The sequence below is a fragment of the Homo sapiens genome, chromosome 1 (genome assembly GCF_000001405.40).
Source record: "Homo sapiens chromosome 1, GRCh38.p14 Primary Assembly".
Lineage (NCBI taxonomy): Eukaryota > Metazoa > Chordata > Mammalia > Primates > Hominidae > Homo > Homo sapiens.
Window position 1 is genome coordinate 238,092,901 of NC_000001.11, and position 72,089 is coordinate 238,164,989.

The 72,089-nt window shown below is 38.6% G+C and overlaps 1 pseudogene, besides 1 other annotated feature; it reads right to left on the reverse strand.

Moving 5' to 3' along the window:
- YWHAQP9 (YWHAQ pseudogene 9) lies at window positions 13,548-15,003 on the reverse strand (annotated as a pseudogene).
- Window positions 22,847-23,565: an enhancer, noted in NCBI's record as "NANOG hESC enhancer chr1:238279047-238279765 (GRCh37/hg19 assembly coordinates)". NCBI's record gives its function as "activates a minimal SCP1, AML or CMV promoter by ChIP-STARR-seq in primed H9 embryonic stem cells {active_cell/tissue: H9 hESC(primed)}" and the evidence as "EXISTENCE:reporter gene assay evidence [ECO:0000049][PMID:30033119]".

Sequence of the window (72,089 nt, forward strand, 5' to 3'; positions counted from 1 at the left end):
AGCCTCCATGATTCAATTATCTCCACCTGGCCCTGCTTTTGACACATGGGAATTATTACAATTCAACGGGAGATTTGGGTGAGGACACATCTAAACCATATCACTCCAAAAGTTAAGTATATGGAAATTCTAATCTTCAGTGCTTCAGAATTTGACCGTATTGGATATAGGTTATTACAGATGTAATTGGTTAAGATAAGGTCATGCTGGAGTAGGGCAAGTTTTTAATCCAATGACTGATGTCCTTACAATGACTGACGTGATGACAGTTGGAGACTGGGGAGTTGCATCTACAAGGATACATCAAGGAGTGCCAGCAAACACCAGAAGCTAGAAGAGGCAAGGAAAGATTCTATTCTATAGGTTTTAGAGGGAGTGTGGCCATGCTTACATATTGACTTCAAACTTTTATCCTCCAGAACAATTTGTCAATACATTTCTGTTTTTATAACTCACCTAGTTTGTGGTATTTTATTACAACAGCCCTAGGAAACTAATACAATGAGTACTTAGCCAATCTTGAGGACAATGCATTTTGATATTTTTTTTTTTTTGGTCAATGTGCTCCAAGAGCTATTTAAACATAGGCAATAGGATAGACTGAATAGACAATGGAAGTTATAAGACTGAGATAGGAGTATATCAGCATTGGAGGCGGCTTCACTTCCTCACCTTCCAGACAAATGCGGTTCCTCTCTTTCATGTTCTCACGTAACATGTTGCTCCTTCAAGGACACATGAAATCCAAGTAAGGCTCACCTGAGACACATCTACTCTCCAGGTTCCTGGCCATACAGAATTCTGTGTGTGGAAAATTATAGAACCAATATTATAAGAACAGAGGCTGTAACCTCTGAATATACTAAGCAAATAAACATGACCATAAAAACAAAGATAAAAACAAACTCTGTAATACCCTGTAATGTCCTCATGAGAGTCACTGCTCATGAGTTTCATAACAGTCAGTAAGACACACATGACCCCTTTACTCAGGAAGCTTGTTGTGAAAATAATTTGAAAGATAAATTCCTATTTCAATGGAAAAAATAATAATGAACCAAAACCACACAAGTTCCTAAACAACTGTTTCTTTTGCTGCCTTTTGGAGACAAGAAAACAATAGATTCCTATACACTTTTTAAAATAACATGCTTTTATTTGGAAATTTAAAACCTTAAGATTGTTCATTGAATTATGTATGTCTCCATCATAAAAACTCATCATTATGTGTAGGACTTTGACATTTTTGTAAAATGGAGAAATCTCATAATGTCATCTAGTGACTATTGAATATTGTTCTATATTAACAAGAAATTATTCATGAATTAGTATTTCCTAGGAAATTCTTTTTAATATTATAACATTTCTGATAATGATGTTATTTTGATAATAAGAAATTCAATGTCTCTGTCATTGAGAAACATTAGATGATTAGTGAAATTCACTTATTCTTTACAAAAGTCACTTTTATGTACCATTTTCTTCTTTTCTGTGAAGTCTTCTGATTATTTCCTGGGATTTGCAAAATGGGCTCTAATTTTAGTGTTAGAGGTATTGTCATATTGGAATAAAGAAAAAAATAGAAAAACTCATCAGTATTTTAACTTTTATTTTAATTATCCAAATGTGAGTTTGAACTCCTAATATTTCATTTAGTAGCTATAGTAATTTCAGTAACTCCACAATAAAAATAGGTGCATATAATAACACATCATTTCAAAGAGGCCCTTCTATCATGTGCCTAGAGGCCTAGATATACTGTGTCACAAAGACACACCCATGATTTCTGCTTTTTTTTTTTTTTTTTGAGTAATGGTTTCATTCTGCCACCTAGGCTGTAGTGCAATGGCATGATCACAGCTCATTGCATCCTTGAACTCCTGGCCTCAAGTTATCCTCCCACCTCTGCCTCCTAAGTAGCTGAGACAACAGGCACATGCCACCATTTAAAAAATTTTTTAAATTTTTTTGTAGAGATGGGGTCCCCTTGTGTTGCCCAGGCTGGTCTGGAACTCCTGGGCTCAAGTCATCCTCCTGCCTTGGCCTCCCAAAATGCTGGGTTGACAGGCATGAGCTATCTTATGCCCAGATGATTCCTGCTCTTATAGAGTTGGTATTGGTGTCCTCTGTCCTTCCCCTTGGGGGTGGCATGGGGGCCTTGTCATTCCCCTTGAGGGTGGCATGGGGGCCCTTTTGGGCTGGGCGCAGTGGCTCATACCTGTAATCCCAGCACTTTGGGAGGCCGAGGAGGGTGGATCACGAGGTCAGGCGTTTGAGACCAGCCTGACCAACATGGTGAAACCCCGTCTCTACTAAAAATACAAAAATTATCTGGGCGTGGTGGTGCATGCCTGTAATCCCAGCTACTCAGGGGGCTGAGGCAGGAGAATCGCTTGAACCCGGGAGGTAGAGGTTGCAGTGAGTCGAGATTGCACCACTGCACTCCAGCTTGGGCAACAGAGCAAGACTTCGTCTAAAAAAAAAAAGAAGGCACTTTTACTGGGACATTATGGAAAAATCTTTGCTCCTTCCCACTCCTTGCTAAGAACTATTCTTAAAATCAAGTAAGAAAGATTAAAGATAAAAGGAAATGATCTGGAAAAGTAGTGAAGTGAAAATTCGGTCAGAAAAGGAAGGAAGTAGATGTGTGCTATGTGTATAACCCTGCTGTTAATGTGACGAGTTTTGTATGCTGAATGCTCTGTGTTCTATGTTACTATTTACCTTCACTTAAGACAGATTTCTAATATATTTAAAAGGTTCTGGAGACTCAGGCATATATATGTTTATATATGTTGGGTAATTAGAACTGTGACATCTCTTAAATATACAATTGACCATTGAACAACACATGTTGGAACTTCATGGGTCCATACATGGATTTTCTTCTGCCTCTGACATTGCTGAGACAGCAAGACCAACCCCTACTCTTCCTTCTCCTCCTTCGCAGCATACTCAATGTGAAGGTGACCAAAATGAAGAGCTTTATGATGATCCCCTTCCACTTGATGAATAGTAATACATTTCCTCTTCCTTATGATTTTCATAGTAACATTTTCCTTTCTCTAGTTTACTTTATTGTGGTAATACAGAATATAATACATATACAAAGTATGTGTTAATTGACTGTTTATGTTATCTGTAAGACTTCTGGCCAACAATAGGCTCTTAGTAGTTAAGTTTTGGGGGAGTCAAAAGTGATATGCAGATTTTATCTTATGAAAATCCAGGGTGTGAAGGGATTGGCCCCCAACCCCTGGTTCAAGGGTCAACTGAGTATCTAGGTTGGCTTATATAGTTCATATATTTTCTTCTTGTAATATTTAAGTTTTTTTTTCACCAAACTTCTCCTCTACTTATTTCCTCATACAAAATAATTAAAAATACTCCAAGAAAACAAAAGGTGCTTTGTTCTTTATTTCTCCAAAGCATTTAGCATAAAGTAATCTGTGTGGCAGTCTCTCAATATCTTAGCTGAATAAATGATATGCTTGCAACCTAGTAGGCTTTAAATAAATGTTTTTTTGAATTGCATCACAATTCTTCAGGGTTCTAGATTCTATGGAAACCAGCGTGTCTCTGTCCTACTTTCTTGGTTAAGATATTGGCAGTGTAAACTGAAATATGTCTGTGTTGTTAAAATCATCATGAACACTTTATTCCAGTCTTACAGTACACAGGAAGAAAATATCCACTTGTTCATGGTTTCCGTGAAGACTGATCTTAACCAAGTCACTTCCCATTATTTTATCACAATTTATTGGCTTTACATATTTTCATTTATGTTCCTTAACATGAATCAAAATAACTTCAGGAGACTGTTTCTCCCAGGTGTAACTCTTTGCACAGTGAGAAATTTATTAATCTACTCCAAGGTCCCTGGGATGTTTCATTATACTAATTCAAAGTAGTAGACTTGTTCTGTCTTTATGTGAAAAGAAATCATTTAAGAAAATTTGCCCTTTTAATTAGTTAAAATGCATTAACTGTAATGGAGATTTTTCTCTAATTCGTAGTGGAAGTTTCATTCTAACAATAAGGAAAAAATACCAGTTGTTATATGCATTGATTTATTATTTCTTATAACAGAAACCAATGCTCAGTAGATGTTTATATAATATGTCTTTCATAAAAAGTATTATGTCTCTACAAACTATATGACTCAAATAGATTCCAAATAGAACTATGAGGCTCATAGCACAAAGAAAACTTATAAGAATTTTCAGTGCTCATTATTCTTCTCCTAGATAGAAGAGAGTAAGTAGCATTACTGAATATAGTTCAGCAATATTATACTATTGCAACAGAACTAATGACTTAATAGAGGTATTAATTGTCTTAAAATGTATAAAATTATAAATTTTTTGAGTTACATTATTTCTTGGCATTCTTCGAATCTAAGCCTATTGTTTTGGTAGATGGGGAAAATATTACTGAGCTCGAAATACTCAGCTCATGCATTCAACCCAATGCAATCAGTGATGACAGGCATAGCAGGAACACAGGATAAAGGAACAGCTTATGCTGAAGGAATAAATGCTTCAGCAGCTTTTTTCAAGAAGAAGAAGAGGTTTATGAAAGTGCCTACCCAGAACCAGATGACTAGTGTTTCCAGGAGTGAAAATGATGTGGAGATGAGGAAGAAGTGATTTAGAACTACCTTTGTCAATTTGGGCTGCTATATAAAAACCACCATCAACTGGATGGCTTACACCCAACAGAAGTTTATTTCTCATAGTTCTGGAGGTGAGAGAGTCCAAGGTCAAGGTGCCAGCTAACTATGTGTCTGGTGAACCTGTTTCCTGGTTCTTAAATGGTACCATCTTCCTGCGTCTTCACTGGCAGAAGTGGCAGATGAGCTCTCTGGGGCCTTTTCTTTTTCCTTTTCCCTTTTCTTTTCTTTTGAGACAGAGTTTTTCACTTGTTGCCCAGGCTGGAGTGCAATGGCACAATCTTCAGCTCACTTCGCCTCCTGGCTTCAAGCGATTCTCCTGCCTCAGCCTCCCGAGTAGCTGAAATTACAGGCACCTGCCACCACGCCCAGCTAATTTTTGTAGTTTTAGTAGAGATGAGGTTTCACCAGGTTGACCAGGCTTGTCTCAGACTCCTGACCTCAGATGATCCGCCCACCTTGGCCTCCCAGAGTGCTGGCATTACAGGTGTAAGCCACCATGCCCAGCCTCTGGGGCCTCTTTTAAGTGCACTAAATTCACACAGCACGTCTCATTTTAGGGTGTATGTGGTGCTGTAAATGAATATCACTAGATTTTAGATGTATGTTAATGGCAAGTAGTTTTACATTTGAATCTAAGGCATTATTTATAAGGCATATCCTGTGAGATAATAAATAGGAAGTTCCCTATTATATATTTTACAGTCTTTCTGAATTGTGTGCATGTAAGACCAAGAATATATGAATCAATAAGTCATGATTATTTATGCTAGTTATTCAGACTGGAGTAGTGTTGGCTTTGAACCACAGAGCCACTCTAGAAATGGCTGCTGATAAAAAACTGTATAAAAGGCCATCTGGATTTAGCCTTTAGACTTTGGGAACTGACAGTATCCCACTTTGTTGTCAGTGCTTCAATCATTGCCTTTGACCACTGTCTTACCTAGGATGGTGACGATTCTCCAATTTGGTACAGCACCTACTTCTTAAAGCTTTTTCAAATTTGTAACATATATGATATGGTGCATTGCCACAGCAAAAAAATAAAACAAAAAGGACTACTTGTAGAACATTAGTGAGTGTATCAGCAAATAACCATATGCACTTTTTGGGGTGATGTAATCACCTTCCAAAGGTCTTACCTTCTAATGCCAACACATTGGTGATTAGGTTTTTCTTTTTAAAAAAAAATTAGTATTTTTTTGTTTGTTTGTTTTAGAGACAGGGTATCTCTCTGCAGCCCAGGCTGGACTACAGTGGTGCAGTCATAACTCAGTGTAACCATGAACTCCTGAGCTCAAGAGATATTGTTTAGACTTCAACATGTGAATTTTGGGGGGACCATTCTTCAGACCAAAGCAAGAACCAAAAGACAAAATACAGTGCAAGCCATAGTGATAGCAGAGCAGATAGAGCAGTGAAATAACAGAGAAGCCTTTTTGTTAGGTATCTAGGGGAGATTGATAGAAGTTTCTCCTAGAGAAGGGGGTTTCCTGTTTGTTCAACCATGTAAAAGACATAAAAGGGTCTTGGTGTGTTTTGTGCTGCTATAAGAGAATACTTGAAACTGGGTAATTTATAAAGAACATTTATTTCTCATCGTTTTGGAAGCTGGCAAGTCCAAGACCAAGGTACTGGCAGGTTTGGACATTGGTTCCAAAATTGGGACTTGTTGCTACATGCTCCAGAGGGGAGGCATTCTGTGTTCTCACATGGCAGAAGAGGGAAATCCACTCCTGCAAGTCCTTCTTATAATGGCATTACTCTATGAATGGAGGCAGAGCCCTCATGACCTAAACACCTCCTAAAAGGCCCCACCTCCCAACAAGTTTCCAACACATGAATTTTGGAGGTCTCATTCAGATAATAGAAAAGGCAAATCATGTCTGGAAAATTAAATGTACTTTTAAGCATAAAAATTCTCCACTTTTAGCCAAGTAAAAGAGGTTTTTGTTTTTTGTTTGTTTGTTTTCCCCAAAGGAACTAAATCTACCTTTCTCTTAAAATATCAGGCTTGTGTACAATGAGATCATCATTTTTGAAACTATTTCTTACCTGGTGTGTATGTGTATTCTGGGCACTAAAGTCTTGACTGAAATTGTAAGTTACGACCCATCTGATAATTGAATATCGTATTATACACTGGAGGTGGCATAGAATGGTTCAGCTAGGAGTAAATATGCTGTGATATATTAAGTTCATTCCTACATATATATCCCCAAGGAACTGCTTGAACATATCAACAACAACAACAAAAATGTACAAATTGAAGAATTATGTGTGGTAGCCAGGAGGGAAGGTTGGTTTTCAGAAAATGGTGCTGAGTGAAAAATAAATAGGAGAAAGAGAATGAGATTTGCCTTTGTCCATTTTGTGTTGCTATAACAGAATATCATAGACTGGGTAATTTATAAACAGTTAAAGTTTATTTGACTCATGGTTCTGGAAGCTGTGAAGTTCAAGAGCATAGCCCTAGCATCTGGTGAATTCCTTCATGCTGCGTCATTCCATGGCAGAAGGTGGAAGAGCAAGAGAGGGTGAGAGCAAAAGAGCAAGGGGTACCTGAACTTCCTTTTTTAGCAATCTAGTCTAGTAATAACTAACCCATTCCCATGAGGACATCGATCCATTCATGAGGGCTCTATGCTCATGACCTAATTACTTCTTATTGGCCCATTCCTCAACATTGTTACATCAGGGATTAAGTTTCCAACATATAAACTTTGGGGGACACATTTAAACCATAGCAAGATCTACAATAAAATTTGCACAAATCAGATAAACACATGTTCCATATATTTTGCAAATTCAGTTGTATGTATTGAATGTATTAGGCATTTACCTCTGTCTGAGAGGGTTTGGAGATGTGAGTGAGTTAAAAACAAATAAGTGGCAGGGCGTGGTGGCTCATGCCTGTAATCCCAGCACTTTGGGAGGCCAAGGTGGGCAGATCACGAGGTCAGGAGATCAAGACCATCCTGGCTAACACAGTGAAACCCCATCTCTACTAAAAATACAAAAAATTAGCCGGGCGTGGTGGCAGGGGCCTGTAGACCCAGCTACTCAGGAGGCTGAGGCAGGAGAATGGCGTGAACCCAGGAGGTGGAGCTTGCAGTGAGCCGAGATCGCGCCACTGTACTCCAGCCTGGGCGACAGAGCAAGACCCTGTCTCAAAAAAATAAATTAAATAAATAAATAAATAAATAAATGAGTAAAAAATGAGCAATAAGTATGGTAAAAAAATCGATAACTGCAAGAAATTGAGGAATATATGTTTTTTCCAACTTTAATATCTTAAGTCAAAAGAACATAAGGTAGAAAGAAAAAGAGAAGAAAGGAGGGAAGACAGGACGAAAAAGGAAGGAAGTTTTGTAGTATATTGATGGATTCCTTCACTGTAGAACAAGATAAATTGGAAGATGCTAAACATGCTCTACGGAATTTTACAGTTTACTGAACAGTTAATAAGAAGGCCATAAGTATTCATTGTCTTCACTCCCTTGACCTTGCCTGCCTATCTTCCTTCCCATAAAATAAACTACAAACAATCCTTTTTCAATCATTATTGAAAAGGAAACGGAAGCATATTAAAGAGATATGTGCGTCTAAGGCTGAGCCATTTCTCTAGGAGAAGCATGTGCTGTCATTTGCTGATAATGTTCTACATGTGATGCCACATTTTCCAATTTGCTAAAAATTTGTTTAACATTTGCAATTTATAATGTTTAAGGAGCACGTTTACCCGATTAGAGAATATACCTATGGACAGCTCAGAATTCAAACAACTGAAAAAACAGATTTTGGCTTATTTAGAAAAATTTAAAATATAGAGCTGGGCATGGTGGCTCATGCTGGTAATCCTAGCCCTTTGGGAGGCAGGGGGATCAATTGTGCCTAGGAGGTTGAGGCTGCAGTGAGCTACGATTGTGCCACTGCACTCTAGCCTGGATGACCCTGCCTCTAAGAAAACGAAACAAAACAAAACAAAACAAAACAAAACAAAACAAAACAGCAATCCAGAAAGCCCCATGCAAAACTGTATACTTGCAAGCTCTGACCATGCAAAATAAAATACAATTGAGGAAATTATTTGGAGCATATAGATAGAAAATGTACTGAAGGATGTAGTGCCCTGTCCTTTTCTCCCTTCAGGATGAAGGTGCTTGTTCTCCTGCGACTGGCTGGCTAGGAATCCCTCTGTGGAGTCCTACTCTAGGCATTGCGTTGACTAAAGGGGGCTGCCTCCTTGAGGGAGGCCCCCACCCTAAGCAGCTTGCATCCAAAAGCTTGGTTCTGTGAGGTCCACATCTTCACACCTAAGGGAAGAACAACTCTGAGGGGCTTTTCCAGATGGTCTCTGCTGAAGCTGTTGTGAGGCCTTCATGAAGCCCTGCATCCAAGCTCAACTTTCTCTCCTGCTAATTTTCTTCTCCCAGGTTGATCCCGAGTGCTGCCCCATTAAGGCCACTACACCTGATTCTCCATGGACTCTGTTTCCCATGGGGGAACTGGAACTAAATAATAATTTAATAAATTAATTATAATTTATTATAATTAATAAATTATAATAAAATAATAATAAAAGAAATTCCCAATGATGGAAAAGAAACATTTGAGATGACTAGATGTCTTGTCACCAACACTGTTATGCTGACTTCGGTTCTGGAAAAGAATGATAATCACAATCATAACAATGATACTACTGCTAACAGAGTTATGGCTTTGTGTTAGGTACTGTCTTAAACAATAGAATTACAGAGACTGGTAAGACATGGCCCTTGGCCTAGAGAATCTTAGGATGAGTGAAACTTCTAAACAATTATTTAATGGCAAATTTTCTTTTATCTGTGTAGTTGTGTCTTTGGCCTGTTCTCATCACAAGAAAGTTGAGCTAGACCGTGAAATATCTGGAATATATATTAATAAACTGGTAGGTTTTTCAGTCATCTTTTAAAGCCTGGAATCAGTGGAGAAGATAATTTAAAAATTTATACTTATATTACCTAGAGTGGAATTCCAGCTTTTATTTATTTTTGTTTTGCCAGCCATAATATGCTATCAAATTACTTTTCATTTAGTAAGTAAGTCCCCATCAGCTTAGGCTGCTAAGACACAGGCAAAATCTTCCAGGGAACAAAATATGTATCCTGGATGAATAATTCAGAAGTAATTAAGGTTGAAATATTTGTATCAGGTTTTCTTCCTAAAATCTTGCACTTTGAATGCGTTGCATTGCATAAGCACAGAGAATTCCAATGACTTTTTAAAGATTTCTTAAAACGATTTGTTAATGAAAGTACCTCTTTAGGAGATAAAGAGGGAGAAGACCTTAATTATAATCTGGTAGAAGAAAAATATATATATGTAACCTAGATACCCTGGGATACAAATAGAAAACAGTATGCTATAATTGATATTACAGTTCTATATCAAAAACCTTAACTTTAAAAATAAGTTTTATTTCAGTATCTTTAGGGGTACAGGTGGTTTTGGTTATGTAGATTAATTTTGTAGTGGTGAAATCTGGACTCTAAGTGTACCTGTCACCCAAATAGTGTACATTATACCCAACAGGTAATTTTCCATCCCTTCCCCCCAATCCCCCTTCCCCCTGCTGAGTCTCTAATGTCCATTATACCACTCTGTATGCCTTTGCATACCCATAGCCTAGTTCCCACTACAAGTGAGAACATGGAGTATTTGATTTTCCATTTCTGAGTTACGTCGCTTAGGAAAATGGCCTCCAGTTCTGTATAAGTCACTGCAAATGATATTATTTTGTTTTTCTATGGCCCAGTAATATTCCATGGTGTATATGTACCATATTTTGTTTATCCACTCATTGGCTGATGAGCACTTAAGTTGATTCCATATCTTTGCAATTGTGAATTGTGCTGCAATAAGCATATGTGAGCAGATGTCATTTTTATATAATGAATTTCAAAAACATTAAATTTATCAAAGATACGTGATTTCAAAAAATGGAACCCAGTCAGTTTATCAATAGAATAGAAAATAAGTCAGTAAATTTCAGACACCTCTGGATGTGGGACTAGATTGATCTTCCTGCTGAATTTACAGATGTGAAGGGGATGATCAAATTGGCTGAGTTGACTGATTCTCACTGTCAAGGGCAAATTCAAGAGGGATTGGGGGCACAACAAGGAGGAGTCTCTCAAATGTTGAAGATCATCAGGAGTCCTCAGAGAGCCCTGTTGTCCCATGGTAACTGTATTAGTCCATTTTCGCGCTGCCGATAAAGACATACCTGAGGCTGGGTGATTTATACTGAAAAAGAGGTTTAATGGACTCACAGTTCCACGTGGCTGGGAAGGCCTCACAATCAGGGTGGAAGACAAAACGCACTTCTTACATGGCAGCAGGCAAGACAGAATGAGAGCCAAGCAAGAGCAGTTTCCCCTTATAAAACCGTCAGCTCTCGTGAGACTTATTCACTCCCGTGAAAACAGTATAGGAAAAACCACCCCCATGATTCAATGATCTCCCACTGGGTCCCTCTCGCAATACGTGGGAATTTGGAAAGCTACAATTCAAGATGAGATTTGGGTGGGGACACAGGCAATCTGTATCAGTAACCATGCCAACAAAGGACACAAATCCTCAAGAGTAAAGGTTTGGGTCACCCCAGCTGGCAGCAAACCACAGCATTCCTGCTGAATATAAAAGGAACATGGAATGGGTAGAAGAAAATGTGGTAACTTCATCAATATTCATCCAGTTTTAAAACATTTCCAGTTTTTTAAAAAGGCCTAAAATATTTATGAGTATTTTTCCTTCTTATAATACGAATGTAATTGTAAATATATTAACCAATTCTTTTTCTCCCCAGCCTCCATTTTCTTTTTATCTAACGTGATGTATTAATAATGGATAACCTTATATTTCAGTATTTAAGATATAGGATAACAAAGGCAGTGATAACAGCAGTAAACACTAACCAGGGATGGACAAAGTGCATGTTTTCATATCCTCTTTTGGGGGGCATTAGCATGTGTTTGGTCGTATGACGGGTAGTTGCATCATACTGGGTAAAAGGGTGATTTTGCCAATGTCTCTATCTGGAAGATAAACATGGGTAAAGCAGGTGTTTGTGGATGCCATGTTGATAAGGAGCAGGTTGTACAGGATTGTCCTGGGCCACCTTGGCTAAGGCTGGAAACTACTTTTCCTAGAACCCCTTTCCCTAAAGATATCTGGATTAGAGAGCCATAAAGGAAGGGAAGAAGCAGCCACTCACCTCAGAAAGTGAATGTAGGCAGATTCAGCAGGGGACGGCATCTCCCAACACTTTACTCCATGCTCAACTGGCTTTCCAGCTATGACTCTACTGACCAACAACAACCCCTGGGCTAACCACCAGGCAGACACATGTCAATAAGCCCTAAAGACTGTGGCCACACAGAGGTGGCAACTTCTAGGCCTCTCATGAGCTCCCCTTCCCTGTCCCATCTTGGCAGCTAGACATGCTTATGTCTCAGTCTGCTCAGGCTGCTACAATGAAATAGCATAGGCTGGGTGGCTTAAACAACAGACGTTTCTTTCTCATAGTCCTGGAGGCTGGGAAGTCCAAGGTCAAGGTCCCAACTGATTTGGTTCCTGGTGAGGGCCTGCTTCCTGGCTCACAAATGGTTGTTTTCTTGTTGAATCCTCACATGGCAGAAAGAGATAGAGAGAGAGAGGGAAGAAAGAAGAGAGGGAGAGCTCTTCTCTTTTTATCTTCTTATAAGGGGCACTAATTCTATGACGAAGGCTCCATCCTCATGACCTATTTACCTCCCAAAGACCCCACCTCGGAACATCATCACATTGGAGGTTAGGGTGTTAACATACGAATTTTGAAGAGTCACATTCATCAGTCTATAACGCTCTTGAGATCCCCTGGAAGCCTGATTATTATGTTTCTGATGGATTGATTAGTGAGAATTACTCTTATTTCCCGACTCCCCTTCCCAGGTGTTAAGTTCCCCAGCTCCTTTCACCTTTATGTAATGTGTAATTCCTGTAATAAATCTGCTATTCCCAAAATACCCACAGGGGCTCCAATTCCCGGCTGAAGCATGTGTGAAGCAGGTGGGATGGGAAGAAGCATGGCTACTTTTCAGAGAGGCAAGAGGTGAGCTGGTCGGGAGAGTTGTCAATATGTTGAGAAGTAGTTAAAAATATGTTTGTGTTTGCCACAGAGTGGGGCTGGATTAGGGAGGACCTTGAAGGACGCAGTTAGGCATTAGATTTGGTGGCAAGTCAGAAACCGCCACTGGCCCCTTGACAAGTGAAATAAGAGGGAATCTGTAAAATCATAGGCTAGTGGCTTATCTTCCAAATTGGAAAATATGGGAAATATATGGTAGAAAGTTAATATAATCAAGCATATTAACAAAAATCATTGATTTTTTGAAGAGAAATATCAGAAATACTTATTGTGATAAATTGATATAGACATTAGAAATTTCATGAAAAGTTCTCACACTCAAGAGAACATGCAACATGCTCATTTTCTCATATAGAATGCAAGAGCTTAGAAATATGAAACCAAAGCTTGATAAATGAGCAATTTCTTTTCTAGACAGAGAAATGGGAAAGTTGGTCTTGGGAATACATGCCAAAACTAGGCATTTTTCATTTTTATAAATAATAAATAGTAAGCAATGCACCATGATGACACTCCAGTAATGTTTCTCGTGCATCAGAGTATGTCCTATGAGAACCTGTTTCTAAAAAAAGTGTGTGGGTAAAAGCTATACACTATATTCCACTTTGGGAATTCGCAGTACACCTGAGATATTAGCGTATAAAGGGCTCTGAACAGATGTGAAGTAGAGAAACCTGTTAATTTTGTCTAACCCGGTAGGTTTTTTTTTCAAGTTTTAAAATGCCCACTTTATTCCATATAACACTTAACCAGATGTCATTTACCTCTGAGGGAAAGATAGCCCTGAGACTGATCCACCATAAAACATTTACTGGAAGAAATGTCTGATTTTATGCATTTCAAGGCATCATGAGACAAGTGTCTCATCATGCAGAAACATGGGTATCATGACTACATTTTACATAAAATAAAAGGAAACTATCAATAAACTTCAGAAAGTTGTAAATTCAACTACTCCCTAAAATATGGTCATGCAGTTGTTACAAAGACATAGTAAATGTTTCTGGTATGCAGTTTTCTTTTATGTTACTCTGCTGTTGCATAGGGCATAACATTTACCCAAGGTTTTTTTTAAACTACAGACAATGTTTAGCAGCACTCAGCGGTGGGTCACCTCTCTCAATGGCCATCACTGGACAAATTGGACACCCTCCCACCCGCACACATATATGCATAGAAAAATACTCAAGTTTTAGACTTGGACCTGTGTACTTTAATTAACTTGCCCTTTCTAGTCTATTAGAAAATGATATGCACTTTAGTCTGCCAAAAGCAATGCTTGCATTCTGGCAGCAATGTGTTATTGCTTTTACATAGTAAAGCGGATAAGAGAACTTCAAAGGCAGGAGGTAAGTTTTTAATTTAAACAGCAGCAAATAAAGAGTAAATTAGAAAACTGCTGTCACAAATATCCATGATCTCCATAACGTATATAATACAGGAGGCATTTCAATTTGTGATCTCCAGCCTAGAAGTGTCAGAGGCTTTCCCATTCAGTCTAATATTTCTGGATTCTTGCCACAAGTGAATACATTAAAATTATGGAAGAGTTGCTTACTGAAAGGAAATCCCTGAAAAATAATAAGGGAGGAAATGTAGAAACTCATGTCATTTAGAACACTCTTTAATTATAATGAACTAGATTTCCATATATTTGAAGTAATACCAAACACAGTCACTTGTAGAACTAGTCCAGATTCTTTAAATACCAGATGCATTTTTAGTCTTCTTTGTAAGTGTGTGGAAGTTACTTATGTTTATATGAAATGAGGTTATTCATAATTTTCTGCAGTAGTCACTATAAACCAGAAAGACTGAGACAAGCAGAAATCAAGACATGGAGTCTCCCAGAGCTGCAATGAGAAACAGACTGTAACAGCTGATTCCATACACATGAATGGGTTTCTTTTCTATAGGAAATCCCAGTGAAATAAGGAGTGGAGATGTCTAGAGGGTTCCTCGAGGAGAAGGATGCTCCCAACATGCATTTAGCTTCCTCTCCCTCTGCTGTAGCACATTCTTCTCCTGCATGGTCTTCCTTCAAGTTTGGTTGATTCTAAGGCCTGAATGATGAGGGTGTTGTCTTTGTAAGTTTTCATTCTGTCAAAAGTCATTTTGGTCAGTGTGTGGGCAAGTTCTGCATTATTAAAAATCACCTAGTGGCTGGGTGCAGTGGCTCATGCCTGTAATCCCAGCACTTTGGGAGGCCAAGGCGGATGGATCACCTGAGGCCGGGAGTTCGAAACCACCCTGACCATCGTGGAGAAACCCTATCTCTACTAAAAATACTAAATTAGCCAGGCATGGTGGCACATGCCTGTAGTCCCAGCTACTCAGGAGGCTGAGGCAGGAGAATCGCTTGAATCTGGGAGGTGGAGGTTGCTGTGAGCCGAGATTTCGCCATTGCACTCCAGTCTGGGCAACAAGAGCAAAACTCAGTCTCAAAACAAACAAACAAACAAACAAAAATCTCCTAGCAAAATCCAGTAAAGTTAAGAGCTAGCCCCAGGCAACTTGTTTGTGTGGCTCCCATCTCTGCCTTGCTATTTCAAATGCCTCTTGGTAAGCAGGCTCCTTGGGAATTATCTGTGATATGTTTTCAATCATCATCCCATGCAGTGTCAGCAAGGTAATGGAATTAATTTTCCTTCATTTTGGGAAAAAGACCTTGCTTTCTGAATCAGTTATACTGGCTATTAAATACATATCTGACACTTCCAGGACTAGGATGGGAATGCAGATGGATCTCAGGTTAGGCTTCACTTTCTCCAGATAGTCCTTTATCAACTGGTGTTTCTTATCTCTTTTCTGCTTGATGCTCTTGATGCCCTACAGGTGGACCTGCGGCAATGGCACCACCTTCGCCTTGGGGCAAGGGGATGGCCTGCTGCATTGTTTTCTCTGTAGCAGGGTGGCTGCATGCTGTGGTGGCCAGCACTGCCTGGATGAGACAAGTATGTATCATGACATTTTACATAAAATAAAGGAAAACTATCAGTACACTTCAGAAAGTGGTAAATCAAACTATCTCTCTTTTTTTTTTTTTTTTTTTGAGATGGAGTCTCACTCTGTTGCCCAGGCTGGAGTGCAGTGGCATGATCTCAGCTCACTGCAACTTCTGCCTCCTGGGTTCAAGTGATTCTCCTGCCTCAGCCTCCTGAGTAGCTGGGATTACAGGCACCTACGACCATGCCCAGCTAATTTTTGTATTTTTAGTAGAGACTGGGTTTCACCGTGTTGTCCAGGCTGGTCTCGAACTCCTCACCTCAGGTAATCCGCCTGCCTCGGCCTCCCAAAGTGCTGGGATTACAGGCATGAGTCACTACACCAGGCCAACTATCTCTTAAAATATGGGCACGCACAGGTGTGGTGGTGGGCGCCTGTAATCTCAACTACATGGGAGGCTGAGGCAGGAGAATCACTTGAGCCCGGGAGGCGGAGGTTGCAGTGAGCCGAGATCATGCCATTGCACTCCAGCCTGGGCGACAGAGTGAGACTCTGTCTCAAAAAAAAAAAAAAAAAAATGCGGGCATGCAATTGTTACAAAGGCATAGTAAATGGTTTCTAGTATGTAACCTTATCTACGAACTAGAAATCTGCACTTTATCTCTGTGAAGCCCACCAGAGTCCCATCACTCTGATCTGCACTGGTCTTCAGTGGCAGACTCTCCTGTCTCCAACCCAGTGCATTTAAAACATTTTGAAAATTGTTTCATTAGTGCCTTCCAGGTAGTGAAAAACCAACCTGTGAAGGGAAAAGGTTGAAAAAAGGTATTGAATAGATGGGGGTAAGTTTAAAACTTGGTCTGTAAATTTTATTGAGACTCTGTTGAAAGTGCTTAGGGATGAAAATAATCCAATATGTATGAGTTTATATACGCAAAATATATGTTTATTGTATTTTGTGCATAAAATGTACATATTGAATTATTATGTGTGTATATATACATATACAGTACATACACATTTTCTCACACACATACACAGACACACACACACACACATTCAATAGATGGCTCTGAGTCATGACTAGGAAAGACATTTTAAATTGCTCCCAGAAAACGTAATCTCAAAATAATTGTAGAACAGAAAAACGATTTAAAAAAAAGTGCTATCATTAATGAGACCACTGAAAAAAGAAAATGACTTAATTCTAAAACTTAAATTTGAAATATTCTGGAATGTTCTGTGCATTTACTATTAACTTAGCAAATACTATATGCAGTATAGGTGGTGTGGTAGAGCAGAAAACAAAGCAGAACATACCCATTCTCCTGGAACTTGAATTTTAGTGAGAAGAGAGGGGAAACAGGCAGGCAGAGATATGATGTATATGGTGGTGCTATCGTGCCCAAGACAACCTTAATGCTGCCTTCAGCTTGATTCAGCTTTAGACAGGCTTCTTCCTGACTCTTGTTCCCTGATCTCCCTTTTCTTGAAAATGTGTTTAATTTGTAAATTCCTTATCTGCCTTTTTGAGATATTATAAATGCCTTCTGCTGGTTTTGCAACCCAGGAATATCTTTTTCAAAGACCTGGGAACCATCTCTTTGAAATCCAATTGGCAAGGAAGACAGCATCCCTGTCTACCAGCCTCTACAAGAAGGCAAGAGCCTAACCTTGGTGGGGCACCTTGCTCCAAGTTGTAAAACTGCCTCCTGTCACAAGGACATGAGAAAATTTACTTTTCCCTTGGGTAAAGCCAATTCGCAAAAACAGGTGTGGCCTAAGGTCCCTCATCCCAGATTTTAAGGATTCTCCAACCATTCATTTCATCTAGAGCTGGGCTGTGTTTTCTTCCCTATGCTGGCAATAATACTGGAATAAAATCAACTTCTATTTGCTTATCTTACCTGGTACAATTTTATTTTAACAAATGGAGGGTAAGGAGTCAGAGAGTTTGGCAGGTCAGGGTATGTGTTATAAAATGTGATTAGAACAAAAATTTTTGACACATGTCATATTTGGGCAGAGAATTAAGTGATGTGAGGGAGTGAGCTGTGTGGATCTGCAGTGGATGAAATTTTTATGCAGAGGGAATAGTCTATATGGGCTGAGGTAGGAGTGTAAATGAAGTACATGGATGAGGCCACATGGAAGGACAGAGTGGAGCAGGAAGACAGAGGTGAATGTTTGAGAGGTGATAAGGAGTCAGGTCCTGTGGTGCCGTATAAGCCATTGGGAAGACTTGGGCTGACACTCTGAATGGGATGGAGGAGGGACTCAGAGGAGTCTTCGGGGTAGAGGAGTTAACTGTATGGCTTATGCTCAAAAATAGCTGCTGTTTTGAAGGGAAAATATTTAGGAAAACAAGGGTAGGGCCAGGGAGACCACTCTGGAGCTATTACAATAATGTAGGCAGAGGGATGATGTGGCCTTACACTGGGGCTGGTAGCCACGGGGATGGTGAGAAGAGGTGGTGTTTGGACATATTTTAAAGGTTAAGGCCTTGCAGATTTGCTGCAAAACTGGATGTGCAGTATGTGAGTGAGAGACAGCTGAAGGATGACTCTGAGGTGTTTGTCCTAAGCAAATGGAACAGTGGCATAATCAAGATGGGGCCACTGCAGAAAGAGCTGCTCCAGGCAGGGTTAGGTCCATTTGTACACAGAGCCTTCTTTGTTCCTTACAAAAGTTCTGTGAATGTACTATTATTGTCACTTTGAAAGGGAGAAATGGAATTTGTGAGAATATGAGTAATTTTCTCAGGATCACACAGCTAGGAAAAGGTTGTCTCAGTCTGAGTTGCCCTGAAAACTTGGTCCGAGGAAAACTTGTGTGCAGGTGGTTTATGTGGGAAACAGAGAAGCCCAAGGTGTAGGAGTGAGAGCAGGAAAGAGGAAAAACCCATGTGAGGGCTGTTACTGAATTTGCAGGCAATGAAAGCTAAATTCTACCAGGACTCCTTGAAGCCTCAGAATACCTGCCAGAATTGTCTGCCAGAGGATGTGAGGAGGAGCACTCTCCCTGCTTGGCTCCCGTTTCCTGGAAATTGAAGGTTGCCTGTGGGAGGGTTTACTCCCCTCACTTCTGAGCTTCACATTCGTGCAGTTCTAGAGCTTCTTCTCCATGTCTGTGGTGTCAGGAGAATCCCAGGGCAGAAAATGAAGATCTTCAGTACCATGCCAGGCCAAATATATGTATTCATATGTATATATTCATACAAAGTGCAACTCATATGTATATTCATATTTATATTCATATAACATACACATTCATATATATTATTACATATATTTGAATGATCGGGAGCCAGTGAAATAAAGCAATGCTTATTTATGAAAGAACCAGCCTTTGAACCCAGATTAGGATGCCCAAGCCCTTGGGTCTGAGACTCCCCAGCTGCCACAAACCTGTTCCTGGGCTCACTTTCACCATTAGCTCCACCCTTCAAGGCTCTCTTTAGTCCCACCTTGCTTTGTAATTGGGTCAGAATGATGGGGGAAGCTGTGAGTGAGGCTGGCTGATGATTTTAACTCACCTCACACTAGCTTAATTAGCACTGACCCAACCTGAAGCCTGGGACTCAAGGAAATGCACTGAAAACCTGGGGCTCGACGTGGTGGTATGGAGGAATGGTGCTTTGGAAATAACTCATATAATTATTCGAGTTCTGCTATTCTCATTCTTGCTGGATGTGACCTAGTTAGGTCATTCTTCATCTCTGGGTCTCCATTTTCTCACCAGTAAATGAAGGATTTAGAGCTGACCTGCATAACATTCTAACTCCAGTGTTCTGTAGTTCTATGAGACTTATGATGGGTGAATAATCCTAAAAATGCATCTTTGTGGTGATAAAAAAGAAAACTCCCAAGTTTTAAACAAAAATGGCATTTTTCTGAGTACTTCTTTTCTGTGGGATGCTATGTTCCTGGGGAAATCCATGCACAATCATGCAAATTATTTCCTATTGTTTCTGCAAGTTCACCTTGTTGAAATCCAAGGCTGTAATAGCTTCAGCTGCCTGTTTGTGAAAGTAACAAAAGCAACTGGGATGATGCTAGAATGTTAAAATGCTGATGATAATCAGCATTTGGGTACACACTTGCTTTAGTTGGAGGCAACATTTTGGCTTAAGAAGAAGACTCAAGCCTCCAGCCAGAAAACAAAAGCATAGAAAAAAAGTTATCCTTCCTACTCTCGTTTTACCCAGCTATTTAATCTCTGTAATTATTTCTGTGACTTTGAATGTTATTTTGTTTTATCAGGAACTGGAGGTCAGGATGGCAAATAGGATAATATTTTTATAAAGATTATCATGTCATTTTCTCATTACATTCTCGGGGAAAACTGAAATGAGTTTACACAATATACGTTTTAGTACACTGGCATGATAATGGTTATAATACGTTATTTCTAGTAAGCACTATTGGCTAAGATGTTGTCATCACCCAAGCAGGTTAAATCTATGGGCTACTGAGTGTGAAATGCATTACAGTAAAAGCTTTGAGGGATGTTAATTTCTTTGGTTTAATTTCTAAAAAGACAGCTCGGATATTTCCTTGACAGGAGAGATTGCTAAATCCAGTCAACCAAGAAACAATTATGTATGTTTTAAAATGCAGAGGAAAGATGGATCAATTATCTCTTTGTTATTCCTCACAGTTCTGCATTGAGTGCCATTTAGGATTCAGAAGTTAATTCCTTACTGCATGAAGAGGGCATCATCTATCCTTGTAATTGATGTCTTTGCACCATTTCTTTTCCCATCAATACTTTGTGTGGGAACATGCTCAACAGTGCAGCCTGTCAGAGCCAACATAAAATTGTAATTAACTGTCATGTATTGGTGGAAACCTGAAGCGAGAGAATGCATGTATCCCTTAAAGTATTTGGAGCTTTCAAAAAGTAGGCAATGTGATTTCCAGCATAAAGATGGGGCAGCTGATCAGAATGCATTTTTATGTCTGGTGCCAAGTAATAATTTGGAGAAGGGTAGGAGAATGACCCTCTCTGGAACTGGCCTTAAAGTGTTTGAGAAAAAAAAAACATTATTTCCTTCCAATAACTACAATATTGGAAAACAGTCTTTTGGGAAAGGGTAAGATTTTACTAAAAGTGAGATTTCTTTCTCTTTCTGAGATAGTGACGATGGCTGCATGATATTGTGAATGTGCTTAATACCACTAAAACATGTACTTATAAATAAAGTGGTAAATTTTATCTTAAGTATATTTTAGTATGATCAAAAAGATTTATTTTTTTCCTCTATATCTTTTTTCCAAAAAAACCAAAATAATGCAACAATATATGAAAACCAAGTTAGATTAAACCTATTTGAGATTCAAGAGATAAATGTTTGTTTATTTAGGCTTACAAACTATTGGTCACTATGGCATCTGAGTTTTATGTGTCTCACTTTTTAAAAACTGGGAATCAATTTCCCTTCCAATGTTATGCTGTTTAAAAGATTAGGGCTCTTTTCTTTTTTGAGAAGAATCCAAAGTAGCCCATCTTGTTTTTTACAAAGAAGAAAAACCATTGAGAAACACTTTCTGATTTTCCTAGTTCTTACTACAAGGGAGCAGGTAGAGATGGTGGAGCTGGGAGAAATAAACAGAGGTTAAAATCCTTATATAACCATGAACTCTACTGGTAAATTGAGGTTTCTAATGTTTAAGTAACTGGTTAAGCTGGTGAGGATACCAGAGACATGCAAGACAACCCAGGGTGGTATACGAATTTGAACAGTTGCTTGATATTTTAAAATGACAGTAATATGTTAGTGTTTATAGGCATTTGGCATAGTATTTTTTATTGGCTTAGAGGAAAATACACAATTTTATTTGATATTATTAAAAATTTATTTCCCACATTTGTTTTCTTGGTGGGCATCTTTTAGTTCTTGGCAACGAAAAGAAGAAATGCTTATGGTAGCACCAAGTGGAGAGAACAAATTGTTTCTCCTAATCCCCACAGTGAATTGTTACCACCAAGAGTCAGATTGGTTTCACATTGAGCCTTGAGGTCTTTTATTTTCGAGGTTGGAGCAGAAATCTGCTTTGTCTGCTCAGTACACTCTCATCTTCTGAACACCTAATGTATTCTTTGAAACATCTTCTCTCTCCAGTGTTTTGGGGATTACCATGTTTTGACATGTTTTAATTCCCTAACCACAGTGGATTGGCCCAGAAATGGATGCATGCCCTGATTTTGCCTATAGCTCATTGGCTGATGGTGGGCAAGTGAACCAGGAGTCTTTGGATGGGATTAGGGAAGGGGTGTGTGCTGGTGGTAGTGGTGGAGGTGGAAATGCTTTGTTTGAGGCCATGTTTTCCTCCTTTGTGAGGGAGAGAACAAAGTCTAGAAGCCAAGAAAAGTGGAGACAGTAAATGCAGGTAAATGAACATATATGTAGTGTCCTGGTGGCCTGTCAGACCCTACTTTCAGCCACCATGAGACATCTGTCTATCCCATTTAGATGCTGAAGTATCCCTTTGGTTATATGAGATAACCCAATTTCCTTCCATTAAATACATTTTATTTTCTTAAGCTGTGTTTTAGTTGATTTGGTTCTGGCACTTGCAACTAAAAGTCTTGGCTAATACAAAGGTGAACCTCTTCAATGGGTACGTGAATTTTGGAATTGGATTCCTTCCTTTTTTGTGTGTACCAAGAATGGTCATCCATGAAAAATCTAAATATTTTAAAGGAGGGTTTTTTTGGCCAGCTATCCAAATTCATGATGTAATTCCTCATAGTGGAAAAAGGTCATTTTAGTCTCTGTTGAAGGGTAGGATGGGGTGGTGAGTCTTCAATCTCTGTGGTTTGGCTTCTAAGGATGGAAGAAAGAATTATGTTTTGTAAAATGCATTCCCAAAATTGGTAGCAAAGTAGATTAATATTTTGACAGAACCACTCAGGGCCTGTTAAATACTGGCAATATGTGTTTTTTTTTATTGGTCAAGATTTAAATGTAAAGGTAAGGGCATCTTTGATAGCCCCAGAATATTAAAAGTGTTCCAATTTTGAACAGCTAAAAAGAAATTAATTTCTCTATATTTCCTGCCTCATGTTGTTTTAAGAAGAAGGCTCTCACAATGCAAGTAGTGTTTTTCACTCCAGAAAGAAAAGACCTCTTTTTCCATGAAAGAAATTTTTTTTGAGAATATTTTTCAGTCTGTAAAAAGAAAGTGATATGCTGTAACATCTATCCTATGCCTTTAAAGGTTGGACGTAAAGACTGAACAATTGCAGTACAGGATCCTTAACAGAGGTGAGATCTAAAAGAAGATGAATCCCCTGGCATTGTTCTTCAGAGAAGCCCACTGTGGAGTTTCTCTTTGTTAACATGTTGCTTTATCTCAAGACGTGTTAAGGCCTTTCAAACGGCAATTCTTAGAGTCTTTTATATTTTGACTTAAGGAGTCATTCCATTAGAACAGATTTGCAAATAGGTAAAAAACAAAACAAACCAAAACAAAAGAACAATGTTTAGTAACAGTATGTGGGAACAGTGATATCTTAAAGTGTCTGCCAGGTACATAGCTCTCCTCTCAAAAAAGCAGCTGCAGGAGGATTTGTTTCCTCAAAATGTGCTATGCTTTGTGACATAATCTGGATACCGTGGCCACCATTGTTTGGATTAGGGACCTGGGTCTGTCCTGGAGTAGCCATACAAAAATGAAACATGAGGATATTTGGTGAGAGAAATTTGTCAGCAGAATTCTCTATGCTGGATAGTGACTGATAAGCTAAATCTTCTCTCTATTCTTTGGCATTTGCGATGTGAGACCCAAGAAAATGTGGCAGTTTAGAGCAGCCAAGTTGAAGCAATCCTAATTTCAGCCAGAAATAGGAGCCCATGTATAGAAACCATGGGCCGTGGGGATGGTGGAACTAATTGTTTCTGTAGGGAACACGGTTTGAGGGTCCTTGGCCTCTGCTGTCTTCAATGAGTTTCCTGTTCTGCATGATACCAGGTAATCCAACTTACGGGAAGGTTTCTTGTTTCCTTACATCCCTGAGTATTCATCTATAAAGTCTCTATTACTTTAAGGTGTCTTGAGAAAATCTATTTCTTAGAATATAAAGGGAGTTAGGCAACAAAATAAGCCAATAGGTTATAACCAACTACTTTCTAGCACACTTGTAGAGGGAGATAAAAGAAAAAGTAAAATAAGTGAAATTTGTTATACTCAATACAAATTCATAATAAATAGCAAATATATATATAGTATGTGAAACAAAAATAAAATACTAAGGTTCCCCCAACCACCTGCATGGACTTCCTCCTCAACCAGGGCACTCTGGTTTTTGTTTTTTTTTTTGAGACAGAGTCTCGCTCTGTCGCCGAGGCTGGAGTGCAGTGGCGCGATCTCAGCTCACTGCAAGCTCCGCCTCCCGAGTTCACGCCATCCTCCTGCCTCAGCCTCCCGAGTAGCTGGGACTACAGGTGCACGCCGCTATGCCCGGCTAATTTTTTGTATTTTTAGTAGAGACGGGGTTTCTCCGTGTTAGCCAGGATGGTCTCGATCTCCTGACCTTGTGATCCACCCGCCTCGGCCTCCCAAAGTGCTGGGATTACAAGCGTGAGCCACTGCACCCGGCCCAAGCAGGGCACTCTTAAAATGTAACCTGAAAGACTGGTTCAGGCCATGATGGGAAGTGGGGGTCTCACATGACTCATATACCTCTCTGGCATTAACATCAATACAGACTTGAAGTCTGATAAGAAACATGTTAACCTATTCTCTCTGAAGCCTGCTACCTGAAAGCTTCTTCTGTAAAGAGCTTTGGTCTCCACAGTCCTTTATCTTAACCCAGACATTTCTTTCTATTGATCCCAGGTCTTTAGAGAAACTCAATCAATTGTCAACCAGAACATTTTTAAATCTACCTGTAAGCTGGAAGCCCCCCAACAACCGCAGCCCCACGCCCGCCTCCGCTCTGAGTTGTCCTGCCTCTTAAATGTATCAGATTGAAATTTCATGTCTCTCTAAAATGTATAAAACCAAGCTGCACCTCAACCACTTAGGCACATGTTCTCAGGACCTCCTGACGGCTATGTCATGGGTCATGGTCACTCATATTTGGCTCAGAATAAATCTCTTCAAATATCTTGCAGAGTTTGACTCTTTTAGTTGACAAGCATTTACTTTCTGGCAGACACTAATGTACAGATACACATTTATTTAATCCTGATGACACAACCCTATAGAGAAGGTACTGTTATCATCCTTATTTCACATATGTGGAAACTGAACCACAGAGAGGTTAAGTAACTTGCCCAAAGTCACGCAGGTCATCGATGGTAGCACTGAGTCATCAGCCCAGGCATTCGGACTCCAGGGTACTGGCTACGAACTGCCACGCTATATCGCTACCATACATTTCTACAGGTGTCTGACTTTATTAAAATACTTGATAATCAGAATATGTTACCAATTATGTATGTTTTGGCCTTGGATAAATTACTTAATCAGCCTATGTTTGTTGCATTTAGCAGAACTGTATAATAGAGTAAAAGGCATTTTTCTTGCTACCTTAACATGGTTTTTGTGTGAACAGAGTGTGATCAGCGATGTCAAAACCAGAAAAAGCACTAAATAAGCATAAGACATTATTGGAGCTGTGCTTGTAAAAACCACCCTGCAAGCCAAAGCTTATCTGCAAGATATCAATCAGAACCTGGTGACACTGCCATAGGACACATTTAGAGTAACCTTTTTCTTTATTTTACTTTATTTTACTTTAAGTTCTGGGATACATGTGCAGAATGTACAGGTTTGTTACACAGGTATACATGTGCCATGGTGGTTTGCTGCACCCGTCAACCCGTCACCTAGGTTTGAAGCCCTGCATGCATTAGGTATTTGTCCTAATGCTCCCTCTCCCCTTGTCCCTCACCCCCTGACAGCCTCCGGCGTGTGTGTGTTGTTCCCCTCCCTGTGTCCATGTGTAGAGTAACCTTTTTCTTAAGTAATGCAACCCAACCGTGAAAAATTGTTCAGCTAAAGAAAGAAAAAATAATTTGGTCTAAATTTCTAGAATTTAGACTAAAATGTTTGTACATTGGGGGTTGTGAGATCATAGATTCAGATAGTTATAGGTGAAAGGAATACTGGAGATTAGTATAAAATTAAAACTAATGGCCACTGTGATCTTTCCTGACCTTCTAAAGATGGATCAGGCACTCTTCCCTTGTCTTTACTTAGCATTTTTAAATTGTCCTGATTAAAGGGCATGTTTTATTGTAAATACTCCTGTGCTTGCATATCTTCCTGTTGGATCTTAGAGGCTAACTTGAGGCAAAGAGAATACACATATTGATTGCAATTAACTGTATCCACTCTGATAGAATGGAGTTTGTAATTTAAAAAAGGGAGGGAAGTTATATTTGTTGAACACCTGAATACGTGACAGAGATTGAGTTCATGTCATGTGTTGAATAATTTCCAAAACTGCTCATATGGGGCATTTTCTGAACCGCAGATTAAACTCAGTCCAAGACTAGAGTTGGTGCAAAATCACTGAGGACAGTAACCTTGGTCCTATGGGGAAATAGTCGGCAGGGGGCAGGAGGCATTCAGAACTTGCAGCTAATCTGCCCTCACTCACGTAGGAAACTCTGAGCTTCTTTGCTGCTCTGGACTGTGAAAAAGGAATACTTGCCTGGTCATCCCATTCTAAATGTTTCTTCTGCTTTCAGCTTCATAGGCTTGGAGAAGTCTGAGGTCTTGCTGGCTTCATGGGAAATACCCTGTCCTATTTGCTCCCTGAGCTCTGAGACTATCTTGAGCTTCTATCTTTATTCCTTCATGCTCGGAGGAAGCTGCACAAGCTAGGAAGAAACTGTTGCATACCCAATATCCAGCCTCCATTCTTCCTTTTTAACAGAAGACTGATTTGGGAAAACAATATATTTCTTAGCTCTCCCAGCCCACACCTGGTAGCTAGGGTGGTCACTGAAATATAAGTAGAATTCCTTGAGTGGGGATGGTGGGGAAATATATAAAAGGCAATTAACTTTCTTGGGAGGCTTCTCTTTTTGCTAATTGCTTTTCCTCTTCTTACTTAGGATGCATACTTGATGTCTAGAATGCCAGCAGCCATCCTGTGACTATGGGACAAATGTGAGGGCGGAAGCCAAGGACTGAGCATGGCAGAACAGAAAGATAGAAACAACCTTTGTCCCTAATGGCCTGGTAGATTTGTGCTAACAATGCCTTACTGCCTACCACTCTTGTTTTTACATGAAAGAGTAAGCTACTATTCATTGAGTCACTTTACCCTGGTCTCTACTTCTGGCAGGCAAACAGAGGTCCTTTTTCTTTATTCCACATCAGCCATGTCAAGGCAGACTGAATGGAATTTAAGAATAGCATTAGAGGATTCATGACCTAATTGATGAGGAATTGTTCTGTTGGACACAGACATCCCTAAAGTCCAAAGGCCATGCTTCCTACTCCTCTCTGTCACCAAGTTGCTGGGATCTGTTACTACTCAGAGAGATCCTTCTCTTTTAATTCCTCGTTTCCTTCTCTCTTTCTGGTCCTCATAAATAGAAATGGGTGGAAAAATACCTTAACATACAAATATATTTTCTGCAGAAATCTATTCAAGCCATTAATGGGTTATTTGCATAATTTTCATCATTAATTAGTTGAAACATTTGCATTTGGACTCATTCACAAGTGCCTGGGGCTCCTCCATGGACAGTGATCCCACACTTGACTTACTTCTCAGTGGCCAGGACAGCTCTGTCAAGGAATCCTTCTCAGAACAGAAAGTATCTATACTCAACCCTGAAAAATCCAGTTTTCACCTTTATACTCCTGGAAGCAAATGTTGGCAATTGAAGAATAACTCATTTCCTTCTAGCTGGCAAGGCTTCAGAAATAATCAAGTACGTTCTCTGAGCGCCCCTCCACATGCATCTCTCTGGTGGCAAGGAGATCCTGAGACATTTTATTGAGAAAGCAATGGAAAATGGAAGTAACTGTGTGTATTGATCAAATAATACTGATTTAAAATAACAAAGCATCACTAACATTTTTTTGATGAATATAGTTATATCCCGTTGAATGAGAAAGGAAAAAAATCCTTCAGTATTTGTGGGTATGGCCATATGTTCCTGACTATGACTTCCCTACCACAAAAACTACCAACTACAATTCCTGTCTCACAGATTTTTTTTTAATTTTATGAACTCTTTCTATATATGTCTCCTATAAACTGTAATCTCTTCATAAAAAAGGAATATTTTCACCCTGATTCTAGCCAAGGTCTCAGAAGTGGAAGTAAATGATGAGAATTAATTTTAACTTTAACAATACAGACAGAGCATATTGTTTTATACACCAAGAAAATGAAAAACAATACTCACTGAACTTGGTTACCACTGAAATCTGTATCAAGTTACAACAATAAACAAAAGAACTCTTAATGATAAGTAGGGCATAAGATAAAAACAAACTGTAAGTTGTTCTTTCTAATTTGCCTTTAAGACACAAGAGTAGTGTAACATGAAACGGTAACACTGACAAAAATAACCTATTAGTCAACTTTTCTGTTTTTCAATTTTCAAACTCAACGTGCTGTTAAAGTTTAATTTAAAAATAGTTATAGCTATTAAATGTCTCCAAAGCAAGCAACTTACCTGAAACTTGCTCAAAACTACTATGGAGAAAGGAAAGGAACCAGTGTTCATTTGGTTTCTTTTGTATTCCAAGCTTTTTACCTTAGTTGTTTCCATTTAATTTTCAAAACAATTCTGCAAAGGAGACATACTTAACACTATTACACATGGGACGAAATTGAAGCTCAACTAGAGGCAGTTTACCACGTTCAAATAACTGGTAAGTGAGGGTAAGTGAGGGAAGTTGATGTTAAAACTAGGTTTCTCAAGCTCTGTATTTTTTCACCATTATATGATGTTTTGGTGTTTGCTGTTATGAAGGGACAACTAAAATGTAAGAACAAATAATGGCCAGGATTACAGTGACTCACACCTGTAATCCCAGCACTTTGGAAGGCTGAGGTGGGAGGATTACCTGAGGTCGGGAGTTTGAGAACAGCCTGGCCAACATAGCGATAGCCTGTCTCTACTAAAAATACAAAAATTAACCAGGCATGGTGGTGCGTGCCTGTAATCCCAGCTACTCGGGAGGCTGAGGCAGGAGAATCACTTGAACCCGGGAGGCAGAGGTTGCAGTGAGCTGAGATCGTGCCACTGTACTCCAGCCTGGGTGATAAAGTGAGATTCCATCTCAGGAAAAAGAAAAACACACGCAAAAACAAACAAACAAAACAAATAAGTTTATAAGATGATGTGAGTTCTGTAGGCTAATACAAATGCGTAATTCAAGAAATTAGAAGCCAAAGCCGGGCATGTTGGAATCTTTCCTACCTGAAGGTAAGGTTAGCAGTTGACTCTAGGTGGAGCATAGGCTTCATGAACACTGACAAGGCACAGTGGCCGCCCTCCATCAGCTAGAGACAGTGGGCTAGCAGTTCCCCACGAGGCACAGAAATAGGGTAGGCCATGGATAAGGAGCTACAGCATCCAAAGAAGGGAAACCTATTTGGTTACAGCTTTCCAAACTATGTCCCATGTGTATTAGTCAGGGATCTCCAGGGAAACAAAACCAGTTATACACACACACACACACACACACACTCACAATTTTATATATATATATGTGTGTGTGTATATATGTGTGTGTATATATACGTATGTATGTATGTGTATATATATATACGTATGTGTATGTGTGTATAAACACACATATAAAGAGAAAGAGATTTATTATAAGGAAGAGCCTCATGTGATTATGGGGGCTGATAAGTCCCAAGATCTGTAGAGTGAGTTAGCAAGCTGGAGACCCAGGAAAGCCAATGATACTTTTCCAGTTCAAATCCAAAGGCCTGAGAAGCAAGAGAGCTCATAGTGTAAATTCTAGCCCAAAGGCTGGCAGGCCTGAGACCCAGGAAAAGCTGATGTCTCAGCTCAAGTAGGAAGACAGAAAAAAAATGATGTCCCAGTATTGAGGTAGGTGGAGTCCCCCCTTATCTGAGGGAGAGTCAGTCTTTTAGTTCTATTCAGGCCTTCACCTGTTTGGATGAAGCCCATCCACATGTGCTTTACTCAGTCTGTTGATGGAAATGTTTATCTCATCCAAAAACAGCCTCACAGAAACACCTAGCATCTACTCACCTAGCATCTAAACACCAAACATCTAATCACCCCATGGCCAGTCAAAATTGGCATATGAAATTAACCGTCACACCACGTGCTTACATTTATGTTGTGGTGGAGTAACACCAGGCAGGACACAGGAAGGTTAAGCTTTGAGTGTCCCTTTACTAGTTACCTGCCATTGGTTTTAGTCAATTTATTTTCTCATGAGGACACTAAACTGTGAGGAGAAATGAGATGACATATAAAAGTGATTTACTGAACTGTAAAACACTTTTTAAAAAGTTATATTATTATGATCAGGGTGGTAGTTCAGAAGCATTAACTTTTCAGAGAATAGAGGATTCATACTTTGTAATCCAGGGTGTGACAGCAAGCTCACTGGCTGCTGAGGAAGCCCTTGTCTTCGGAGAGGACATTCAGTCACTTGAAGGGTGTCCTCACAGGGTGTCCTCCCAGGAGCTTCGCTGGAGGGAGGCAAGCAGGGAGGCATAACTGCTTTGCATCTGTCAAGCACTGCACTTTTTGAGTGAAGAGAAGAGCAGGCAGAGAAGCTGAGAATAGCAAGGTGTAATTACTGCATGATCCAGGCAGAGTGATTGTCTTACATCATCTCATAGGAAATTTTTTGGCTTCCAGGTCATTTTAAGAGGCAGAGAAAATAAAAATTCCATTCACAGGAGGAAGCATATGGCGCTATTGGATTGTGGAAATGAGAGGTCCAGCTAGTGGGGCTTTGCTGGCCATGGAACTTTTCTTGCAGTTCTTTCATGCATCAAATGAGCGAAAGTTAAAGGTGAACTTAATTGCTTTTGGGTTGTTTTCAGGATGGATGTGTTTTGATATATTCCAATTTTTTTCAGCAGACATATTCCCCCTTGGAAGGGAGAAACTCTTTAATGCTGTGCATATCCTAGGTAAAATCATTCAAGCTATTAAAATATGTTTTCAGAGAGTCAAGTTCAGAGGGAGATACTACTTATTAAATGTAAATAATACATTCTATCAGGTCGACAAACTCAGAAATTCTCTTAGACAATTTTATTTTAACATTCAAATTATTAACATGAATATTCAACTTAGTTTTTATTTTAAGACCCCATTCTGCCAAGATGACTGACTTTAATCTCAATAGATTTGGGTTCAAAGTTAAGCTTCAGGGGACTTATGTTTTCTATTTTGTCAGGTGCGGGATAGGTGGTTTTCTTTTTCTTCCTTTCTTTTTTTTTTTTTAATTTATTATTATTTTTTTTTAGAGAGGGTTTTTTTCTGTTTTCCAGGCTGGACTTGAGCCCCTGGGCTCAAGCGAGCCTACTGCTTCAGCCTCCTATGGCTAAGGTTAAGGTTTGTTTTTGTTTTTTGTGTTTTTGTTTTTGTTTTGAGTCAGGATCCCACTTTGTTACCCAGGCTGGAGTGCAGTGGCCCTTTCATGGCTCACCAAAGTCTCAACTTCCTTGGCTCAAGCGATCCTCCCATCTCAGCCTCCCAAGTAGTTGGAACTACAGGAGCACACTACTGTGCCTCGTTGCTTTTTAAAATTTTTGTAGGGATGGGGTTTTGCCATGAGATTAGGCTGTTCTCAAACTCCTGGCCTCAAGTAACCCTTCTGGCTCAGCCTCCCAAAGTGCTGGGATTATAGGTGTACCTGGCCCTAGGTTAGGTTGTGATGGCTGTGGCAGGATGGGAAAGCAGGTGGATCTGGTCTTTGATATATCAACTAGCTTTCAGCTGAGATAACCATCTCTTTGTCCAAGATCTATAGCCCTTCCCATTTCACAGATATCTCTGTTGTTTTCCCTTTAATGATATCCTGTGTATCCTGGAAATCACTCATCATTTCATGGAGATATTTCTTACTCTTTTTTTTTTACAGCTATATAGTTTTACAATTCTTCTGTTTGTTAACTTCGGTAGTTTCCAGTATTTTAAAATTACAAATACTTCTGTAATGAATGGCCTTCTTCATATGTATTTTGTGTTGTTGAAGGTATATTTTCAGTGCAAATTCTTAGAGGAATAACAAGGTCTCCTTGGGGAAATGCCTAACTTTGGGCCTGAAACAGGAAAGATATGAGGTAACCTGAATATCTTGTGATAGAAAGTAAGAAAGTGCTCCAAAAGTGATAGGAGCATGACAAAAAGACACCGGAGCAAGTTTGAATGAGTTCCAACTGGTCAAATCAGGAACAATTTGAGCACCAAAATAAATAAGTGTCCAAGGCTGAATGTGAAAGCACCTTTGTCACATATGGACCAGTTCCCCTCCACAAAGGAAGTTTTGTTCTGCAGCTCCGTTCAGCAACCCATCAAGTGCTTGGTTCTCTACCTTTTGACAACAGAGGATATTGTTATGATTTTGAGTTTTTGCCTATTAGTGAAGAATGATACCTCTGTGTAATTTTAATTTCCATTTATCATACTATAAAATAATTTGAACATTTTTTCTAGTCTGTTTTCCATTTTTCTATAGAAAGTGTCTTAAACCTGCACTTGTACCCTTGAACTTAAAAGTTAAATAAAATATAATAAATGTTGTATCCCCAAAATTTTAAAAAGTATCTTCTGTATTCTCTTAATTTTAAATGTCATTATTTGTATTTTAGGGATATTAGACGTTTGTTGGTCATATATGTTGCAAACACTTTATTCCAGTGTGTCATTTGTCTTTCAACTGTGCTTATTTTTTTTGTTTTGTGCCAAAGTATTTAAACATGTTTATATAAGCAATTTATCAATCATTTCTTTTTTTATTTGTATCTTTTGTTATAATTAGAAAACTTTACGTTACTCTCAGGTTATATAAAAAATTCATCCATGTTTTCTTCTAGAACTTACGTAGTTGCATTTATTACATGTAGCTAGGGGCTTGGGATGGGGTTTCTTTTTCTCTATTGCATTTTATTAGTTTGGTTTATATTCCTCTTTTATTTTGCTTTCTAACATTCTGCATTCTTGGTGGCATCTTGAATTTCCCTTATATCCCAGCATGCTTTTAGTTTTCTTTCTGTGCTTAGATTGAGGCATAGTTTACAGAGAGAACCTGAAGTGCCTACCTTTGCCATTTTGCTATGTAGAATCTACAATAGTGTAGTCAGTACTGTCTAACAGAAATACGACTTGAGTCACGTATGTATTTTTAAATTTGCTATTAGTCACATAAACAAAGGGTAAAAGAAACAGGTGAAATTAATCTTAATAATGTAATTTATTTAACTCAGTATATCCAAAAGATTATAATTCCAACATGTAATTAACATAAAGCTTTTAAATATTTTTTTTACATTCTTTTCCCATGATCTTCCAAATCTGGTATGATTTCTAGACTCACAGCACACCTCAATTCAAACTAGCCACGTTCAAGTGCCCAGTAGCCACATGTAGCCAATGGCTACCATATTGGATGGTACAGAACTAGATATTCCTACTTATCCTCATGGAAGACACAACCATCAGAGTGATATATCTAGCATCCAGATTTTGGGAGACTTGATCCTGAAGGAAGATTTAAATAAGTTGATCAGCTCTGGGAATTTTAGAAATTCCAGGATAAGACCTCTGAGGCACAATTCTCCAAGTAGGAAGCAAAGATCATATATGTAGGTTCCTTTCTTTGGCTCCTTTATAAATGTTCTTAGAAGTCTTACCAAGCTGTGAGCAATATGCACAACTGGAAATCACTGTGCCAGTTGTTTACTTGTGGAGAGAGGCTCTTCTGCAACCATGATGGTGGAAAGCTTACTTTTTTCATCTTAGCATACTAGCAACATCACTAGTAAAATATCAAGATTCCATGAACCTTATTGAGTTTTGTTAGCCTAATGACCTAGGGAGGTTATGGCTATTAAGAATCCTAATATTTGGAAAAGGTAGACTTATGATTAAAACAAGCCCTATGTTTTTAGAGGTGATGACTGGGTACCGTTTTCTGTGTAAGTGAAATTTAGAACATCTACTTTTTCAGAAATGGTGATCAGTCATTCTTTTTTTTTATTTTTATTTTTATTTTTGAGACGGAGTCTCGCTCTGTCGCCCAGGCTGGAGTGCAGTAGCGCGATCTCAGCTCACTGCAAGCTCCGCCTCCCGGGTTCACGCCATTCTCCTGCCTCAGCCTCCCGAGTAGCTGGGACTACAGGTGCCCACCACCATGCCCGGCTAATTTTTTTGTATTTTTTTTTTAGTAGAGACGGGGTTTCACCGTGTTAGCCAGGATGGTCTCGATCTCCTGACCACGTGATCCGCCCTCCTCGGCCTCCCAAAGTGCTGGGATTACAGGCTTGAACCACCGTGCCCGGCCTCATTCTTAAGTGAAATAAGAAGACTAGAATGAAGATTATTTGCTGACATTGAGCAATGTTTGCTCCTTGAGTACTCTATTGTCCAGGACAACCTTGGAAAATGGACCATGAGTTATAAAACTGCTGCAATATAGGATATCACAAATCAGAGGGCAGAAGAAACAGTATAAAGATTGATTGATAAAGGCTGGGCACAGGAGCTCATGCCTATAATTTCAACACTTTGAGAGGCCAACACGGGAGGATCACTTGTGGCCAGGAGTTCAAGACCAGCCTGGGCAACATAGCAAGACCTTGTCTCTATAAAAAAATTTAAAAGTAGCTGGCCTGGTGGTATGCACCTGTAGTCCCAGCTACTCAGGAAGCCCAGCTGGAAGAATCGTTTGAGCCCAGGAGTTTGAGGCTGCAGTGAGCCATGATCATGCCACTGCACTTCAGCCTGGGTGACACACACACACACACACACACACACACACACACACACACACACACATATATATTCATATATATCATATTCATGGATATATATAATATATATCATATATATGTATAATAGTAATATATATAATTTTTTGATTTAAGAAAACTTTAAAGGATGTTCTAAGGCTCACAGAGTATTGTTAATCTTCTACCTAAAACCTTTTGAGACTTGATGAAATGTAAGGATCCCGAAAAAGCTGCATGTAAGTACATATAAACAGTATTTGCTAGCAATTGCAGGCCTGACTGAAATACATGAACTTCAGGTTAGTGGTGGGAAGCCCTGGTTCAATAGCATGTCTCATTTAAAGCAAAATGTAGTTATTTAGTAGTCTATTTGGCTAAGAATTGGAGACAGAGACAGCAAACTTCTATGGTCAGAAACAGATACCTGTCTTAATTTATGGGATTTGAGGAAGTAAAGATCAAAATCTTCAGGCTGTGAATCACACTTACTGATTAAGAGCCCTTAGTGCCCAACACTATGAGGAGCAACCCATGAAAGAAAAGTCATAAATATCCTCAAAGAAGAAAACAGACAGTACAGTAATATAGTCTGTAATCAAATGCGAACTGGTATAATGTAAATTTACAAATACAGATTGCAAAAAGCACATTTAAATACTAAGAGAATGTATATTACACAGAGTATAGTGATAGAGCTTACAATGTTCTTACTTCTGGTTTTCCACTAATAAATTCATATTCAGGGATTATAAATTTCCTGTGACACTTTGCTGAAGGTGCCATGGTTTAAGCTTACTGGCCTATTTCCTTCCTGCTTTTGCAGAAAAGTTGCTTTATAGTCAGGAATGAGCAGCTACAGGCAAGCACTCAAGTCAAGTTTCTGAGGCTTTGTCTCAAAAAGAATGTTACATCTTTGGCTAAGATAGTCTGGGGATAAAAGCCTATTGACTTTAGTGGAACCCTGTGAAACAATATCATTGCTGACTATAGCATCTCCTCCACATACCATCTTAAAGAGTTTTTGCTGCAAGAAGAAAAGGCATTCAGTTTCATTTTTTGACAGCTTTAGGTCCTAGAGAGTTGGTCCCTTAGGTCATTTATGCCGAGAATAGAATGAAATAATTTTCTATTTCTATTTCTTTCTGGAGCTTTAAATAAACATAAACAGTGTTTATATCTGAGACTCTGTCACAGAGTTCCCAGACAACCCAAACTCTAGCTGAAGAAAAAACTGGCTTTGTGTTTTCAAACAATGGCCATTTCCAAGTTGGGACATGGAACACATACACATGCCTTTTGTGAGAGCATGGATTCTAAAAAACTGTTTATGTAGAGAAGATGTTAGCTGGTAATATGAGGAACCAGATTACCAGAAGAAACAGAAAAGAGATAAAGTACAATCTACACTCCCCCACCAACTAGCTCTGAGACCTTGAGTAAGTCTTCACATCTTTAATGCACAGATTTATTGTGAGGGGGAGTGAGTAAATGAGGTGTTTTGATCAACTGTTACCAAATCCAACTGGGGACCACTTGCACAGCACAGTGAGGCCAAACATCCGCAGTGTGGTTTGCAGCAGGAGAAAGGAAGGCATTTATTTTCAGGGCACCAAGCAAGAAAAATTGGGAAGCTCATGCTTAAGACCTGACCTCCCCCATGCCTTGCAAGTAAGGGTTTTTAAAGGCAGGAGTAAAATTCAGAAAAGCAGAAGTTACAGGCAAAATTGTAAATCAGTACATGAAGGTTATACACTGGTTTGACCTAAAGAGGTGTGTCTTGAGGCAGAAGCTTACAGGTCGTAGGTAGATGCATAGATTTTCTGATTTGAAACTGGTTAAGGAAGAGAAGCTGTGTTTAAAATTTGGGGTCAGCAGAAAAGACTGTTACCTCTGGCCCATGGGTGTGACTTCCTCCGGGCCCCTGAGGAAGAAATTTAGAGCAAAAAAGACAGTCAGAGTTCAGTCCTCAGTTCCCCCTTATCTGAGGTCTACGTGCCAGTGGATCTGTTTGGTGGGGGTCTGGGTTTCTGAAAAATTCAGGGACATATATTAAGATGTTATCTTTAGTTTCTATAAGGAATGAAACATCTCATGACTTTAACTTTCTTTGCTATTGTTTCAACCTACTAGTACCTTCTTCCATATCAAGTTGCTCATTTACCTCTCAATGCTAGCTAGGTGCCTGGAATTTCCCTTGAAAGAACTCAAGATTTTCCCTTATTTCCATGCGTGCAGAGGTTGGGGGTGGGGTGGGTGGACAGTCCCCGAAGAGAGGTCCCTGCTCTGACTCACAGTGATGAACACAAAGTAAATATTAGTTCAACTAGAGTATTTCTGGCAATTTCTCTTTTCCATAGTATTGAGCCATTAGAACAGAAAAGCCTCAACATGGAAGAAAAAACAGTAAGATAGAACAATAGTTGTTTAGAGCTGCCTAGGAGTGATCTGATGGAAACAATACATTGGGGTTTTTTTTCCAGACTGCTTGCTTCTCACCCTTGTGCTGCTTCTCCTAGAGGGGCTGTGTTTGCCAGGACAGCAGCAACCACCATCAGCAGCAGAAACTAGCAACAGTGACGCTTGGGGCTGGAAGTGTCAGGCGAGCTACACATCAGGGCTGCCATTGAGGTTCAGGCTAGGAAAGAGACTAAGGCATCAGGCCAGGGCTCGTTCAGGAATAAAGAGACAGTCTGTGAAGAGTCAAAAGGGATAAAAGCCAAAGCCAAGTGGCCTACTCTTTGAGCTCCTACCTCAAATCGACAGCTTATCTGGGACCTAAGTGCCTGGGAGCAGGACTCTGGGTATGCTTTTATGGCAGTAGCATCAACAGTTTTGCAAGTCTGGAGTAATGTTTGTGATTATGTTTAATGCAAATTCACATGATTGCTTCTGCAGGATGCAGTGTGATATGGTTTGGCTCTGTGTCCCCACCCAAGTCTCATCTCGAATTGTAATCCCCACGTGTTGATGGAGGGATGTGATGGGAGGTGATTAGATCATAAGAGTGATTTCCCCCATGCTGTTCTCATAATAGTGAGTGAGTTCTCAAGAGATCTGATGGTTTTATAAGTGTTTAACAGTTCCTCCTTCACATGGTCTCCCTTGCCTGCTGCCATGTAAGGCGTACCTCCTTCTCCTCCCACCATGATTGTAAGTTTCCTGAGGCCTCCTCAGCCATGTGGAACTGTGAGTCAATTAAACCTCTTTCCTTTGTAAATTACCCAGTCTCTGGTTGTATTCTTTATAGCAGTGTAAAAATGGACAAATATACAGTGGAAGGAGACGGATGTGATTAGAGACTCAGTATCCCTTACTGTGCTGCATTACTGTATTACTCTACGTAGACGTTGCTGTCCTGCCAAGCACTTAGATGCTTCTGCAAGAAAGTCTGGGTTAGAGAGATTTTAGCAGTATTGAGAGAAATAGATATTGTCGTATTAATTGCAGGCTTTTTTCTTCTTTAAGAGAAACTGTTTTGCTCTATTGCCCAGGCTGGTGTGCAGTAGTGCAATCATAGCTCACTGCAGCTCTGAACTCCTGGGCTCAAGTGATTCTCCTGCTTCCACCTCCCAAAAAGCTAGGATTACAGGTGTGAACCACTGCTCCTGGCTAATTTTTTATTATCAATTTTTTTGTAGAGATGGGGGGGGGTCATACTATGTTGCCCAGGCTGGTCTCGAACTTCTGGCCTCAAGCCGTCTTCCCACTTAAGCCTCCGAAAGTGCTGGGATTACAGGCATGAGCCACTGTGCCTGGCCCCTTTTTTCTTTTCTGCTTTACTCTCCCTCTCCTTTTCTTCTTGCTCAGATAAAATTATATTTTTAGATAAACTATTACCAGCCAGAACTATAACCCTACAGTTACGATGGCCTTCTCAAATAGAAACTCCAGATGTTTCTGTATTAATAGTTTTTCATAAAGACTTAATATACATCATACTACATGAAAAAGGTTATTTACACGAAATATGCCATTTAATCCACATACAACCCTATTATTATTATATAATATTATCCTGGCAATTTCTACAGACGAGGAAATGGAAAATTCAATGTGGCATAGTCTATCAGAGGCAGAATTGGGATTGGAAGCTCTGGTTGCCTCTATGGCTCTTGGCGCTCACAACTATCCTAACCTACTTCATTCCACTCAACTGCTTCCATTGGTCTCCCACATCAGCAAACCAACTTCCTGGAGGAAAACCAGGCAGGCCCAAGCTAATCAGCTCAAGCCCTGCCTTGCAGCAGGCTGCAGACGTCAGTAACTGCCTTGCTTCTCCATCATTTTAAATTTCACTTCTGAATGCATCATATATCCTTGCCTCTTACCTGTTCTCTGTGCCACTTTATGCAACTTCAGTGCATGAAGTCCTGGCCCTGCCTTCTTCTGCTTGTGTGCATTTGAGCTTTCTTTTCAGCTCTATTTTTTAGAACTCCATCCCTTCAGGCCTGTAGTTCTTTCACTTGGATGCTGGACTGGACATTTGTAGGGATTATTCTGTTTGCTCTCAGAGTTATTAAATCTACTCAACACCCACCTCACTTCCAGAACTTCTTCCAGTTTTTTCAAGCATGGCCCAGGTCCTTCGATTTATATTAGAAACAAACATCTTACCTATTTCCCTTTTCTGACAACAAGGATATATTTTTAAAGAGAAGCCAATGTATCTTATGTAACCATTGATATTATTTTATAGTCAAGAGGTTTGGGGGTGGTCTACCAATTAGAAGGTGTGCAGCCCTTAAACACAGTGTGTGTCTTACATTTTTACATTTTAGAGGCATTCATGGTGGATTCCTTGTTCTGTCACTGCCTGAGTCACCTTTTCCCCAAAGGTAGTATTCTTTCCTGTCTGGTGTCATGAAGCCAATACACAAAACCTCAAGTGAGTATCAAGCAGTGCAGGCTTTATTTGATGGCCATGGAATTGAGAAGTGGAAGCGTGGCTCACAGATCAACTTCTCAACCAGCAAAGGTGAGAGGGTTAAAATGTAAGGTTTCTCTAACAAAGAAGTTGGACATTAACAGCAAAAGGAGGAATGTCTATGTCTTTTCTGAAAATGGGCAGTGAAGTTCTCAGAACCAGTGTCATCTTTCTTTTTGTCTTGTTATGACTTCTTCCAGTCATTATTATGGCAATTGTGAACTGTCATGGTGCTGGTGCGAATGTTATTTAGCATGGAAATGAAATCATAACAAAGTCTAAGGTCTTTTTAAAATTGTTGGGTCAGCCATCTTGCTTCTAACCAGTCTCTCCTGGTCTGGTTACAAAGGGAACATCCTACCACAGTTGTCCTATTTCTTAAAGATAAGCAGAGTTAGGGCAAGGTAGAAATTCAGCTAAGTCACGTAGGCATTACACCAGGTAACAATTCTACCACTTAATATCATGTAGGATCTTGGGCACGTTGCTGACCCTCTCTAAGGCTGTTTCCCTGATATAAAATGTCAGAAAAAAATAAAATCCTATCACACAGGGATCTTGTGAAAATAAAATAATGTGTATAAAGCACTAGCACAGAGTCTCACACATTATAACTCACCAAAAACCAATAAGTGCTTTGTCACCATTAATATTATAGAATTCTAGCCTTACCTCTTTCTTATAATCAACAGCTTCTCAGTCCCAACCTCAATCTACTACAAATACATAATGAAAACAGAACCTACATATGAGCTGTGCTTTGAAAATGGTGAATTGTTAAGCTGAATTTCAACTTTCAGCATGAACCATGATGTACAGATCATTTATATTCTGAAACTGAGGAAAGTTTAAAAAAAAAAAAAAAAGGTATCTGTGGCCATGCACGGTGGCTCACGCCTGTAATCCAAGCATTTTGGGAGGCCGAGATGGGCGGATCACGAGGTCAGGAGATCGAGACCATCCTGGCTAACACGGTGAAACCCCATCTCCACTAAAAATACGAAAAAAAATTAGCTGGGCGTGGTGGCGGGCGCCTGTAGTCCCAGCTACTCGGGAAGCTGCGGCAGGAGAATGGCGTGAACCCGGGAGGCGGAGCTTGCAGTGAGCCGAGATCGCGCCACTGCACTCCAGCCTGGGCCACAGAGCGAGACTCTGTCTCAAAAAAAAAAACCAGATATCTGTGTAAACTTTCCACCTTATGTCAGAATCTTTCCATATAAGTAATAAAACTTCGTTTTTTTCTATTGTGTGGGTTTATATGAGTGGGAGATAAATGTTTTCAAAATTCCATCATCTTAATTGGCTTATGAAGAGTATTTTTTAAAAATAAATCTTCAAAGATTCTAGACTAGCATGTAGCTCAAGTTAAAAATTTAAGAAGGTGGAGAGAAAAATACTGAAAATGGATGGCAGTGATTTAATGTCAAATTTGTTCTGGTCTACGAATTTTTTTACACAAAGCTTACTTTTTAGATAAAAGGAATAAACTTTCAAAAAGAACACTAAGAGATGATTCTTAAAGATAGATAGTTTATATATAAATACAAATAGAGAAATATAGAGATAAATATTTAGATAGATACAGATACCCTATAAGATAGAGAGCCCTATGGTAACATCCTGGTTGTATTAGGTGCTATTCTGTTTGACGTACTAGAGTTAGTTACATTTAACTCTGCAATGTTTATTTCATCCTTTTCCTGATTTGAAGAGTCTAATTCTGCTCTATATTATGTACTTCCAGGAATGTGTTGTGTAATGACAATGAAAGAGCTAATCAGTTTTTAATGCTAGTGCAACACTAATTTGATGCATACCCTTGTAGATGTTACGTCAACTCTCACCTTATTTTTTGAATGGAAACACTAATACCAACACAGCTCTACTTTACAGCTAACTAATAACTGATTATTTATTAACATTCTCTTTAAACTAATCACATTGACAACAATGTATGTTTTTAAATAGGCTTTTTAACCTCTTTTCTCTCCTTAGTGTTTCAGACACATTACACTTCTTCCTGCTCCCATGGCTGCAATTATGGGTTTCCTTTTCCTGGAATACCAATCAATCTCTTGTTCATCTATCCAAATCTCCTTCTTTCAAGACTCAGTTCAAATCCTAGCTCTACAATAATGTCATTTATCTCCCCCAAACTCCTACAGCATTTAACATCTGAACCATACATTTCAATTTAATTTTTTGAAGACCACATGCTCATCAGTTTCTCTAAGAGTCTTGCCTGATTATGGTAGGCTCCTCATGCATTATGCATCCCATTGGTGATGATACGGGGGACTTGCAATATATCAATTCGCATTTATGAATTCAATATTTAATCTGTTCAACTAGATTATCATTTACGCAAGAATAGGGACTATGTCTTATATCCTTATAGCAGTGTGTGATCTGACTCTTTCAGGTTGACTCTGTTTTGCAGGCTGATAGATGTCAAGACTTTGGTTGGGTTATTTTCTCCCCAAGCTAATAAAGTACAATGACTTCAATTGACTTTACGTTTGTTGACTTTCCTTTTGTTATCTGTAGTCTAATTATCTTTGTTGACAGTCCAGTCTCCCAGAAACCCTGTTGGGCTCTCTAGCACACCTTTGAAGAATGGCCACCATACATAATATGGATTATGTCAGACCGACCTGGGATTTATTCCACTTTTACCACTTAAAAGCGCCATCACCCTGGGCAAATAACATAATCTCCCCAAGCCTCATTTCTTCAACTGTAAAATGGGAATATTAATTGCATCAGGGTCAGAGGGTTGGTTGTAAGCCTTAAGTGAGGGTTGATGTGGGGAATAGATGAGGCAGAGCATGAAACTGTAAGTGCACATTGTAGATATAATAGTTCATGAGAGAGGTTAACTGATATGGTGTGGCTGTGTCCCCACCCAAATCTCATCTTGAATTGTAGCTCCCATAATTCCCATGTGTTGTGGGAGGGACCTGATGGGAGATAATTGAATCATGGGAGGGTAGTTTCCCCCATACTGTTCTCATGGTAGTAAATAAGTCTCACGAGATCTGATGGTTTTATAAGGGAAAACCCCTTTCGCTTGGCTCTCATTCTCTCTTGCCTGCCACCATGTAAGATACGCCTTTTGCCTTCTGCCATAATTGTGAGGTCTCCCTGCCATGTGGAACTATAAGTCTATTAAACCTCTTTTTCTTTATAAATTACCCAGTCTTGGATATGTCTTTATCAGCAGTGTGAAAATATACTAATACATTAACAGAGGTTAATAAAGTGGAAGATAATATAAGTGGAGTCACAAAGGTATTAGGTGGCAGAGCTCTTGAGTCTGGGCATCTAACTGCAGAATCTGGGCTTTCAGCCACTCTGCACTCTACATGTAAGTGTGATTGATACTTGAAGAGCCTAAGAAATGTTACCTTCTACTCTTTGAGGTGGAAAATACCTCTCCCCAAGCAAAACAAACATTAATATTTAATCACATTTTGGATCTCTTCAAGAGATAAGGAGGATAGAGGATCTTTCTTTGCTCACTTTAAGTAAGAGTAAAGATAAAAAACTCTTTAACTGGGAAGGCTGAGAGTGCACTGTGGGAGACTGCCTTGCTCCTGGCTGACAGCAACTTGGGCCTACTTTGGCTGGAAGTGGTTTCACTTACCCTACAAGCAATGAAAACTTTCCAAGGCATGCTTTACTCTTTACCACAAAGGTATATTTAGCTCTGGTATGCTTTGAGCTAGGCAGGTGTTGAAGCACTAATTCCAATTCTGTCCAAAAGGGCCCTATTCTCACTGCTTTAAAGAGATCTTTCCAGGGCTTGTTTATTATGAAGATTCAAAGCTTTATGCTAGATCCTGAGTCAAATTTAAAATCAGTGTCCTCACTTGGTATATAGCAGATGTGTTCACAAAGACTCCCTTGTGCCTGAAGCTGACTGACATGCAGGCTTCCAACCACTGGCTTTAACCCATCAAGCAAGTTTCACTTTCGTAAATTCCTTAACACTTTTAGAGAATAAATAAAAGCTCAGGCATTTTTTTAAAGTGTTGACAAATAAATGCGTTGCACTCAATCTACTTGAGAGACACGTATGCATTGCTTGCTCCATGCCAAACAAGGACCTGAGCTGATGCTCTGGGGAAGATGATGGAGAGCTGTTGTCCAAGCCCACTCTGTGCTCCACACAAGGATGCAGCCCTCATGCTTATGTTAGACAAAGTAACAAATGTGAGAAGCCATGTTTGCCCATCTGCTTGCCAACATAATTTCACAAAGCCTCTGACTCTTTGGTGACATGCAGCTCTCTGGAAAGATGCTTTGAAGACAAAACAAGATAGTGCACATAGCTTCTCTATGGCTCTTGCCCAAGTCACTATATTTTTTAAGAGGTAAATTACTCCAGTCCTTGCCTTTTCCTTTGTTTTAAAACTTTTTTTTTTTTGACAGGGTCTTGCTCTGTCACCCAAGTTGGAGTGCAGTGGCATGATCATGGCTCACTGCAGCCTGTACCTCCCCAGGCCCAGGTAATCCTCCCACCTCAGCCTCCAGAGTCACTGGCACTACAGGCATGCAACAGCTTGCCCAGTGAATTTTCTCATTTTTTTTTGGTAGAGATAGCGTTTCACCATGTTGTCAACATCAGCCTGGATAACATGGTAAAATGCTGTCCCTACCAAAAAAATGGAGTCACGCACCTGTAGTCCCAGACACTCCGGAGGCTGAGGTGGGAGGATAGAAGCAGCTGTAATAATAGCTAACATGTATTTAGTGCTTACTGTGTGCTGTGTCTTACCCTAAATGTTGTAAATATCTAAACTTATTATATCCTTATTATGACTCATTTTACCTTCATAACAATAGTACAGGATAGGTATTATTATCTCCATTATATAGATGTGAAACAGGCTCAGATATTTCAACTGATTTTCCCATGGTGGAAAAAAAAAAAAAACAAACCCAGTAAGTGTGGAAACTAGAATTTGAGACCCAAATAGTCTCCTTGAAAGGAGAACTCTAGGCCAGGCCCAGTGGCTCACGCCTGTAATCCCAACACTTTGAGAGGCCAAGGTGGGTGGATTGCTTGAGGTTAGGAGTTCAAGACAAGCCTGGCCAACATGGCGAAACCCCATCTGTACTAACAATATGAAAAAATTAGGCAGGCATGGTGGTGCACAGCTGTAGTCCCAGCAACTCAGGAGGCTAAGGCAGGAGAATTGCTTGAATCTAGGAGGCAGAGGTTGCAGTGAGCCGAGATCACACCACTGCACTCCAGCGTGGGTAACAGAGCAAGACTCAGTCTCAAAAAAAAAAAAAAAAAAAAAAAAAAGAAAGAAAGGAGAACTCCAGTTTCTTCTCTGCTACTGCTCTCCATACTTCACTTCTGACACCAGATAGGTTTTCTCCCCACACAAAGCACTGCTCCAGTTTTCTATAGATACCAACAGTGTGTCCTACAGTTAATTCTTACACTATATCTGGAAATAGGTCGGATCTCACAGGTCCAGGGCTGTTCCACAGTGAGCAGGTCTATGCACACTTACCACCAAAGATAGAGAGAGCTGAGAGGCCAAAGGAAGAGGCTGACAAATTCACTTCTTCAGAAAGAAACATTTAATAGGGAATTACGAGCATAAACTATCTCAGGATGAGATGGTGGATCCCCATGCAGTTACCCCCAGACCCAGGGCTTATATGTCACAGGGGATTTGCCTAAGGGCGGAATTTCCGGTAAGTATTTGTTTATAATAACATCAAAGTTATTTCACCCTGAGGCTGGGACTTATGGTAAGTACATGAAAGTAGAAATATTAAAGGTATTCCCAGAACTGGGGTTAATCAGAAGTCAACATGGCAGATTAGCATCCAAGACAGAGTTGCTTTAGCCTCTAAAAGGGCTCAGTCCCATTAGAAACCACCCCACCCCACTTCAGATGCTAATCCCAAGTCCGGGCTGTCCCCTGTGCTTCGGACCAACTGGGTATAAATCGGGGTTCTCACAACTCTCTCCTAAGTCAGTTCCAAGAATGGCTCACAGACCTCAGAGAAACACTTTCCTTATTAAATTACTGTTTTCTTACAAAAGAGTACAGCTTAAGAACAGCCAGATGGAAGAGATGCACAAGGCAAGGTATGGGGAACACCTAGGTATGTGCAGAGCTTCTATACTGTCTGGGCACGTCACCCTCCCAGCACCTCCACCTCTTCACCAACCCAGAGGCTCAGGATTGATTAAATTATTGGCTGACGGTGACTGAGTCAGTCCAACCCTCTCCTCTCCCTGGAGGTTAGGGTTTAGAGGCTGAAAGTTCTAACCCTCTAATCCCTCGGTTACTTCCCCTGGCAACCAGCCCTCATCCTTAGGAGCTTTCTAAAAGTCATCTCATTAACATAAACTCCGGTGTGGTTGGAAGAGGCATATTATGAATAACAGAAGATACTGCTTTTACCTTTATGGCTCGAATCACTTAGGAACTCTTATCACTTAGGAAGTTATAAGGGTTTTAAAAGCTCTGGCCAGGACAAGGAATGAAGACCAAAGTATATATTTCTTATTATATCACGATATCACATGGGTTCCAGAGAGAGTTCTATAATCTTCTAGACTTAGGTGTACTTCTGGGCCAGGGCTAAGAACCTTAATGAACTGGAGAAATTGAAAGAAGAAAGTCGACAAGCAACAAGGGATAGAAAAAAGCTGAGCTGAGGAAATCTGTTAGAAGTCTGCTGTAATTGTTCAGATTGGAAATGATGAGGGTCTGGATTAGGTGGTAATAGTGAAGACAGTGGTGGGTGCAGGAGTGGAGACACAACTTTGGAGACAGACTGAACAAGAGTTAGTGATGAAGCTGACATGAGGGAAACAGAGAAAGAGGAACTAAAATTACTGTTTGCTTTAGAAGTCAGATAACTAAGTGAATAGATGTATTAATTAGAAACAATTTTTGAGCACTTATTATGAAACTGCCTTTGCAAAGATTATGATAATGAGAGAAACCTAGCATGGCTGATTCTATCTGATTTCTAGCCTCACAGGCTGGCTATTGTCATTCATTCTTCGGCATAGGCCAAGCTAACCGTGGGAGGAATTTAGTTTATATTTTAACTTTGAAGGAAGGATGTCTTAGCATCTCCCAAAAACTGACCCTTTCCTTGTTCCACTGGCTGAAACTGCCTTTGTAAGACTAATGAAAGGCCACAAGATTAGAGTTATGGGAGAGGCCTGAATTCTGCTAACTGTAGGCATAGTTTCTATAATCCCTTACTACTCAGGAGTTATGTGCCCAGAGGTCACAAGATTTGAGAATTCCCCATTCATTCCTATAGATAACATCACTGTTACAAAAGCTAAGATTGGTCCTTGGCAATGTTTTTCTGACTTTTGCATTCTGGTAACTGACTAACCCCACCTGGACTCATGACTCATGTCTCAACTGGTCCTGTGGGCCTCCATTCAGAGATGGACTCGGCACAGAAGGACTGTTTACACACTCCTATGATTGTATCCCCAACCAATCAGCATTCTCCACGCCCTAGAACCTTGCCCACCAAACTATCCTTGAGAAACCCTAACCTCTGAGCCTTCGAGGAGACTGACTTGAGTGATAACTTCAGTCTTGGCTACCTTGTGTTAACTAAACTCTTTCTTTATGGAAATACCACATTCTCAGTGAATTGGTTTTGCCTGGGCAGTGGGCAGAAAGAGCCCATTGGGTGACTAAAATTATATGCCAAGAAGGAGATGGGGCAGATGAGAGAGAAAATCTCTGTCATAAGGAGTTTCCCTTCTAGTGTGGGATTCAGATGATAAATTGACACATACACAAAACCATTTTGGATAGTGCCAGAATGTGAAGAAAATCAAGCAGCTAAAGGAAAGAGAGTCACCATATGATGGGTATGAAAGTAACTTTAGATAAGATGGTCAGAAGAAAGGGAGTGAGATACCGTAATGCTCTGAGGAACTGCTTTCAGGCAAGAGGACTGGCAAATGTGGAGGTGCTATGGGCAGGGAGAGGGCAGGGTCATTGAATGATTCCCAAGAGGGCCAGTGTGACTGGAGGATAAGGAGTGTAGGAGAGTGAGCAGCAAAGAACATCAGAGAGGGAGACAGAAGCCAGATAATGAAGGGCCTTATAGGCTTGGGTGGAAGTTTAATGGGAAAACAGTGGAGGGCTTTAAGTAGGAGAGTAACATGACATGTTGTAAAAGAGCACTTTGGCTACTTTTATGTGGAGCAGACTGGAGAGAGATCACAGTAGGAGGAGAGAGACCATTTAGGAGACAATTATAGAGATGAGCATGGTTTGGGCTGGGTGCTGGGTGATGTGACATTTGCACTGTATTTTGAACGGGGAGCCAGCATAACTTCTTGGTGATTGGATGTTGGGGTGGGGAGCGGGCAGCAAAAATGAGGAGGCTGAGCAAAATCGTGGCTGGCTCTTAGATATTTGATCCAAGCAACTGAATGAATGTTAGTGCCATTCATTGAGTCGAAGAAGTAGATGTGGGGAGAAAACCAGGAGTTCTATTTTACCCATCTAAGCAGTAGGCAGTTGGATACTGTAGCTGATGCTTATGGAAGGGGTGCAGGCTGGGGAAATATATGTGTAAGTCATGGGAATATAATGAGAAGACAAAGTCCAGGAGGTGGATAAATCCTGAGTTTAGATACAGATTCCACTACAGAAACTAGGTTTCAGGGTTTGGAACTCAAGAAGATGAGAGAGGGCCTGTGTGGAACATGAGAAAGTAGCAGCCAGACAGGCAGTTTCTGAGAGCTGAATAGGAGGAAATTAGAAAATTAAGCACTGGAGAGAATAATGGTTTAATCTCAGGCTAGGTTTAAAGCATTCAATGATGACAAACTAATAGTATGATAACCATAGCATAATCTTGCACAGTTACTACAGCTAACATTACTCATAGTGCCAAGTGCCCGTTGTCTCACAGCAGATGTTTTGGCAGCTGTCAAATCACACCAAACAGGCAACAGCATTCACATAGTCTATAGAACTTGTCCCATTTCATATACAGACAGAAGCCTCCTGGAGTGATCAACTTCTTGGAGCCTATCCAAAATCTGGGTCTCCTTTGCCTTATATGGGATTCTCTAGCAAGGAAGGGAGGGAGGAAGAGAGAGAAGAGGACAGAAACAAATGCCTATTGAGAGCTAAACATGTGCCAAGCACTATGCTATGCACTTTATATATTTTATCTCATTTTTACCCATTTTACAATCCCATGAGGATGATATTGCTAACCTACATTTATAGATTAGGAACTCTGTGCCCAGAAAGGGTAAGTAAATTATCCAAGGTCAAAAACTAAGTGGCAGAGTTGGCGTTGATAAATTGATACCCATCACCCTGACTCCTGGCCCAATTTTATTCCCATGTTACCTCTTTAATGTACTTATCTCATAAGACCCATTTTCTAATATTTCTGCCTTGATGAAAGAGAGAGAGAAAGAGATAAAACCTTTGATTTATTAGCAATGCAGTGGCAAATTTTGTTTTCCCATCCAGACTGTAGCTTGGGTGGCATTTATTTCCCTGGAATAGGTCCTTTGGGACTGGGATAATTTAGTGAGTGACTTATATAAAAATATGCCTAGATTAGAGTAGGCTTGAGTCTCAATTTAATTATTTCACCTACAACATTGAAGAACTGTGGAGCTGTCACTATAAAATGCACTCTTTCTCACTTCAGTGCTATTCCTCACCTCCCACCAGAGCATTTTTGACAGGAGTAGGTCTATTTTAAAGTAACCAACCTAAAATTTTAACAAGCCACAGTGTTCTAAGGGAAATTGTTAATATGAAAACTGAAGTTCGTCTTGAAAAACTCTGTAAGATACTTCATCATAATTTCTCATGAAATAAAAATTGGAAGCTTCTTAAGGGAATTGTGGAATGAGATTTCCCTTTGCAACAGAATGAGTGCCAAGTGGTATTAAAGATGATATTACCTTGTATTCCTGATGCTAGAGGAATAATACTATCTCTGGTGATAAGAAGAATGTAGGGACTCAAGAGGATGTTAATTAAATTTATTTATGTAACTCTTTGAAATTCAGAAAGGCCAGAATGGAGCCAGGAAATCATCTAAGAAAGTTGGTTCAAGTTAAAAAAAATCAACTTAGAAAGCACAAGGTTGATTGTTTCAGTAGTGCCTGGGTTAGGAGACTCTTAGAGGGGAGACATGTAGAGAAGGAGATGAGTTAGAAGCAGGACTTTGATTAGATGGTAAATCTGGCTCCAGGATGGTGGGATCCTATCTGATTTTTTCACTGCCTTATGTTTTTGCCACACAGTAAAAATTCATAACTAGTTATTTAATGAGTGAGGGAGGAATGCAGTTCTTTTGAGTAAATACATTAATACAGCTGAAAATAAATCCACCTCATATGGGGAAATGTAGTCTTTTCCATCTGAAAAAAAGTGGTAGGAAGAGTTTTGACTTCTTCAGCACGTGGCCTGGCTGTTTTGGTGCCTCCACTGATTGAAGACTCCAAACTATTTGTCTAGTTCATTTCCCTGCACAGGGGTGCATCTCTGGTAATTGTGAGGATAAGGAAGGAAGGATTAAGAAAAGAACATAGAGACAGAGAAGAATTTCCCAATTCTGAATGCAAATGAGACAAAAGGCCTAAAGGGAATGTAGATCACGTGACCCACCTTTGACTCTATAAACAGAATGTACACTCAGGTCTTGCTTAACGACAGGGTTATGTTCTGGGAAATGCATCATTAGGCAGTTTTGTTATCATGGGACCATTCCAGAGTGAACTTCCACAAAGGTAGATCATGTAGCCTACTGCACACCTTGGCTCTATGGTATGGCCAATTGCTCCTAGGCTATAAACCTATGCAGCACGTGACTGTACTGAATACTACAGCCAGCTGTAACACAATGGTAAGTATTTGAGTATCTAAACATAGAAACATATCTAAACATAGAAAAGGTGCAGTAAAAATACGGTATTATAATCTTATGTGATCACAGCCATATATGTGGCCCATTGCTGACCGAAACATCATTATGCGGCACGTGACTGTACTTTATCAGAGATACTAATTCACTAAAATTGAACCTGAAATATTATAAAATGAAGTAAAATATATTGGATAACAGAGACTTTAAGTAATACCTTTTAGCATTTAAAAATCAAGTATTTCCAGCCCGTTTAAATATCCCTTTGTAAGATATGAAAAAATCATTTACTAAAATTAAATGGGAATAATTCTAAATTTATCCTTAACCACCTCTTTTCTATTTGCCCATTCTGCCAAGATTCATGCCTGAATAATGGCCTAAGTGGGAAATAAAAGAAATGATGCTGTTAAGTGTTCCAGAATTAAATTATTGTTCAGAATGAGGTCATTTTATTTAATTTCACATTTTTTTTCCTAAAGACTAGGTGTTAACAGTTGCCATCTCATTCTTTTAATGTCACTAATTTCATTTTTAGCCACTGGTTTAAAAAATGCTGGGAGATAATATTTAAAAATTGATGACTATTTGTCTACTGTCTGTTGAAAGTTGTGCTTTAAATGTTACTGAATCACCATTCCAGATGGTGCTGCAGGTAAAGGCTAAAGTTTTCTTTAGGCACAACTCTAAAGAAAGTTGTTTGGATGCTGTCATAGTTTCTGAGTTAGTACTTTATTTCTCCTCTGGACACTTGGGAGCCTCTGAAGTTTCAAGATTTGTTTTTTCTGGGTTCCATTTCTATATATCTTATTCTTTCCTAGCTAACAAGGATCCTAGAGAAGTTATTTAGTAGAATTAGTAGAAATGATTTGCCTTCCTGGAAGAATTGCATTTTTTGCAAGGTTCTTTCAAAACAAAGGCAAAATAATTGAATGTCGTCATTTAAGTGACTGTGTAAGTTGCTGCTCTCTTCTCTGTTGCTCTTTAAAATTCTATCATAGTATGAACAAAGCCCATATTCCATGGGCCCCCTTTAGCAGGAGAAAAGATGGGCCAGCATTGTTTAAGAAAAATAACAAAGTTTTATAATGGAAAGATACAGAATTGGGGAGATATTTTTTGAGCAGGAGGACTTACCCTGAACTTCTCAGGCAGCCTTTTGGCAAAGAAATCCATAAAGATGGATGGGAATGAGAGTAAATAAATCTATATTTTCGTTTTAAAGTTCACTTCAGACACTGTTGAAAAAAATGACAGATTGGGGTCCCACAGGAAAACTCATCAACAGTATCAACCTGCCTTCATTTAACCAACATGCCACATTTTAGGTTTGCTTTTAGAAGGGAAAATACTGGAGTTGGTGATGTTTGAAGCCAAACATTTTAAGTTAATTTGTTTCAGGAAAAGAAATACCAATTTCTCACCAAGGTTTGAATCTTCAACAATGCAATGAAGTATCAGGACCTTTATTTCCTTAGTTTTTATTGATACCCTAAAATCTTAAGTCAATTATTTTCTATTATTCTCTCTAATATCACTAAGGAGGGAGTTCCTGATGACCTTCTGCCACCACTCCCAGGGGTAACCCTGCTCAGATGCCCCAGATATGGCTTGTTTCAGATGGGGCTCATAGAATTCACAAAAATGACCAAAGAGGGTAGCAGCCTGTATAAGCAAAGACATTTTCCTTTTTAAAAATCCACATTAATTTAAATAGTTAGTACCCTAAACATCATTGGATGGTGCTTTAGTATCTCAGACTACCAAAGTTTGTAGATACAAAGTCCGATTCAGTCTAGGTGAAAATGAATTTCTTCTAGCCTGGTTTAAACGCCCTATCTTTGCATAGGACATTTTCTTTCCTCATTCAAATTGAAATTGGAGTTAATTTTTAAAAAATTGAATAAATGCTCTCAAGTGTGTCTCCCACCATTTCTTTTGGGACCAGCTGGTAGCTGTCCTGAGAAAAAGGAGGGAATAGAGGAGGGATTATAATGTAATCATTATTGTTGCCTAAACTAAAAAAACTGTTCTTGGTCCATGAACAGTTTAGTATTTGGACAAAGACAAACAGTGCTGTTTTGCCTGTTGGAAAAAATAAATGATAAAAGAAAGCAAACCAATATTTATCAGGGAGGATTGCTTAAATTTGTGGGAATCAGCAGCTTTGAAATTTTGAGTAATCTGTTTACAGCATCAATTTTAGTGAAATGGGGCAAAAACTCTTGTGCTATTTATTTTGTTTATTTAGACACTTTGAGGTATTCTGATTCTTGGTATTATTTACATACGTGACCCCTTATGGATAACCCTCTCTTTTTATTAGTAAAATAGTACTTTAAAAAGAAATTATAGTATGTTTGTATAATGAAGGCTCTTTTCCACATACTTAATATGCTCAGCTTAGTGACATCTAATGAATGCCAGTGGCTGTATTAGTCAGGGTTTTCCAGTGAAACACAACCAATAGGATACTTAGTGATATGGTTTGGGTCTGCGTCCCTGCCCAAATCTCATGTCAAATTGTAATCCTAGGTGTTGAAGGTGGGGCATGGTGGAAGGTGACTGGATCCTGGGGGCAGATTTCCCCCTCGGTGTTGCTCTTGTAAAGTGAGTGAGTGCTCATGAGATTTGGTTGTTTATAAGTGTGTGGCACCACCCCCTTCTCTCTCTTCCTCCTACTCTGGCCACATAATAAAATGTGCCTTCTTCCCTTTCGCTTTCTGCTATGATTGTAAGCTTCCCGAAGCCTCCCTAGCCATACTTCCTGTAAAGCCTGAAGAACCAGGAGCCAATTAAACCCCTTTCTTTATAAATTACCCAGTCTCAGGTATTACTTTATAGCAGTGTGAGATTGCTCTGATACACTTATAGATGTATAAGAGATTTATTATGGGAATTGGCTTACCCAATTGTGGAGGCCATGAGGTCTCACAATGTGCCCTCTGTAGATTGGAGAACCAGGAAACCTGGTGGTATAATTCAGTCTGAGTCTGAAAGCCTGAGAGCCATGGAAACCAATGGTGCAAGTCCTGGAGTCTACAGGCCTGAGAACCAGGAGCTCCGTTGGCCAAGAGCAGGAGAAGATGTGTGTCCCAGCTCCAGAGGAAAGAGAGAATTTGCCCTCCTCCCTTTTTATTGCTTAATGTGGGCTCCAGTAGGTTGGATGATGCCTGCCTACTTTAATTAGGGTGGATCTTCTGTACTCAGTCCACATACTTAATATGCTCAGCTTAGTGACATCTAATGAATGCCAGTGGCTATATTAGTCAGGGTTTTCCAGTGAAACACAACCAATAGGATACTTAGTGATATGGTTTGGGTCTGCGTCCCTGCCCAAATCTCATGTCAAATTGTAATCTTAGGTGTGGAGGTGGGGCCTGGTGGAAGGTGACTGGATCCTGACTCCAATACTACTGACTCCAATACTAATCCCCTCCAGAAACACCCTCACGGATGCACCCAGAAAGAATGTTCAACTAGCTATCTGGGCATCCCTTAACCCAGTCCAACTGACACATAAAATTAAGCATCACACTGGCTAACTACAATTGAGAAGAGTGAATATTCAGCGCATCACTCCTAGGGATTCTCTCACTTGGCCTTTTGCATGCATTGCCCATGTTACTCAGTCCTCTGCTTGTGCCACCAGAGAGATATACCTTGAAGAGGAAACTCAACATTGTTTTGTGGTAGGAAGTGAATTTCAGAGTTGTGATCTTAGACTGCTAATCAGATCTTGAGATATTCAAGTGATTCATAGTCTCAAAATCACGGGAAAATGAGTAAAATGAGTTATAGGTCTTAGAATTTCTGACACTTCACGTTAATTACTAAATCCACCCTCTCCCTAGATTCTCCACCTTTAACACACTTTTTAATCTCCCTCAACATTGTCTAATTGTTTCAAAAATACACTGTTAAAACATCACACTCTTGACATTCTTTAGTCCTGCTTTGCAAACAGGTATTATGATTATCTGCTACAGGTCTCAGTGAAATCTCAAGAGGATTTAGCTATGAAACAGTTTTAAATTTCAACTGAGAAATTAATAAAATACGTCAGTTTAGCAAAATTATACTAATTTTTCTTTCTGTTTTACAATTGTGGACTTCTCTTATACCACCAGGGACAATAAGGTATTGGCTGAAGGGCCAAACATAACTACTAGGGTAAAAATAACTAATTAGGGAGACCAAAGGGGTAGATGGTAGGGAAAAGAGAGACCACATAATAATCACTTTTAAATCTATGGCTTTATGTAAAAGATTCTACTATATAATAGTATTTAACTTGAAAAACATGGCTTTTCAGATTTTTATTTTTATGCACTAATAAAAGACTTGCAAATGATGAGATTACATGCACAATCAGCATGAATAATTTCCATTAATATCAAGGGCTAATATCTGCCCTCAATTAACATATGTAATTCTCTCAGGAAGTAATGTACCAGCCTTTGCCCTTAAAGATGTTTAAATAAGTTTTGTGAGTGAATATCCTATATAAATTTCCTCAGGAAGTAATGTGCCAGTTTTTGCCCTTAGACATTATATAAATTTTGTGAATGAATATCTTAGAACATAGTTTGAAATTTTATTTAAACTTTAATTGGAAAAGCATAATATATAAAAATAAAAAAGGTGTGAAAAAGATATTAAAAATTGAACGGTTTAGCTTTTGCTAACAAAATTTTGAATGTAGAGCTGTTGGATTAATTTCTTACAGGATTATATGCTAAACTGTCAACTTGAAATGCTAAACTGTAAATTCCTGAACAGAGAATAATTATTTTCACTGAATAATCTGTACAGCACCATTCCAAAAATATGACAGTATTACCAATATCTTGAAAATATATTGTTATAGTATAGTGGTTATAAAATGGAAACAGAATGAGTCCAGGTACAGGTATAAATTTAAATATGAAACTAACTTCAATTGCTTATGCTGATATGAAGCATTCTGAAAAATGTATTTGCCCTTAAAAAAACTTATCTGGATCTCTGGGAATGAAAAATTCTAAATCTCTTTCAAATATACCTGAGTTTAAAATATTATTTGAATATCTGAGTTTTTCTAGTATAAATTAATCATGATAAGATTAATAATTTATTATGTCTATAAATCTACTTATTCCAAATGAAGAAAGATTTTATTAAGTCAGAATATTGCTTATATTTGAAGAGTTGGAAGATATAACAGTTAACCAACCAGTGGTATGCTATGTTAGAATCAGAATGTCTACATGAAAATTGTCTTCCAATTATTTTGTCTACATGGCAAAACCAAACAACAAAATACTAAGACACCATAAGATATGATTGATGCTTATGTTTTAATCTTAGCATATTTATTTTTAAGTAAACAAACTTTTATTATCTGGATTGTTATATATATTCATTATATATATGTGCCATTTTAATCAACGAACATTGTCTTTAACATTTGCTTATTCTATTTTTCTCTTTCTATAGGAATAATCAGATCTTTTCTATGAAAACAAAATTGTTTCGTTTTCGCTTATCATTTCTGCTAAAAGGTTCTTAGAATGGGACTTTGAAAAATTTTTTTCCTGGATGTTTAAAATATGCTGTTTATTTAAAATTCTATTAAAATAAATATAAAGTAGCGATATAAATGATATGAAAGTATTATTTTTACATGCCAGTATATCTTTTATTACGGAAAAGTGATCAGGTATTTGTAGAACTTCACATAAGGAGGAAACCGTTCAGTAGGTCTGAAGTAGGAAACTTACATAGAGTAATCAATGTTCTGTTAATCAGAAGGCTTATCCAATTGTTCCAGGAATAAATCACATCACTAAATGATCTGTATGTCCATGATTAGCACAAGGGTGTTGGGTGAGTGATATTGAAATGGCTGCTTTTTATTTCTATTCCATCATCTAATCTGGGAATGAGAACATGTCTATCAGTCATGGGGTAATCCATTTATTAGATACTCTGCTCTGGGAAAACCTTTGTCCAATTTCTATTTATGATCCCAATGCTCATCACACAAGTGATTCCCCCCTTCCCTTCTTGGGGGTGGAAATGAATAGCATTAGCAAATTGTTACTGATGTCTGTTGTTCTTAAATAATTCACACTGAGATCTGTAGCTTTTACAGAAAAGTAAGTACATCTATTAGAACAAAGGGAATACAAAATGCTTGTTTGTCATTTGGGATTCTGAATACTGATACATTTCTGATGAATTTCTAAATTAATACTGGTGGGCTAAATGCCATAACAAACAACTATCAAATCTGATAGGTTTAACAATGAAATATAACAAAATGCTTGTTGTTTTCTCAAATTTTAGTCCAGCGTAAATGGGTGGGGGAGCTTTGCTATATGCAGTTTTAAGGGGTACTTTTTATTTTGTGATGCCTCTGTCTTTATGACACACCATCCAAGGTTGCCGCAGAAGAGGAAGAGGATAGAGATCATGGGATTTTGATGGGACAGACTTGGACAGGCATACATCTTTTCTGCTCACATATACTACCTAGAATTTAGTCACATGGCCATCCTATTTGCAAGTAAAGCTGAAGACATAGTATAACTGCATGAAAAAGGAGAAGAGAAATATGTTTGATAAACATTCAGGTAGGTTCTGCCAAATCTACCCTTCAGATCATTAAATAGCTCTTTCATTCTTATTTCCACACATAGAACACAATCAACATCTCTTTACGGGGAACAAACCCCAGATTGTCACTTAATCATCTCATCCAGATCAAAGTCTATGTCCATCAGATACAGAATTGGCTGCTTCAGGTGTGGTATGAAAGCAAACGATTAGGATATCAGTTCCCCCTCCCCAATCCTCTCAACAGTGGAACAGGTGTAGGATAACTGAAATAAAAACTCTCATTCCAAAGAAGTACTGGTCTAACTGGTCTATAGTCTTTCTGCAGTCCTGTGATTTTGTGAGGCAGGTCTTGTAAGTGAGAGCATTGCTCTGATTGGACACTGGCTCAAGAGGAACTACCTGATTTTCTTTGCTTTTGTTTCTTTGTTTTTCATTTTGTTGTGTTGTCTCCTAGCTCTGCCATCTGAGGGTGGAGTGAGTTTTTTTGTTTTTGTTTTTCTTGTTTATCATCATCTTTGGACACATGTGAAGTGATAATTGGAGAATATTCCCTCTTAGGGACTGTATAGATTTTGCAACTTATTTCCCATTTGTAGAGGGTTGGAGTGTAAGAGTTGTTTTTAACCCTGGAATAGTCTTAAGTTTTTGGTTTCTTGTTTTTTGGGGGTTTTTTAATACAGCTTTCTTGTTTTCTTTCAAATATAATTCCCTGAGAAAACTCCTTACCTATTTGCTTCTAGTCAGTTACATTACAGTAACCACACCTAATGTTCATTCCTAGACCCAGCTCTCTAATAGCTGGCCTCCTTTTCTTCCTCCTCCCTCCTTTCCTTCCCTTCCCTTCTGCTTCCCAGCCCTCCCCTTCTCTTCCCCGTTCTTCTCTTCCTTTCTCCTCTTCCTCTCTCTATTTTTCTTTCTCTTTCTCCATCTCACCTCGTCTTTCCCTTTCTGTTTTATTGCCTCCTTATTTCTTTTTCTAAATGTAATAGTGGCTACCCCAGGGCTATTAGGCCAGAACGGGAGGTTCACCCTTCATCTAATCTTTGCTTGAGTCACTGAATTCAGCTGAGAAGCTTTATTGGACCTTTGCCTCTGAAAGTCTTTTAAAATCTCATCTCTTACTGTTTCAAATTCAGAAGCAGCTTTTCCAGTCCTTCAAAGATCAAAATTCTGGACTCTTACTCTCTTTTATTTCTGCTTGTGTATTATCTGATTCTTCATGAACTTATCCTTTTCTCTTAATAATTAGCCAAACAGCCAAAAGTAGGAAACACGGCATATCATTTCCCTCCCAAGTTACTTCTACTAAATATTTGACAATGTGTAACATGGATTATGATTGTTCCAGCCTCTGATATCAATTTCTTTACTACTCACCACCTGTTGCCTCCCACCCAACCACTCAGCCAGTGCCACATATTTATGTTATGAAGGCAACACTCTCCTTCAAGAGAAGTAAAGCATTTGGGCATAGGATCTTTCCGTGGCTAACTACTTTTGTCCCAGGAGAAGTGATAAAAGGAGTCTCAATACCTTCCTCTCGAGGCAGTTGCCCAATTGTTGGCAAGACCCCTTTCTTACCTGCTTCAACAGTGGTGTTTCCAGATATGCATATATTTCCAAAAACAAAACACAACAAAGACAAGTAGACAGCCAAAATCTTTGTAGTGCAGTCTGGAACTTCAAAAAGTCATTTCCTTAGATAGAGAATAAAGGGGCAGTAGAAAAATCTTTTTGACTGATCTTTTCCTTTTGGCACTTAAAATTTCCCTTTCGTTGCTTAATTTAAAAGAAACAAATTAGGTTTTGCCCAGAAAAGGGAATTATACTTGATTGTTTCAAGGCTTTAAAGCATATAGATTTATTTCTTTAAAAAGAAGAAAGAAAAAAAGGAAATAAGGAGTATATTTATTTTCTTACATGATTTTATATCTTGAACAAGTTGAGATGGAACTCTCTCAATTCACTGGGAGATGAAATTTTTTTTGGAAGGAAAGGTACAGCCATAATTATTTTAAAATTGGCAGGACATTTAATTAGAACAGAAAGCAAGATAATGCCACTATGAAGAGGAATTGGGAGCTGGGAGCAAACCTGCTCCTTGGACAGCACTCACAGCTGGTCCAGTTTTGGTCCTGCCGGGGTCATTCAACCCTGTGGACACAGCATGAAGATCGAAAAGAGCTGATAACAGATCTCAATTCAGGAGAGTAGTCAACAAGGATGAATCAAAGATGAGACTGTTGGGTGTCCAGTCATAGAGAAAGGGCATGGCAGTGACTAATCTCAGAAATGCAGGAAGGCAGTGTGAGGATACTGTGGTGGGAATTCTGGTGCAAGGTTATGGACCCTAGAAAGGGGGCATGATGTTTAAGAACATCAGTAAATGATTCCAAAGTTTGAAAGTTGGGGATCATCTTTGATTTAACTCTGTCTCCCACTCTACAAACCATGAATCACAGACTCAGTCTATCCTAGTTCTGAACTTCCCTTCTTTCAAATATGTTGTATTTTCATTATCCCTGGTGCACATCAGAGCTATTTAATGGTTTTCTCTGCATTTGTTTTGTGAACATCTAAATCATTCTCCAACATACAGGGTAGAATATTAAAACTTTAAATCTCTTTATGTATCTTACCATCTTAGGATTCTACAAAGTTTTTTTCATGTTTCTTGAATCAAAATATCTAAGTTCCTAATATGGCTTTTTTTAAGGATCCATGATCTGTCCTTTTCCTTCCCCTGCAGCTTACCTGTACCCATTTCCATGTTCCGTCTACCTAGGTGGGGTTGGATACCTTTTAGTGCCTCGGAAGTACCTTCCTTCCTCCATGCTACTTCCCTAGAGACTTCACACTTGCTCTTGCCTCTGCTTGGAACATTTTAAAATCCTTTTCCCTCTCTCCTTCTTTTCTTCATAACACCAATCATACTTGTTTAACATGAGGAGAAACATCCTCTTTGTCTTCTTGGCTATTGATTGTCCCCAGAGTCCTTCATAGTGCTTGGCATATTGATATATTTTATTGTTAATTTTTAAATACTGTTATTTTTGGATGGTTGAAATAAAGAGTGATGGAATTACAAAGGACTATGCAGGACTTATAATACCACCTTACATTACAGAATTGAAATGAACAGTTGGATACTATTCAGAAGTGTATTGATTAGGACAATTTTACTTAAATAGACAGGGTAAAGATAATCACTACTGAAAAAAATCTTCCTTTGCACAGCTAAATCAAAACTAATTGAAAGTAGACTTCTTGGGTAGCTTCATTAATTCATTAAGTCCCTATGTTGCCTATGACTGTTACGTCAGGACTGTGAAGGGTCTGAGATTTTACCCTATTAGAAATCTAATCAGTTAGCCTGACACAGTTTTACACACATTGACTAATGAAAAACATGAGGTTGCTGAGTCAGAGTTTATTATTCATGGCAAAATAGCAGCCAGGGCAATATCTTGTGTTGGTTCCCTGAGCTCCAGTCCCCACAGAAAGATGCACTGAAGACCAGATGGTACCTGCATACACAGTAGAAAGGTGGAGGTAGAAGTTTAGGAACTCGGATCTTAAGTAGGACTGCTGATGACCTTTCTCTCTCTCTCTCTCTCTCTCTCTCTCTCTCTCTCTCTCTCTCTCTCTCTCAATCTCTATCTCTTGATCTCATCTTTGCTCCAGAATCTAAGCACATCCTCTCTGTGCACAGAGTAGGCGGGGCTTTACTGTTCTAGAATGTGTCTGGGAGAAAGATGCTCGCTATTTCTATCACAGTGGCCAAGAAATAATTCTATCCTCTAATATGGAGAGAGATGCTGTCTTTAGCTTCTAAGGCTGTTTTTTGCTCAGAGGACCTGGACCATGTAAGCTGTTCATGGATAATTATCTCCCAACAATGACTTTTATGGCAAATAATAACTTATTAGATGTTACTAAAATTAAAGAATTACTGCCTCTTCCTGTGGCTTCCATCTTCTTTCCACAGTTGGTGTTAGTCAACTGTGACATGAGCAAAGTTTCAGTCTGGTCAATTATTCCTTCCCTCTGAGACTCTTTGCTTTAGTGGTCAACCCAAGACAGCTTATCTGTGTCCTCAGGAGCCTCAGAGACCTGTCTTGTCAAGAACCAAACGTAAGTTGCCTTCCAGAAAAGGTCCTCGGGTTTCTGAACCTTCTTTCCCTTCTCTTCTATACATTATGCCATATATAGCTCTGTGCCTAGATTCCTCAGAGCACAGCATTTCGGTCTGCTGAACTAACAGAAGCTGAAGGGTCAATTAGTGTTTGTGTCTTTCAGTGTCATCCTTCCTACACCATCTATTTTATTCAGCCTTCTTCAGTAAATGAATTCAAAATTATGACTAGAGATTTTAGGCTTCTAGAGACTAGATGGAAAGATAATTTGAGAATGATACAACAGGAAAATAAGCAAATCCAACTTCTATAAATTAGGGCAATGCTTTATAAGCTTTTTTTTGAGCATCTACCCCACTGATTAAAAAAATTGAGTGTGAACTCTTAATAGATGTATTTTTGAAATGATTAACCTGTTACTCCCCCTATGTATTACATAAATTATAAAACCTAAAATAATGAAATTAAAAGGGATGAGAAAAAATGATTATAAATAGGAATTTTAATATTTGTTCACACACCACAATAGATAGTCTTTTACAGGACACTTTAGAGGCCACTGATACAGACCTAATAGGATCTCATTAAATCCCTGTGTTGCCTACGACTGTTAAGTCAGGACTGTGAAGGGTCTGAGATTTTACCCTATTAGAAATCTAATCAGTTAGCCTGTATGATGAATTAGTCAGAGTTCTCCAGAAAAAAAAAAAGTGTTTGTGTGTGTGTGTGTGTGTGTATATGTAGTGTGTATGTGTGTATACATATATATACAGAGAGAGACAGAGAGAAAGGTAGAGTTTTATTACATGAAATTGATTGGCTCGTGATTATGGAAGTTTACAAGTCTCAAGATCTGCAATAAGCACATAAACGTGCTGGAAGCTCAGGAGAGCTGACAGTGTAGTTCCAGTTTGAAGTCTGGCAGGCTCATGGCCCAGGAATAGCTAACATTTCAGTTTGAGCCTGAAGACACAGAAAAAGCCAATGAGTCAGTTTGAAGGCTGTCAGTCGGGTAGAATTCTCTCTTAATCATGGAAGGGTCAAATTTTTGTTGTTTCCAGGCCTTTAACGGATTGAATGAGGCCCATCTACATTATGAAGGGCAATCTGCTTTACTTAGTCTACTAATGTAAATATTAATTTCACCTCAAACATTCTTCTATGGTTTGGATATGGTTTGTTTGTCTCCACCAAATCTCATGTTGAAATGTGAGCCCCAGTGTGGCGGGGTTTTGGGGTGAGGCCTATTTGAAGGTGTTTGTGTCAGGGAGAGTGGGTCCCTCATAAATGGCTTGGTGCTATTCTGGCAGTAGTGAGTGAGTTCTTGCTTTTGAGACTGGACTGGTTCTTGGGAAATGGATTAGTTCTCATGAGAGTGGGTTGTTGTGAAGCCAAGATACCCATGGGATTTGGTCTGCCTTTGCGTTTGCTTGCATTCCCTTTCGCCTTCTCCACCATGTTTTGATGCAGCACAAAATCTCTTACCAGAATCTGAGCAGATGCTGGCACCATGCTTCTTGTTCAGCCTGTCGAGCCATGAGCTCAGTAAATCTCTCTCTTTTTTTTAATATAAATTACTGATTCTCAGGTATATCTTTATAACCACACAAAACAGATTAAGATAAACCTTCACAGAAACACCCAGAATTATATTTGACCAAATAACTAGATACCCCATAGCCCAGGCAAGTTGACACATAAAATTAACTATCACTGATGGATTCTTTTAAACCTTTTATTATGAAAAATATAACATATGTAGAAATAGATGGCATTATGAACACCTATGTTTCCCTTTTCAGCCTCAACAATTGTCACGTCTTAGGCAATCTTATTTTATCTACAACTGATTTTCCACTTTTTTATTATTTTGAAGCAAATCACAGATGTCACATTATTTTATTTGAGGCTGAATGATTAACTCAAGAATAATTTTTTGCTCTCTCTCTCAGTAAACAGTAATTCTGGCTTCTCTACTCACTATATGAGAGTGGCTCAGTAAGAAAAAATTAACACCCCCCAAAAAAGCCAGTGAAGGAAATTTAGTGAAAAAATAATTGTCTTCTAAATGTAATGCATGAAGCCAAAAGAAGTACAGACTGTAGTTTAAAGAAAAAGTGTAATCAACAAAGACAAAAGCTGAAATCCCAATGAAGTTAATGGAGATAAGAAATTAATGAGTCCCCCAAATTAAAATTGTATAGCACAATTAAATAGGCTTTGTCATGCATATTTGTGGAGCATATGTGTTAAGTATATCTTAATTAAACCTGGGAAAATGAAATCACTGATGCGTAGAAGAAATTTAAAGACTCAGAAAACTTTTTGAGATTCTACAGAGGAAAATGATAAGGAGATGAGTCTACACAATTAATAATAGAGAAGGCTAGAATTAGAGATCCAAAGTAGAGGTAAGTGGTGTTTCTAAGGAAGAATTCAGATCCACTCATTCAAATGAAGAATAATTAAAGGTATAACTGAAGAAAATTTGCTTGAATTAAAAAAATACTGGTATGTCTTAATCAAATAACACATCCTCTTGTATACAAAAAAGGAATCAATGAAAAAAGATTCATAATTAGAGACATTCAAGCAACACTTTTTCCTTACAAAGATAAAAAAAACCACATGAATACAAAAAATCAAATTATTTATATGTAGTGAAATCAGATTGCCCTTTAAATTTTCCTTTCTAACATTAGATATCAGAAAAAAATGGAACAGTGTGCCTAGAGTTTTAAGTAAAGAAAAGTTGAAATCCAAGGATTTCTTAACAATAATATAAAAACTAACTCAAGATGTAGAAAGAGTGGTCTAATCACAATGGAGGAACATTTTAAAACTTTTTAAAAGGCTACTTGATTTTTTTAAAATGGTGGCACCAGATAGCTTTATTATAATTTTTTTTCGAACTTTCAAGATAATTTCCATGCTATATGTATTAGTCAATTTTCAACTACTATAAAGAACTTTCCTGACACTGGGTGATTTCTAAAGGAAAGAGGTTTAATTGACTCACAGTTCAGCCTGGCTGGGGAGGTGTCAGGAAACTTACAATCATGGCAGAAGGGGAAGCAGGCACCTTCTTCACAAGGTGACAGGAGAGCAAACAGCAGGGGAAACCACCATTTGTAAAACCATCAGCTCTCATGAGAACTCACTTGCTATCACGAGAACAGCATGGGGGAAACTGCCCCCATGATCCAATCACCTCCCACCAGGTCCCTCCCTCAAAATGTGGGGATTCTAAGGATACAATTTGAGATGAAATTTGGGTGGGGACACAGAGCCAAACCATATCAGTATATAAACTATTTCAGAGAGTATTCCAATTCTTTTTATTAAGCTAATATAATTCTTATTTTAAAATCTGAAGAAACTATTGCAAATATTATTTTAAAATATTACACACATTATATATTTATATTATATATTTATATTTTATTATATATTTATATTTTATATAGGTTACATATATCTATATATATATTTGATGTAGATTGTCTCTCTCTCTCTCTCTCTCTAGCTATATAGATAGATAGATAAATAGACAGATACTAGGAACACAGAGGAGAGCATGATGTATAATCTGCCTGGAAAGTTTGGGAGATACTAAAACACAATAAAACAGGATTTTTTATTTATACGACTTCTCAGAGCTTTTAATTTACTAGTGTATATTGCATATCTCAAAGAGAGGGACATTATAAACAGTGTTTTTCAAACATACTTTGAACACAAAATCCTTTTATAAGTGGAGTGTCTTGTGATATTGTGATATACTTTGGAAATACTATCATAATCAATATATCCTCTATAAATATAATTGTTTTTTTCAAATCTGTAAAATTGTATTAAAACATGACAAATAAAATGTGGATTAATGGCCACAACTAAATGATAAAGGTTAATATAAAATAATTTGTTTATAAGGAGAGTCATCATTAAAACAAAAGTCATACTGTGAAACATTTTCTCATTATCTGCTGTACTTTAACAGGCTTTGCAAACTTTCTTAAGCAGGTTTTTAAAATTTTTGTGGGTACATAGGTGTACATATTTATGGGGTACATGAGAGGTTTTGATATAGGCATGCAATGTGTAATAGTAACACCATGGAAAATGGTGTATTCGTCTCCTCAAGAATGTATTCATTGTGTTACAAACCATTATACACTTTTAATTATTTTTAAATATACAATTCAATTATTTTGACTATTGTTACCCTTTTGTGTTATCAAATACTGGGTATTATTAATTTTTTCAAACCATTTTTTTGTACCCATTAAGCACCCCCACCTTCCCCACACCTCATACTGCCCTTCCCAGCCTCTGGTAACCCCCCTCCTATTCTCTAACTCCATGTGGTCAATTGTTTTGATTTTTAAATTCCACAAATAAGTGGGAACATGTGGTGTTTGTTTTTCTGTGCCTGGCTTATTTTACTTAACATAATGACCTCCAGTTCCATTCAGGTTGCAAATGACAGGATCTCACTCTTTTTTATGGCTGAATAGTACTCAATTGTGTATGAGTAAGACATTTTCTTTAACCATTTACCTATTGATGGACACTTAAGTTGCTTCATAATCTTGGATATTGTGAACAGTGCTGCAAAAAACATGAGAGTTCAGATATCTCTTCAATATACTGATTTCCTTTCCTGTGGTATATACCCAGCAGTGGTATTGCTGGATCATATGGTAGCTCTGTTTTTAGTTTTTTGAGGAAACTCCAAACTGTTCTTCCAAGTGGTTGTAATAACTTACATTACCAACAATGTACATGGTTCCCTTTTCTCCACGTTGTCTCCAGCATTTGTGATTGCCTGTCTTTTGAATGTAAGCCATTTTAACTCAGGTAGGTGAGATAATATCTCATTATAGTTCTGATTTGCATTTCTCTCATGATCAATGATGTTGAGTACATTTTCACATGCCTGTTTGCCATTTGGATGTCTACTATTCAAATATTTTGCCCGTTTTTGATTGGATTACTAGTTTTTCCTATAGAGTTGTTTGAGCTTCTTTTCATGTTATTAATCCTTGTCAGATGGGTAGTTGAAACACTTTCTCCCATTCTGTGAATTGTGTCCTCACTTCGTTGATTGTTTCCTTCACTGTGTAGAAGCTTTTTAACTGGATGTCATCCTATTTGTCCATCTTTCCTTTGGTTGCCTGTGCTTGTGGGCTATGACTCAAAAATTTTTTGTTTAGATCAGTATCCTGGAGAGTTTCCTTATTGTTTTCTTGTAGTAGTTTCATAGCTTGAGGTCTTAGATTTAAGTCTTTTAAACATTTTTATTTGATTTTCATATATGGCGAGAGATAGGGGTCCAGTTTCATTGTTCTGCACATGGATACCCTGTATACCCTGTATTCCCAAAACCATTTACTGAAGAAACTGTCCTTTCTCCAATGTATGTTCTTGGCACCTGTCAAAAATGAGTTTACCATAGGTGTATGGATTTGTTTCTGGGTTTTCCATTCTATTCCCTTGGTTTATGTGTCTGTTTTTATGTCAGTACCATGCTGTTTTGGTTACTGTAGCTGTGTAGTATAATTTGGAGTCAGGTTATGTCATTTCTCTAATTTTGTTCTTATTGCTCAGGATGGCTTTGGCTATTCTGGATCTTTTGTGGTTCCACATAAATTTTAGAATTGTTGTATCTACCTCTGTGAAGAATATCATTATTTTTATAGGAATTGCATTGAATCTGTAGATTGCTTTGGGTAGTATGGACATTTTAACAATATTGATTCATCCAATCCATGAACATGGAGTTTTCATCCATATTTTTGTGTCCTTTTCAATTTCTTCCGTCACGGGTCTATAGTTTTAATTGTAGAGATCTCTTGCGTCTTTAAGTTAACTCCTAGGTATTTAATTTTATGTATTGCTGTTGTAAGTGGCATTACTTTTTTATTTCTTTTTCACATTGTTCAGTGTTGGCATATAGAAATGCTACTGATTTTTATATTTTTATCTTGTATCCTGCAACTTTACTGAATTTGTTCATCAGTTCTAATTGATTTTTAATGGAGTCTAGGTTTTTTTCAACTATAAGATCATATATTCTTCAAACAAAGTTAATTTGACTTCTTCCTTTCCAATTTTGATGTCTTTTTGTCTTTCTCTTGTCTGATTACTCTAGCTAGGACTTCCAGTACTATGATGAATAACAGTGGTGACAGTGGACTTCCTTGTCATGTTCCAGATCTTATAGGAAAGGCTTTCAGGTTTTTTCTTATTGAGTATGATACTAGCTATGAGTCTGTCATATATGGCTTTTATTATGTTGAGGTATGTTCCTTGAATCCTCAGTTTTGTGAGGATTTTAAGCATGAAGTGATGTTGAATTTTATCCAAAGCTTTTTCAGCATCAGTTGAAATGATCGTATGGTTTTTATCCTTCATTTTGCTGATATGATTTATCACATTGATTGATTTGCATATGTTAACCCATCCTAGCATCCCTAGGATAAATCTTAATTGGTCATGATGAACGATGTTTTTAATAAATTGTTGAATTCGGTTTGCTAGTATTTTGTTGAGAATTTTTGCATCAGTATTCATCAGAGATATATGCATGTAGTTTGTTTGATGTGTCTTTGGCTTGTTTTGGTATCAAGGTAATCATGGTCTCATATAATAAGCTTGGAAGTATTCCCTCCTTCTCTCTCTACTTTTCAGAGTAGTTTGAGTAGGATTGGTACTAGTTCTTCTTTAAATATTTGTAGAATTCACCAGTGACTCCATCAGGTTTTGGAATCTTTATTAGGAGACCATTATGGCTTCCATCCTGTTACTTGTTATTGGTCTGTTTAGGTTTTGGATTTCTTCCTGGTTAAATCTTGGTAGGTTCTATGTGTCTAGGAATGTAACTATTTTCTGTAGATTTTCCAATTTAATGGCATATGGTTGCTCATAGTAGCCACTGATGATCCTTTGAATTTCTGAAGTATCGGTTGTAATATCTCCTTTTTCATCTCTGATTTTATTTATTTGTGTCTTCTCCCTTTTTGTCTTAGTTGGGCTAAAGGCTTGTCAATTTTGTTTGTCTTTTAAAAAAACCCTTTTTGTCCCATTGATCTTTTGTATTGTTTTCTTCATATCAATCTCATTTATTTCTTCTCTGATCTTTGTTATTTATTTTCTTCTATTAATTTTGGATTTGGTTTGCTCTTGCTTTTCTATGCTGTGTTTTCATTGTCATTTTCAAATTTCTTAATTGATTTACTTAATTGATTCAGGAGCGTATTGTTTAATTTCTATGTGTTTGTATAATTTCCAAAATACCTCTTGTTGTTGATTTCTTGTTTTATTCCATTGTAGTCAGAGAAGATGCTTGATATTATTCCAATTTATTTAAATGTTTTAAGACTTGTTTTGTGATCTAACATGTAATCTGTCCTTGAGAATGATCCATGTGCTAAGGAGAAAAATGTGTATTGTATTCTGCAACCTTTGGATGAAATAGTCTGTAAATATTTATTAGGTTCATTTGCTCTAAGTCCAGTGCTTCTTTATTGAGTTTCTGTCTGGGAAATCTGCCCAATGCTGAAAGTGGGATTTTGATATCTCCAGCTATTATTGTATTGAGGTCTAGCTCTTTCTTCACCTTTAATAATATTTGCTTTATATATTATATTTACATATGGAGCACCTAAATATATGCTCCAGTGTTAAGTGCATATATTCACAGTCATTATATCCAGTTATGGGATTGACCCCTTTATCCCTATATAATGACCTTCTTTGTCTTCTCTTACAGTTTTTGTCTTAAAATCTATTTCTTCTAAATATAGCTTCTCCTGCTCTTTTGGTTTCTATTGGCATGGAACATCTTTTTCCTTCCCTTCATTTTCAGTCAATGTGTATCTTTATAGGCAAAGTGTGTTTCTTGTAGGCAACAGAACAATGGGTCTTGTTTTTAATCCATTCAGCCACTCTGTGTCTTTTGATTGAAGATTTAGTCCATTTACATTTAATGTTTTTACTGATATGTGGAGGCTTACTCTTGCCATTTTAAAATTTGTTTTGAGGTCTTTCTTTTTTCTTTCCTGTCATCCTTTTAGTAAAGGTAATTTTCTCTGGTGGTATGATTTAATTTCTTGCTTTTTATTTTTGTGTCTCCATTTTGTTAATATGTGTTTCAAATTGAGGTTACCATGAGGTTTGCAAATACTATCTTGTAACCCATTATTTTAAACTGATGCCAACTTAACACTCATTGCATAAACAAACAAACATGCAAAAAGAAAACTAATGGAAACTCTACACTTTAACTTCATCCCCCCACTTTTAAACTTTTTTGTTCCTATTTATGTCTTATTGTACTGTCTAGGACTTGGAAAGTTGTAGTTATTATTTTTTATTAGTTCATTGTTTATATTTTCTGCATCTGATAAGAGTAGTTTACACACCATGACAGTGTTATAACAGTCTGTGCTTTTCTGTGTGCTTACAATTATCAGTGAGTTGTACCTTCAGATGATTTCTTATTGCTCATAAACATCTTTTTTTTTTCAGTTTGAAGAAACCCCTTTAGTATTTTTTTTAGAAAAAGTCTGGATTTGATAAAAATCCCTCAAATTTTATTTGTCTTGGAAGGACGGTCTTTATTTCTCTTTCATGCTTGAAGGATACTTTCACCAGGTACACTAGTCTAGGATAAAAGCTTTTTTTCCTTCAGTGCTTTAAATATGTTATGCCACTCTCTCCTGACCTGTAAGGTTTCCACTTAAAAGTCTGCTGCCAGATTTATTGGTGCTCCATTTTATGTTATTCATTTCTTTTATCTTGCTGCTTTTAGGATCCTTTCATTATCATTGACCTTTGGGAATTTGATTGTTAAATGACTTGAGGTAGTCTTTGTTGGGTTAAATCTGCTTGGTGTTCTGTAGTCTTATATTTGGATATTGATATCTTTGTCTAGGTTTGGGAAGTTCCCTTATTATTCCTTTGAATAAACTTTCCACCCCTATCTCTTTCTCTACCTCTTCTTTAAGGCCAGTAACTCTCAGATTTGCCCTTTTGAGGCTCTTTTATAGATCTTATAGGCATACTTCATTGTTTTTTCTTTTTTCTTCTGTCTCATCTATCTATTTCCAAATAGCCTACCTTCAAGCTCTCTAATTATTTCTTCTGCTTGAACAATTCTGCTATTAAGTGATTCTGATGCATTCTTTAGAATGTCAGTTGCATTTTTCACCTCTAGAATTTCTGCTTGATTCTTTTGAATTATTTCAATCTCTTTGTTAAACTTATCTGATAGAATTCTGAGTTCCTTCTCTGTGTTATCTTGTATTTCTTTGAGTATCCTCAACACAGCTATTTTGAATTCTATGTCTGAAAGGTTGTGTATCTCCGTTTCTCTAGGATTGGTTCCTGGTGGCTTATTTAGTTCATTTGGTGAGGTTATATTTTCCTGGATGATCTTGATGCTTATAGATGTTCTTCAGTGCCTGGGCATTGAAGAGTTAGGTATTTATTGTAGCCTTCCCAGATGGGGTTTGTGCCCAGTCTTATTGAGAAGGCTGTGCAGGTATTCAAAAGGACCTGGGCTCCAAACCAAACAGCACTGTGGTTTTGCAGACTCATAAGGCACTGCCTTGGTGGTCTTGGATAAGATACAGAAGAATTATCTAGATTACTAAGCAGACACTCTTGTTCTTTTTTCTCACCTTCTGTCTAACAAATGAAGTCTCTTTCTCTCTGTGCTGAGCCAGCTGAAAATGGGGGTATGGTGATGCAAGAACTCCTATGGTCACCACCAGTGGGACTGTGCTGTGTCAGACCTGAAGCCAGCACAGCACTTGCCTTGCCCAAGGCCCACTGTAATAATTACCTGGTTACCTGGCTACTACCTACGTTCACTCAAAGCCCTAAGGCTTTACAATCAGCAGGTGGCAAAAACAGCTAGGTCTGTGTCCTTCTTTTTAGGGTGGTGAGTTCCCTGAGGCCCCAGGCAAGTCCAAAGATGTTGCCTGGGAGCCAGGGATTGGAGTAAAAATACCTTAGAAATTTGCCAGATATTCTTTTCTACTGTGGCTAAGCCGGCACTCAAACCAAAATATAAAGTCCTTTCCATTCTTCCCTCCCCTTTCAAAAGGCAGAGTAGACTCTTTCTGTGGGCACCACCACCATCAGCTCATGGGTGTGGGGGGTTCTGCTAGTCCACTGTCCATGTTCACTTAAGGCTCAAAGGTTCTTCAGTTGGCTTGTGGTGAATGGTGCCTGACCTGGGACTCACCCTTCAGGGAAGTGGGTTCCCCTCTGGCCCAGGGCAGGTCCAGAAATACTGTCTAAGAGCCTAGGCCTGGACTCAGTGAACCCAAGAGCCTGCTTTTTGCTCTACCCCACTGTGGCTGAGTTGGTACCTACATTGCAAGACAAAAATCCTTTTACTTTTCCCTCTGCTTTTCTCAAACAGAAAAATTCTTTCACCACAGGTACCACAGCTGGGAATGTGCTGAGTTGCACCTGTATGTCTCACTGCCAAGGCCCATAGAATACAATCTGGGCATCACTGCTTTTTTTGGGGGGTCCAAGGGGCTTTGGTCAGCAGGTGATGAATCCTTCCAGGACTGGTTTTGTTTTCCTTCAAGGCAATGGGTTTTCTTTTGGCCCAGGGTATGTCCCAAAATGTCCAGGAGCTAGTGCCTGGAATGGGGGCCTCACAACTCTGCCTGGTGCCCTATCCTGTTGTAGCTGAGCATGTGTCCAAGACGCACAACAAAATCCTCTTTACTCTTCACTCTCCACCCTTTAAGCAAAGGA